Raw genomic sequence first — 67,815 nt, 5'->3', positions numbered from 1 at the left:
CCACTCACTGCATTTCATAGAATCATTAAGGTTGGAAAAAACCTCTAAGGTCATCTAGTCCAACCATCAGCCCATCTGCACCATGGCCACTAAACCATGTCCCCCAGTGCCACATCTCCATGTTTCTTGAACACCTCCAGGGATGGTGAATCCACCACCATGCTGCTGTAAACAACACCTTGATGTAGCTGTGATCCTGTTGGGTAAGACCTCGTGTCATTTTATTTTTTTTTTTCTTGGTTACATTAGTGAAGACGTACAAGCCAAACTCTGGGAGACTTGAGAGCTTCATGCTGAAATCAGTAGCGAGAACAGTGTGATGATAATGGCTCAAAATCTTCTGGTAGTTTCTCTGAAGTTTGCTTTTTTTCATTCTGGGACTCCCTGTGGCTTACAGTGAAAGATCTAACTTATGGTGGCTGAGTCTGAAGAGTCCCACTCACGGCTGTTGCCCTGACGTAGCAGCAGGAGGTCACAGCCGTCTCCCAACCCAAAGAGAGGTGTAAGAGGATGTGTGTCTGTGTGTTGCCCCTTCCTCATGTTAGCAGCAGCTCATGGCCCTTGGGCTTTGGGCTGTGAGCATGTGAGCAGCTGTGTCCCAGCTCCTCTCAAGGAAGGAGGAAACCTGCAGCCAGGGTCTGACCTGCAGACCCCAGTTGGGCTCTTCTGTGCTACCCTATGCAGTAACCACATTGAAAATTATATGCTGTGCAAGATTTGTATTTTTTCATTAGCGTGGTTTGATGTGGGTTGTGTCGATATAACTGACCACATTCTGAAAGTAGTTCCTCCCACTATTTTGAATGTCAGTATCTATAAATCCAAGGTTGATAACGTGTGTTAGGCTTGGCACTGTTTCTGAAGTGTTGCTTTGGATTAACATCGATGTTGTACATATATTGAATAGTTGTTTTTGTTTTTTTTCTTTCTTTGATCTGGGAAATTAATGTTGTCATTAAGAGAAGCAAATAGGCTGTTTGACAAGTGTAAGGCTGAGTTATCAGTGTGGCTAGTGGGTGTTAACATGAGCTGCTTTATCCCCTGCGACTTTAAACCAGTGAAATTGCTGATAAGGGCTTTGAGTTGGGAAAATAATGAGCAAGTTCGGTGCCTCAATTTTTAATGCAGGTGTTCTCTATTAACTATCCATTATGGATCATAAGAAATAACTTAAAAACACAGTATGTGAACAAGACAACAGTGCTCAATCATCTGATTTCAAATTCTATCTCAGTACAGCTTGTTAAAAACTTTGGTACTTTCATGAAAAAATAAATGTGGCGGCTACAGAAGCTGTATGAAGAAAGGGAATATAGGGCAAGGTAAGGCATATACACAAGAGCTTTAAGTAGATGAACAGTGTGGTGATTAATCTGAATGGCACTAGGTAGGATAATTGCCCAGGGATGTGTGGAAGGGAGCTGCAGGGAGCGTACATTCCTGGGTATTCCTGGAAGAAGTTGATGAGAGACGAAGAATTACACAGAATAATTTAAATATTGGTTTATGCTCAGGGTAATTTCCTGATGCCTTAGTGGAAGTTGCTTTTTATTTCATTTTCGTTGAATCTGTGTGCATTGTTATTCTGAAGAAAGATTATTTTCTAAAAGACAATGTTTACAGTTTGCAAGATGATCAAGCAGATGGTTTAAATTTGTTCTGATGCTCTGTGTTTTTTCACAGTCTCTTTGTAAGTTAAATAAACTTGAAAATGATCTGTCTAGAACTGTGTCACTTCCCAGACAAGATAGTTTATTGAGGACATGCCTGTCTTCTCTCTCCAAAGAGATAATCCTCATCTTCAGTAAATAGCAATGGCTGTGATTCCCTGCCCTTCCAGGGCGTTTGTTTTTCTCTCTACTCTCCAACATGAGCCTATGACCTTGCTGTCTCCTACTGTAGCTTCTGAAAGAGGTCCCTCATTGTCCCTTGTCCACGGACATTGTCCGTGTCCTTTTCTCTTCCTGTTATCCACGCCGATAGTATTGATGCTGCCATATCAAGAGGGAGCACGGAAAAAGCAGGGCAGCATGAAAGAGGTGATATTCCTAGTGTGCTGCTATTCAGAAGCACAGACACTTCCTTTTAGCATCCCTCCAGGTGTTCAAATTTCTTTTCCCTTGCTGGCAAAGCACCTACTCTGCAGCCAACAAAAGCCACATGGTCATTTTTTTTAAAGAAATGAACTTGTTGACATGAGTTTCAGAACTAGCTCAAGTTTGTTCAGACTGGCTGGTCTTAGTCCTCTGTAACTGGGTCTGCAGCCTCCAGTCAGCCTCTTACACAGTGAATGCAGTTAACAAAGATATTTTAATGTGCTCATGGAAACTTTGATTAACTAAGCAGTTCCAGAAAACGTAATTGTGCATGACAGGAGCACTTTTCTTTTCTGTATTATTATTATTACCATTATTATTATTATGGAACAGGGCTGCAAAATCTAGTCTTGATTGCTTTGTGCATTCTGCAGCTTTTGTAGTTTAGTAAGTCTATGATCATGAAGTCTTGTGCACACAATGCTAGAGCCTGCCCAAAGCCTCTCCTGCTTTCCTGAGGGCTACGGCCTGCCCAGTGTAGATGGGCCAGACTGAGATCGCACGTCTTGTATGTGTCCCCTGGGTTATAACTTTCTGGATCTCTGAACTGGCATGTGTGCTGCATTTTTTTGTTTAAAAAATTAAATCATTTGTGTTCCATAATGAAGAACTCATCTCAGTCTTAAGGCCAATGCTCCATTACTCTCTGGGACATTCATTGGAGGTTTATTACTTAGACTTCCATGTTCCAAGATGGGTACCTACTTAAGTGCAACAACAGCCAAATGCTGTTACAAAAGTTGACGGTGAAATCTAATGTGACAGGAGAGCAAAAGGATGTGGGGAAAGCTGATGGAGGTGTCATTAGGACCACTAGTTAGGACAACAGCTTCCCAGAGTTGGGTTCCTTGTGTGCTTACAAATGATCAAGGGATTTTTCTAAGTCCCTGAATACGTTAAGCAAACAGCCTACTTAGGAATGCAAATGAACAAGGATTTCAGTGAAACACTATCAGAGTTCTCAGACGGGGATACTTGCAGGTAGGCATTCCTGAGATGGCAGCCTAATGCCAGTCTGCAGCAGGCTTGTAGAGAAGGTTTGTGAAGAGACGTGAATGTGTTTTTGGAGGGGTGAAGAGGAGAATGAGGGTCAGGTAAGGCAGGCGGAGGGCTTGGCCTCCATGTCAGGGCTGAGAGTCTTGAAAGAAAAAAAAAAAACACAGGAACGAGAGTAAGCTGGGGTCTGAAGGTACGGACAGGCAACTTAATGCCTTAAGGGTGCATTTTAAGTAAAACTCTATTAATGCCTGAATTAAAGCCGATTTCTGTAACTGTTTGTTTTGTATTTTGCGTTGCTGTTTTCAGCAGTCGCTGACTGCAGTGAGCATTGCTGCTTCTGAGTGAAACAGGAAGGTGTTGGCGAAATCGAAGAGCTGCGTGCTGCTACTTTAATCTCACTCCGTGTCCTGGAAGTACCACCATGGCTCGCCCGCTCCTCAGCGCGGGGAACCGCTGAGGGCAGCCGGGGCCAAGAGCACGGCGGACAGCAGCGGCCGTGCCCGCTCCCTGAGGGCGGGCGGCAGAGAAGAGCGCGGGAAGGCGGGGAGGGCTGCGGGGCTGCGCGCGGGCGGTGGCCGGCAGGTGGCGCCGCAGTCCCCGTGCGGGAGGGGAGGAGCAGGGGGAGGGGCGGCGCGCGCCCCTTCCCCTGAGGTGGTAACGGTCGCCTGAAAGGGCAGCGGAAGGGCTGACGGCGGTTGCAGCCCGGCGGTGCTAAAGCCGGTGTGCCCTGGTCACAAGCACGTGATTTCCATTAAAAAAAAAAAGAATAACAAAAACTTTAGGCTGTCATGGTGAATTGCTTCTAGTTGCTCTTCAGGGTAGAAGCCTGAAGCTTCTTTCTGAACCTTGCTTTTCCTCTAGCTTACTGATTTTTCTGTTTCCCCTTTTTCTCTCTTATTTTCTCTAATCACATGGGGAAAATGCCAACAGCTTATTTGATTTTCAGAGGACCACTTTTTACTCTAGAAAGAAAATATATTAAGGAAACAATACCTGTTAAATACAGTATTTCTCAAGAAAATGGCATGAGAAACTAAATTTCAGAAAACAAGCAGCCAAAACAGATCTTGGAAGGAGATTCACTCTGGGTTGGACAACCTGACTGAAACATCTGTTTCAGTTTTATGTCATAGAAATATATAAATTGACTTCAGTAGGGAAGCGACCTTCCTATTGTATAGGCAGTCATCAGATCAGCAAGTGGAACCTGCTGTTGGTGTTCATGTTTAATGACGTGAGTTACTGAGATAACAACGAAGTGCCATAAAAATGGTCCAACAACTAAGGAAGAAAACGGGTACGATATTTACAGAGGAAGAACTCTGAAATGATGAAAGATGTACAAATACACATATCAAAAACTACCTTATTATGAGTTTTTTTTTTCAATTTTGATGAAGCCAAAAGATAACCTAATATCTGGAAGCTATTTGTATGAATTCATCCTTTCAATCCCAGGTCTCCTCACAGTAAGGCAGCCAAAGATGGAACCAGAGGGGAAGGTCTGTGTGGGTCACTATTGCTGGGTCCAGAGGGATGGACCACTGGCAGACCTGTGTGGCGGTGATGAAACTCAGGTTGGTGCTGGCCTGTTCTCAAGAGAGCAACATAGTTTTCAGTGATGGCAATACAGCATTCAAGACTGGCCATCCACTCTTAGTAGAGATGACTGTAGGAAATCTCCATGCTGAGATGGTCCTTCCTGGCTGTTCAAGGTTGCACAGTGCTATAGTAGAGACAAGGGCTCTGCTGTCCCTATGGGAGGCCTGGGATGCATAAGAATGCACTGGAAAAATGTAGCTCTTCAATACGAAGCTGCTCAACCCCCTCCTGGTGAAGTTTGCTGTTCTGGAAGCATTGTGCTCCTGTGACTCTGGGAGGTTTCCTGCCCCCCCAAACTGAGTGTAGGAAGCGAGGTATGCTCCACATTTCTGTTCAAAGGAGTGAAATCAGCCCCCCTTAGAGCAGTGAGGACAGAGCAATTTTTGTGTGTGTGTCTGTGGTGCAGTGGGGATAGCCGACCTCTCTGCTGTTTTTATCTAGACTTAAGAAACCTGCTGATGCTTTTTGTATTCTATAAACACTCTCCTGTAGAGAGAATATCAAGGAGAGATAGAAGAGCTAATTACCCTACTTCCTTGCTGCCCGATTTCCTCTCTGATTAAACAGGGCTGACACATGCTTTGCATGGAGATTAAAGCTATTTTGTCATGGAAAATGATAATTAGGCTGACCACCTAGTTCTGTGGAGGCTTCAGTGAGCCCAGTGAATCTTTGATTTGATGTGCGTGGCAGAATCCTGAACATCATGATAAATATCTCCGGCCTTTTAGCTGGTGAATAAGCTATGGGTGAATGTTAGTTATTTTATATTTCTTAGCTGTCAGACGCAGCATGGAGAAGGCAAAATTTTGAAATTACTTCTACTTTTCTGGCCTGTTTTCACCAAGGAATCTAAGGAAGCAGGAAGTAAGGGAGTAATAAACTCTTTAGAGGAAGTTAGCTTTCCTGAAGCAGTACCATGTTAAAGGAAAAAAAGATTCTTACGATGGCAGGTTGTACTGGAATGGACCTGAACCCAGACCACATATATGTTGTTGGGCTCCATTTGTCACTCCTTCATCACCTCTCTGATGCTCTGGGGCTGGCTTCCAGCACTATGACAGGCTTTTTGTGAAGGACCTCTCAGGTTCTGGTCTCCAGTCAGGCTGTGACCCAACTCTTAGGTTAAGCTTAGTTTGCCTCTCTGTAGGATGTGTGCCATAGCAGAACTCTGGGGTTCAGCATACATTAGAGGGTCTTGCAGAGACAGAATAACTCACCTCTGACAGGCTAAATTGGTCTCTGCATTTCAGGTGAATGTTTAGAACAAGAACACCAGCACTTGCTCAGTCTTACTTTTCAAAAGCTTCCTGGAGTCTCCCGTTGTCTAGTGTTGGGCTCCATCACAGCTTGACTGCTAGCAAAGATGCCTGCAGTGTATACAAAGCTTTGAGAAGAAAAGAAAGATGAGAGGACCTGCAAAACTCACAGCACTTGCAAACTGTGAGTGCCTTCTCCACATTTTCAAAGTTTGAAAGCCCAGGTCCGAGTTCCAGGATGTCAGCACTGTCTCATCACTGTCAAATACAGAGAGCATAGAGCTTCTGTGTTTAGTGTGCTACTACTCAAGTGGTAGCAGTATTTCTTTTGGTAATTCCACTGTTCTACTGACACCTGTGTGCTTTTCCTCTTTGACTTCCTATGCCCTTCACAGAGCTGTTGCTTGCTAGAATCCATCTCTCTGTTCCTAACTAAGAGTGTCTCTGTTGGTCCCAGACACATGGCCTTGTGTTTGCATGCACTGATTCTCAATCGAAGCAGAGCTTCTTCTGTCAGCCTCTGGCTTTGAGCAAGATGAGAGTACGGGATGTACCTAACCTCCACTGATTTTTAGAAAAACAAACAAAAGACAAGAGTATTAAACTAGATTGCAGTGGCTCCTGAGCTATGGCAGGAAAGTCTCCTTTAATAATCAGACTCTTATGGGAGCTAATAAAAATGAACAGTTTGAAGTGCTCCTTTGCAAATCTGTCTTCTCAATTAAAAAAAAAAAAGGCATGAAAATAAGCATGGGATATGTTTTAGGCTTCTATGCAGAAAGACAAGGAGTACAATCTCCCTTGCTTTTTTCCTTCTGATTAGGTTGTTCTCCTCAAGATGTGGCATGGAGCCAGCTTACGGTGGAGAGGCTTCATTTCTCAGAGGTGAGAAGATCGGAACAGAGAAGACCATTAAAAAGGGCAAGGTACCAAGTGAGACATACTGAATATCAAATAAAACCTAGGCTCCCCCACCTTTCATGTGCTCAGTCTTCTGCTCATGCTGACGTAAAGTGGGATAGTGTTGAAACACTGAAACACGTTGACCCTTTAAACCTCAAATGTTGCACAAGGGAGACTGAGCACTGCACCTCAGCTTGACAGGTGAGTATTCCTCAGAACGCCAGGGTTCAGTGTTCAAGTCTAAGCTGGAGCTGCCTAATCTACAGGTAAGATCAGCCCTTGTTCCCATGAATAACACAGTTCTGTGCTGTTTTATTAAGGGGATAATGAGAACCACAAGGTTTGGTCACTGTTGTAACGTTACTGGTTTACCAAGTTCAAGGGTGGAAAAAAAGCAGTAGGGATGGGTTGATGGCAAGAAATAGTGTGAGCAGCAGCTGTGACCTCCCAAGATAACTGGGAGAGTTTGCAGGAGCACGAAAGTACTCCCATTAGACCAAGCTGTTCTTCAGACTGCTGAAGAGCTGTTTACTTGCTCTGCTGTTTGCCTCTGGCCAATTTAATCTTGAGAGTATGCCTGCCTTGTTCTCTGCTTTGATCTCTTTCCTTCTGAGGGAAAACACAAAGATATTATTAAGATAAATTAGTAAGGACAGCTCAGGAACTGGGTGGGAAATGCTGATCATCATCTCCCCTGGAGATAAAGTAATCCCCATGCACAATCAATTCAGGGTATGTAGCAGTCCTGAACGACTGCTTGGAAACATGGGAAAAACAATGGTGCTCTAGGAATTGATTGTATTTGGCCTAATTATAGAAGACCTTTGCATTGGAGTATTTAGAAATTAATTAGAGATAGTGCTAGAAATGTGCAATGCAGAACAGGCTAGCGTGAGCTGAATAACCTTTACGATGCAACATTAAATCTCTCTCTGTGCAGGCCTGGTTTTATTAATTGTTGTAAGCAGAGGAGCGCAAGAACTCTGGAGAAAAATGCTATATAAAGTTTAGTAAAGAAAAACACATGGGAGTGTCTGAATCATATGGCAGCATTTCTGTCTGAGAACACCCCTCAGGAATGATTTGGTTTTGAGCAAAATGAATGAAAGTTGCACTTTGTTTTTTTTTGCACATGCAGTGCCTTTGTGTGGAGCTAACAGCCCCATTTGGGAGCATGTAGGTTAAGCTGGCAGACTTGACCCACTGAAGATTATAAATATCCTAAAAAGAGAAGATAAGTTCCTAAGTTATTCTGAAGGGAGAAAATTAATAGCATCAGATATATAGAAAATTCAGATAATAATTTCTCTAAGAAAGCTCTAACTTAGACTCAGCGTACAGCTATAATTCAAACCACCCATATAACGGTTTAGGAATTACTTTGCAGTAATTTCAACCTCTAGAAATATCACTAAGAAACAATTGCATGTTGCCATAATTTTTCCTAAATGGTACAGCAAACAATGTTTTGCATATTGCCTATTTACAAAGATCAGTGTAAATTTAAGGTTACACTGTATCGTTACATTATATCGTTACATTATGGTGTAATTAATATATTGCTGCTGTGATTTTTATAACTTATGAAAGTCCATGGGCGTTTAACAGCACAGAGCTGGAATGCATCCGTCAGAAGCATCATAAAGCATCAGGGTACATTGGAGGAGAGAGGAGGATGTTGTAATCCAGTGCATATAGCAATGCTCGTAATGTTGCACTGAAGTATTAGGGAGTCTAACCCTGTTAACAACAACAACGTAGAAGGCTTTTTTTTTTGTTTTTCTGTGGTAGTTCAAACGCTTCACTTTGACCTGCAGGCCAGATGCAGAGTTATTTCCAAGTGTCAGCAGGTGGAAAACCCGAGCATCTTTTGACAAGCTCCTGCTTAGAGAAGCTTGCACTGTAGGGAGCAGTGATGAGTAATTGTGAATGTAGGCTTCTCTGTGTTTTTGTTTTGGAACCAAATAGAGATGGCAATGTAACTGGGAGCTGGGAGTAGTCAGCATGGGAGGAGCCAGGGATTTAAGGAAACCCTTCCTGAGGTCAGCTGAATCGGACATGGTTGTGACCTTGAACTTTCAGTTATGCCTAGCTGGCTTCTCAGGTGCTTGGAATTTCATTGGCATCAAAGTTTTATTCAGTCTGGTCTAAAATGAAGAAGAGGTGCACTGAGCACAAGCAGGATGTGTTTTTGATGTGCAGAAGTTGCTGTAACATTGTGGTAGGGAGCTGTACAGCAGGAGTCAGTTTGAAGTTGGCAAGATCAGGACTAAGCGAAAAACAATAAAGGAGGCACGGCATGAAGTACGATGATTCTTACCTCCTTCCTCTTTTGCCTAATGCTTTTCCTGGAAAGACACTGGTGAAAAGCATGCCATCTCAGTGCTCTCGTCCAGAATGTGATTGGCTTGCAGAAGAAAATGGGAGGACATAAAGCAGAGCAGCCTTACTTGTGCAATGTTACAGTGCAAATGTAAAGCATCCGCCTAAGAAATGACAAAACCAGCTTGAAGGTGACTCTCGTGGTTAATAAAATAGTAGCTTGCATTTAAATTGATGTTTATCTATAGCCATTGATATGCTTTGTCCTAAGAGCTTAACTGACAGCACAGTAGCAATCTGGAGGAAGATCAGCCCCAGTCACAGGCTGCCAGTGGCTTACTCAAGGTCATGCTAGGAAATGCTGAGGAACCAGGAAAACAACCCAGTTAAGCTGACTCCAAGATTTAGGGGTCTCTTCATGGGTCAATACTAAAAAGCTATTCCTTGTATGCTCTTATGCTCTTGCCTGGGCTGAAGAATTACATCAAAAAGCCAGTCACCTTTGTTTGTTTGTTTTCCCTCTTCAGACCAGGTTGACTCTTCAAAGTAGGAAGGAAATGATAGTCGTCATAGCACAGTTGGGTCAGGGGTAGATCCAGCTGGCACTGGTAGGGAGAGGTTAATTGCTTCCAGTTAAAAATGAAGTGACTACAGAGAGGAGGCTGAATAAGCCACGTTCCCTCTGTTTGTGAGTCTTTGTGACTAGGTGATACGTATCAGTCCATGGTTTTGTAGGCTGCCACATGTCCAAACTTTGTGTAGCCCTGCAGCTCAGTATTTACTGTATTCATGGTAACACAGGGGGGCCAGAAGTAAGGCTCCGGGACTTGTCAGGCTTTGTCTGGGCTTGTCATGACCTGCCTGGAGCTTTGGTATTGCTTGTTGAGCTGTGGCAGCTGTTTTCTAAAGATCAGATGACAATTGTCCATTTGTTCTACTTTTGCTTTGCTTTGTACAGTTGTGTGAGGTAACCATAATTTTTATGTAGCTGAGAAATAACGAGCAGTTATTTTATTTAGAACAAAAAATGTAGGTCCCTAGCAAAACAGTGCAGTGTGGAGGGCTGTACACATAGCAGAGGCCTCAAAAGGGAAACCACAGGATGCGCTGCAGAGATGTGCAGATACAAGATGGCAGTAGAGGACATGAGATGATAGTTGAGACCTCAGAGCTATAAATAACTCATCAGTAGTCAATTACTAATAGCTGAAAAAAGGCAGACCTGGGAACTGGGTAAAACTGGTTTTCGTTGTCACAAACAGCAAGTATCCAGTCTGTGTAAAATCTCATGTACAGTATGAAGCTAGCAACCTTAGAATCCAGAGGGGCAGTGGAAGGGAGACTTGAACAGAGAAGAAGGGGGAGGAACTGAGGAACTGAGAGGCTTGTGTAACAAGTGTTTTATCTGTATCTTTACTGAGACTTAAGAGCATTCTCTCTTTTTTTTTCTTCTATCTTTTTCTATAATAATTACATCAGGACTAATAGCTCACAGCTTGTCAGTTAAAATTATACTAACAGTATGATTTTGTCTTTGTTCATAAGGTGTATTTCTTTTTGTCCATACCAGGATTTTAACTGTAACATCCTGTTCAAAGTGCATCCACCATTCAGAATACTCAGTAAAAAGTTATGGGGGTGAAATAGCTCAGATATTCCATAAAGCCAGTACTACATGTTTTCCTTAGGCATTTTCTTAGAAGAAAATAAATTGCTTATTCGTTCTGTAGGAGGTGAAACAATGTAATAAAATACTGAAAAGGCATCCCTGTGATGCAGCACTTTCAGTTGAATATATATCCTTTTCTCAGGATGTTTGTTATCAGCACTTCAGGAAGCTTTGCAAAAGGTTATTTACTCTATACCATATGTTTTGGGAGGGAAAGGGAAGATGAGTGGATCACTAGTTAAGAGAAAAGCTCAAGGTCTTTTTTTCTTAATTGTTTAATCCATGACATACAGTAAGTATTTCAGATATTTCATGGGGCTGTATTTCAAATATAATGCATTGTATTTTATTTTGCATCAAAGCATGGATATGCTGTAGGAATAAAACAAGATTTATTTTTATTTTTAGAGTATGATGTTGAATCAAATACCTTTGTAATGCAGTTTGGCACATATACTGTGACTGTATCTTCCCTGAGCAATTATGTATATTGACATACATTCTCATAAAATAAGCCTCTAATAAAATTTTTTATATGTAATTTATGACAGCCTGGTGAATTTGCTGAAATATATCCTCATTTTCCAGTTCAGTTTAAATGTATCTCTTGAAAAATCTTCTAGCATATTCTAGCATATCAGTCAAATTTGCTGATAGTAAAAGTCTTTGTTTGATGAATTTTAGTGACACATTTGATTCAGTGTAGAGAGATCGCAATTAATTAAGCTTTGGTTTCAATTCAGACAGTGCAGCTTTTGGTTATCAAGTAACTTTCCATTAAGATACAACGTAAAGCTCACCACCAAGAAACAAATGTTTTAAGCGCTCGGTTACTCAGAGAAGTAGAGTTCTGGATTGATTTCTGCAGTCCAACACGGAAGATTTTGTGAAGTGAGATGTCAGATCCTTTTCCCACATCTCACTTCCACACACAAGCACCTTGGATTTTGAGCTGCAGCTGCTTGCTTGCCTGAATTATGGTACCTGGCTCACCACTTTGTACTGCAGCGCTGGGATTTCAGCCCACAGAAAGTAGGACAAGCAGTGGTGAGAGGATATTTGGATTTACTAACAAGATACCACGTCTTTACAAAGTGCAGGACTGAAGAAGTTAGCCAAAGAGCCCATAAAGATACAAGGACACAGTGAGACGGCGGCCAGCTGTCCTCATTAGCTATTGCTGAAGCTGCACAGAAAAAATGAATTATGGAATGTGTAATGATAGGTTGCATCAAAACATTTTACTTGGAGTGCATCAATCTCTTCTCCTCTGCCTGCCTCTGTACCTGTCCAATAGCCTCTGGAAATGGAGTTTTCATTTCTTACCTGACTTCCACATGATATGAAACGTAGCTGAAGATGAAAAGCATAATTGGAGAAGTTCCGATTTTCATCGCTCTTTCTCTCGTTCTCTTTCTTTCTTTCTTTCTCTCTCTCTTTTTTTTTCCTTTCCTGGCCCGCAGATGTCTTCACATCTGAATGATATCTTTACAGGATCTATCACCTCACTGAATGCAATGGAAAATAGAAGCTCTGCATTATTGAGCAGTGATGGCAACTCCATAGCAAAGTAATTTGCTATAACTATGCTGTGTACTCTTAAAAGGAACTTTGGTATGCTTGACACATCTCAGCAATAAAATTGAATTATATATATTTTTTTCTGGAATTCCTCTTGACTCCAAAAAACATAGATGATCAAATCATGACGGAAAATGTAATTTAACAAAAGTATTGAAGCTGCCTAACAGTCAAAAAATAGCCATTAATTTGCATTTTATCTTCCCTGCCGTTCTTGATGGTGCACTCTGCAGTGGGCCACAGGTCTCTCCCTCAGTCAGTGTTTGCTACTGTGGGATCTTTCTTGCTAAGCCACAGACTGGTTCTGTTGGTGGGGCAAGGGCTGCATCTCCTTAAGGGCCTGCCCACACTTCAGCCTTGTATCACAGAATCAAAAGAACTTCCACCAGATTATTTGGTACTCTCTGTACTCACAGTTGTCCCTGGACTGATGGATCATGCCTGAGAATTTGACGGAGCCCACTAGGGCTTCACAGAGATATCCCACCTTTATAGCCTATCTTAGAATTGGAGCTCCTCTCTAAAGGCGAGTGACTGTTTTTGCACTTGGGGAGACAAACTTATGTCCTGAAGCATGAATGGGTTGTATCTGGTGTTCTGGGCCATATTCAGCAGGCCGTAGACTACCCACTAACTGTCCTTACCTGGAGGTTATAAACCTCACTGGAACTTCTAGCCTGCTGCATAATATTTATGGCAGATGCAGCTGCTCAGAGAGGTGTCCACAGCGTGAAGCCACAATACATAGCCATCCCAAATAGGAGTGTAGCTGTGAGCTAATGGGAAATTAGAATCAAAACAACCAAGCCTCTCGTTGCAGTATAAACTCAGCACTGCCTGAATCTCTTCTTCCACCAGCTGTCTTTGCTCTTTGGATTCCTGTTCACCTCCCTCCTGCCGCTGCCCCTCCCTCTGCTGCTGGCAATGTAAACAGCCTCTGTCCTGGCTCTTGTCAGTGAGAGCAAGAGAAAAAAGCTGTTCTTTTTGCACAGCCCAGACACAGTGGTACCATAAGGAAAACAAAAAGGCTGCCTCTTCCTTTTGTTCTGAGCATCCTGTGACATCCATGGATTGACCGAGCTGCTGCTTGCTGCGTGCGTCTGTATGGAAATGTGTCTGGGTAAAGCTTTTTCTGGTCTGCCTTGAAAGTGGCAAACGCTGGAAGTTTGTCTTGATCTCAAAGAGAAGCTGCATCCTCTTCCAACACATGCGTGCTTTTCATCAAGGAATGTGGGCCCCCTTACTTGCCTGCCTTATGAACTACCTGAAATACACAGTCAACAGATAGCACCTGTCAGCACATTTCAGTAGATAGCTCCAGAGAAAAAAAACACTTTAAATAATCGTCTCTCCCTCTCCTGTGCATCAGGAAAGAGCAATTTAAAAAAAAAAAAACAACAAAACAACTGGAGATGAAAGACTACTGAAGCCTTAGGACATTTTATTTCTTTTTCTTGGGGCAAATGCAAGTCTCTTTCTTATAGTAAATACATTTCAAGCTCCTGTTCTAAATTTATTTAGTGACAATAGTTCTGAAGCTTCCCTGGAGAGCTTATTTTGTAATTTAATAGATGCAACAGTCAGGGATTTTTTTATATGTTCTAATTTACAAAGCACTCTGTGTTTTCCATCTTTAAAGCACATTAAAGACATTAAATAATCCGTGGACGGTCACTGAGAGGTAGCTAAGCCGCCACCTCTCTTACCCAGAGTCTTTCTATTAATAACTCTGTGGGAGCTCCATTCAACTTAACTCAAACATGTTTTTTTGCAGTTAAATGAGAATTTGTGTTATGCTAAAATGGTAGGTCAGGCACAAAAGATGTATCTTTCTTGTGTTCTCTTTTTAAACCATATACAACTTGCTCATTTCAGATGTTTCCTAACGGCCTTCCTAGCATTTTTCTGTTTCCTGTTGCATCTCACTGTTCTTCGCTGTACCCTAAATTACACCTCTTCCCTTTGAGGTGTATGAGGTGTGCGTGGATGATTCTCTGATGCGGCCTTGTCATTGCAGGGCCCAGCTCTCTCACCTTGTCCTGTTGAGCCCACCCTCCTTCTGAGCTAGGCCATTTTTTACACTGGCATCAAACTTGTCTCACACCTCCAAAGACCAGCTTGTAGTCACATCTGTGTTTCCTCCTTCCTGCCAGCAGCAAAAGTTTCTTCATTGCCCAAGACAGCTAGTAAAATTGCTGCTCTCTCGCCTTCATCCTTCATGACAGTTAATGCGGAAGGGCATCTCTACTGCAGCTCAAGCTGAGAGAAAAATCTCTCTGTCTTTATACCTGAGAAAAAATACGTCAGAAAGACGTGGGTCTCAGAAGATGGTACCAGTGGGAAGGAAAGAGCGCAAAGATGCTGTGTGATTGTTAAGAAACTGAAATCTTTTCATTACTCCTGCTGAATTGCCCTTGGCCAGCCTGCATCCTTATGTCCTTGCCCTGGTGCCCGAGCTGTAGGTAAGATCTTAGAATGTCTGGAGTTGGAAGGGACCCACAAGCTCCTGGCTTTACACAGGACCACCCAAAGATCAAATGCTTCTTGAACTCCACCAGGCTTGGTGCTGCGACTGCTGTCCTGAGGTGCCTGTGTCAGGGCCCAAGCACCTTTCAGTAAAGAACCTTTCCCTAACCGCCACCCGCCCCTCCCGTGATGCAGCTCCGTGCCGTTCCCTTGGGCCCTGTTGCTGTCACAGCATCTGCCCCTCTGCTCCCTCTGAGGAACTTCAGCCACCCTGAGGCCTCCCCTCAGCCTGCTCTGCTCTGGGCTGAGCAAACCAGGGGCCTCAGCTGCTTCTCAAGTATCTTGCCCTCTAGAATTTTTGCCACCTTCATAGCCCTTCTTTGGATGCTCTCTAATAGTTTTATGTACTTCTTGTTATTTGTGGTGCATCAAACTGAGAGAGGATGGCTGCTTGCACAGCACTGTGCCCTCTGGGAGTCCCTCTGCTTTCTGCATGGCCATGGAGCCATTGCCAACGGGATTTGAAACACAGTGACTGGAATTAAGTGTTTCAGGTCAGAAAGTCTGAGGGACACCTTGTGAGGGTCATGAGGTGGCCCTGTCTCACCCCTTTGGCAGCTTGGCCAGGGCCCCAGAAAAAACATCTATTACACTTGGCTGCTCACATTTGAGGGCGTGTATGTTTAGACTAGGTTTTGATGCAGAGGCGTTATGTACCAGCTCTTGACCAGGACAGCAATCATCTCTCATCGAGCAGCAGTTAGTGTTGCATGCTTTCAGGCAAGATCTGCTGATGCCTTGCCTGTGTAAGTTGTTCTAAATGACTGCTACCTTACAGTGTGTACACAGCTATTAATAGCACCAGCATTTCAGCCATCACATTGCATGCTGAGCACTTACCTGGTAGTAGGCAAACAACCAGCACACGTAAATAGGAAAATCAAGGTAGTGATCAAAAGAGCATTTGTCCACTTTGTTTGCCTGGTAATTTCTTTTATGGACTGTACTGTCATTTAAAATGTAGCAAGTGCCTGTGTATTCAGCTTGTATCACTCCGGATGGCCGGTTTACCTCTTTCATATTTCATAATCTTGTATTTCAGGGCTGTATTTAAAACTGCTACCTTTTTAATAGTTAACTACAGGACAAAATTACACACTGCCTCAAGCCCAATAAATACCTTTAAAGAATACTTGCGATAGGACCTTGACTTTTTAATGTTATAGTCTGCCTTCTGTTTTTGCTTGGGTAAACTCACACAGGGAAGAGCCATATGTTACCCTCACACACCTGGCAGAGCAGATCAGAGTTTAGGCTGATGTTACAGTTCAGGTCATCTGGAATACACAGTTTCAGTCACTGTTATAGGCAGATACAAGTCAAAGACTGAAAGAAAAACCATCTGTGTATACGGATTATTAGCTAATGTTCTCTACTGAATGCCACAGAATGAAATACTGCCCACCAGTATACTGACCATAAAACTGGCATTTATTTTTTGGGATGATGATCTTGGATTAAGGCTTTTATTCTGCACAGTTTCACTGGTAGCACATGCATTCCATCGGTACCTCCACTGGGAGGATTGTACTTAGTTTTTGTTTTGTCAGCAAGACTAATGCCAGCCCTCCTTAGCATTGCAAGCCAATATGTTCCCCTGACAAAATCCTTAAGTCACATTGCAGTAACTGTTGCAAATAAGCCTTCAGAAGCTATTGCACAGTGCCAGACCCTGCAATGTGAATGCCTGTACTGGGGGAAAGTGATGGTGGAAGAAACTAGAGGGATAGCTGGAGATGCTGCTCAGTCCCGTACTGAAATGTAAACCTGGATGGGGATCCTGTGGCTATACAGTAAACAACAGTAGGCATTTTACACCTTCTTCTGTTTGGTTTGGGGTTCTCTGAACTCTTGCTTCCATCCTTGGTATTTCCTACTCTCAAAATTAAGTACTTTCAGTACTTATTAGGAGCTGACAAGAAAGATGGAGAGGGACAATTTATCAGGGAATATAATGACAGGACAAGGGGTAATGGCTTTAAACTAAACAAAGGTAAATTTAGATCAGGCATTAGGAAGAAATTCTTTACTATGAGGGTAGTGAGGCACTGCAACAGATTGCCCAGAGAAGCTGTGAATGCTCCATCCCTGCAAGTGTTCAAGGCCAGTCTGGACAGGGTTTTGGGCAACCTGGCCTAACGGGAGGTGTCCCTGCCTATAGCAGGGGGATTGGAACAGGATGGTCTTTAAGGTCCCTTCCAAACCAAACCATTCTGTAAGTCCATGAAAATCCATACCACTCAGCAACAAAGCCTTTTGGAGTAACTAGTTTACTTCAATTGTTTACATTAGCAAATCCAAGGAAAGTGAAAAAACTGCAAGCGGTTTTAAATGGTCACATAAACTTGGTTTTCAGTGTTATTCTGATGTAGGGCAGGCAGACAGTTTCTAGGGATATAACACCATATGAATGGTAAAAAATGTATAGGCAGGTGATCATTCAAATAAAATGCACGGTACATATTGAATGATCTTAGTAGTTAGTGTTTAGTCTGTATGAATGTTATGATTAAATTTGTAATGTAAAAAGGAAAATTGTCATGTTTTGAATTTTCATTAGAAGACTCCAGAACAAAGGAACTGGCTGTTGTTCTGTGGTGCAAGGCCAGGAGCTATAGATAATACTTCACTGTCTCGAGGGACTTGACTTTAAGTGTGTCTGTCGAATAGACAGTGGTGACAAATATCCCTTAGGCTCTTTGGCCTGCCTACACCACTTATTCTCTGGGACTCTGTTTTTAAATACGCCTGCCCTGTGAAGAGCTGCTTTGCTTTTCCTGTCAGTTTCTTTAATTTCCTTCCCTATGTTTGGCACTCTTGGGATGGAATAAAAGGGTTGGAATCCCCACTGCTTTCATTGAGTTTAGCAGTATTTTTAAATACTTTTCTAACTAAATTATCTGGGCTGTTGAACGTGGACCCAGAAAGGCTACAAAAAGCTTAGAAAAGTCCCTGACACACCAGCTGGGACTGCTGAACTACACTGAAGGAAGTAAAGCAGAGGCTTAACTGGATCATATCTGTTTATCATGTTTGGTTTATCCTTTCCTAATATAAACATCCCACATCAGTCAATCTTTTTTTCAAATAAAGCAGTGTCCATGCCTCCAGTCGTTCTCCTTACCACTTCAGCATGTGGTCTGACCTCTGATCATAAAAACAGAAATGAGTTAACTCAGATATTGAACAATATCAGTATAAAAAATGAGTTAAGTTAGGTATGAACAGTATCAGCCAGTGTTCAAACCCGGACCCTACCAAGTTTGATAAGCACGAAGACTGATGTTTGCAGGGTTCAACAGAAATGAGATTGAAATGAATACTCGTTTTAATGGGATGATAGTTATTGAAGAATGAGAGGTAAAGTTTATACATCAGAAAATCAGTATGTTCTCATGAATCTTTAGAACTTTCATACTCCACAACCATGGATTGTCTGATAATAGATCTCAGATATAATGAGAATCCTAAAAGCCCGCCTCCCTCCAGGGTACATCAAGCCACAGAATGCTTCTTTTATACACAACAAAGTGATTCCAGAGTATCCTGCAGGAGGAACCTTGTCCCAGAGGAAAAAGGGCTGCGCTGCCACTGCCCCATGCCTCTTGCCCTAATAGTTGATTGTCTTCTCTGTGCCTACTCTACAGCCAGGGAATTACCTACAAGGGGTCTGGAAAGAGAGAGAGAGTCCAAAACCCCTGACACTTCTAGTATAAAGACCACCAAATGTCATGTGCTACCTGAACATAGTGGTAGAACAATAGAGGCAAATGCCATTGCAAGTGTGTTTCGTGAGGCATGCAACTTCAATCACTCTGTTAATAATATTTCCATTACATTTGGTATTGCAGCTTTAAATTTAAAGTGTTAGATTTGCTCAGAAGGTCAATATAAATAATTTAGAATATCTAGAGGAGTCATGAGAAAAGTATTTAGCAATTTTTTTAAAACTACGCTTCAGAAGTTTTATATTTTTTGCTGTGTTAATCCCTCATAAACATGTTTTCATTAGCATTCTTTTTTATTGAATGCTAAGATTATCTCAAAATGAAGGTCATAACAAAAGCTTTATGCCATACAAAATTGCAAAACAACCTTGCTTACTGAGTTTGCTAATTACTGCCAAACCTTACTGCAGAGATGCCAGTAAAAACAGCTAGTGAGACTATTGGAAAAACAGCCTCACAGTGTGCCCATATGCACCCCAAGGTTGTGTGGACATGCATCTGGAAATGCCTGGGGTTTGTGCAAAAAGAATTAGAGAACAGAGAGATGAGAGTGACTCAGCCCTGCACAGCACAGAGCTGCCACGATCCCTATGGTCTTGGTTAGGGTGTACTTGCAGCCCCAAAATTGAGTGTCCTGTTCAGTGTAAAAAAAACCTGTATTTTCATTCATTTCAAGCTCTCTGTGTTGCTTACCTTCAATAGTTATTCATTAACTACAACTTCTCCATCCTCCATCCAAAATTGGGACCTTTCTATGCAGGAAGAAAATGCATTTCATTCCCTCATTACTGGTTGGCCTTGTACATACAGGTAGGAACAGAAAGGTACGTGCAGTTTCTACATGGAGAAATTGCAGAAGCTTGAATAAAACATCATTAAAATCAGTTTCATTAGAGTAGTACAACCCACCTGGATGCACAAGGACTGGCTGGCCAGAGATATGGCGGGTGCCCCGTCCCTGGAGACTTTCATGGCCAGGCTGGACCAGGCCCTGAGCAACCTGATCTGGCTGTGGTGTCCCTGTTCATTGCAGAGGAGTTGGGCCAGATGACCTTTAAAGGTCCCTTCCAACTCTAAGGATTCCATGATTCTATGATAGCACCTGGCTAAAACTGGTTTTCATCATGTCAGTGACTAGATGAAGCAGGTAGCTTTGTGTCTTGCAGTAGCGGTGCGTGCATGAATTGATTTTTCTAAACCTCATTGAAAACCTTTAGTAGAATGTGTAATAGAGATATATTATTTATGTGCCTTTTGCTGTGGGTTTTAAAAACGTAGCAGTTTACTGCAGCACGCAAGCTGCAGTGATTCTGTAGCCTTTTAGCTCCTTGCGGGGAAAAGGGATGCATTTTTGTTTGTTTGTTTTAATATCTGGATAAACACAAGAAAATTTGCCTAGATTAGTACAATTTGAGTGTGAAACAGTGACAGTGCTGTGTTATCAAGTTCTTAGCACCTGAACAGACTGAACCATTGCTGAAATTATCACTCAATTTTGAAGATAAATGTAATTTAGCTGGTGCTAGTGCTAGTGAGCCATAATTAACAGAAATTATCTGGTGAAGCATGAGCAGGTGTGGATGTCTGGAGTGAAAGCAGTGAATTCCAGACAGTGTGTGCAGAGCTTCCCCTCCTCTGTGCTCTGGGTGTGCGACCGTATGGGAATCTACTTTTGGTGCTTTTACATGTGAGCCCTTCAGCTTCACTAGGGGAGAGACAGAAACACAGACAAGGAATTGTTGCTGTAGCTAAAATACCATGGTACTATTTTTCATTTTTTTTTCTCCAAATCTCCTCTTGTGCAACCAGCTGCTAGCTTTGGCCACTTGCTGACTCCAGACAGACAGATGACAACGTGGAAGCGAAGTGGCCTGCCTGCACTGGGAAAGCAGTGTCCCATTCCCAGAAAGTTCCCGCTTTTCAGTCTTGTAACTGTTTTTATTTTCTAAAGACAATTGCCTTCCTGCCTAAGCAAGAGAAATCTAGAAAAAGTGATTTTCAGTCCGTGCACAGACTGCTGGATTCTGCTGATGCTTTGTAAGGGACCTGTGACAGGTGTTGAGGAAAATCAAAGTTATTATCTCTAGGCTGACCTTCACCATACCGAAACCCTCAGTTTCTCTGGGGAATTTTCAGAGTCTCATATATTTAGAGAAGATGGAAAGCTGTTGTCTTGAATCACAGTTTATAAGTGCTGTAATAATAATGCTTCTATGAAAAATTCTGCTGAGTAAATACGTATCCCCCATCTACCTCCTAATGCCACAAAATATGCAGTGCTAGATGCTTATTTTTATAAAGATTGACTGCTTCTATATCAAATATTTCAATGTTTGTAAATTAATGTTATTGCACTAAAGGTTATTTGTTACAATCCCATATGGATTAGAAATGCAGTATTCCAGTGACAGATTAAGTTCTGCATTCTTGGTGACTTTACTAGATCTTAGTATTATGGTGCAGAAATTTTATTTACCCACCAGAACAAGCACCTTTCTATGAAGCATGGACAGCAGTCTAGTCCTTCTATTATATTTTGCTTTATAAAATTTGTGAAGTCCCTAATTTGAGGTGTTTCAGCAGACCAGGACTCTTATGAAGTAACTCTGTGGGCAGTCTCACAAAACATGAGGTAAAGTTTAATGCTCATTTTTTCTGTTTACGGGGAGATGTACCAAGGGAACATCAATACATTCCTGTACCCCCTGCATTTAAGATTCTTGCATTCAGTTAGACAATAGAATCTCTTCCTACTTTGGAGTTCAATGGCTGTTTCAGATAGGGGCCAGATGAGTTAGCAAATGCTGTAAATGGTTTAATTATCATCAATGCTTTGGAAGTATTTTTTTAAATTTGGGGAAAATTGTTTGGTTTACAGGTTGATTTTTAGAAGTTGCCTCTATCAGGAGAGATCAGAGTAAGCAAATGAGTATGGACAGACTTCAGCCACAGAATCTGAATCCAAGTGCAGCCTTGAAATTCTGGGTTGTTAAAATTCAGGGCTCCCCATGTAGCAAAGGAGGACAGACACCTGTTTGGATTTCTTTCCAGATTTCCTTAAATATGAGAACAATTTCAGATCTGGGATTTTGGTTTGGGCCCATTTGCAGTTTCGATGGTATACAGCTGTGGATGAGCAGTGACAGAAAGGCAAAGGTTACACAGAAGAGTAATTATTTATAGCTGTAATGCAGGAACAGACAGAATGTTGGTAAGATTGTTTAGCAGCTGTATTCTCACAGTCCAAGCTCTGCTGTGATTCCATCGAGGACCTACTGTGCCTTCGGGAAAAGTAAAGCTCTTCATGGTGCAGAGGGATGTCCTTAAATAGAGAGAGCTGGATTTTTCTCATAATAATAGCATAGTTGCTAGTTATTTACTGCTATCCCTGATATTCTTGATTAAACCAGTGCTGACATCATTAGGCTGCTTTTGAACCAGTGCTTTTTGCAAAAGCACTTTGTAACTTTTCAGTTACTCACAGCTCTCACTGGCTGTCTTCAACCTCACAGACATGGTGGAAGGACTGATGGCTGGACCCGGGCTGCTGTAGGCACTGATATGCCAAGCTGTGAGGTCCCTGGTGTTCTCCACCTGAGTCAGACATTAGTGGCTCTCCACTGACCTATGCTCCTTGAGACTCCTTGATAGACGCAGTTTTATAGGGATTCTAAGCAGTGGTTTCTGTCCCCAGCAGCCCTTCCATTTCTCCCTGATGCTGTTTGTCTAGCAGTGGCCATAATTCACAGGAAGAATATTGAGACAATGGGCACTAATTTAAACTACCAAGTTTAAATGTAAGTTCAAGTTGTAAAATGAAATGCTGGATACCAGGAGCTAGCTCAGAAGCTGTGAAGATATCCAGGCAGCTGTAGGTTAGTAATCTTTGCTGCCCATCCTGCAACAGTTGAAACTGCAAAGTAGGGTGGGAACATCCCATAAAGGAAAAAAGCAGATAACTGAGGCAGAAATGGCTTTGTAATTTCACTCTCCCTGTTTGAAAATAGAGCTAACGATACAGGCAAGAATTTGAGGTATGGAAATCTCTATATAAAAAACAAGTATCTGTACAGAACCTCAAAAATAAGCAGCATCTAGGCTGGGAGTAGGAAAAAGTTAGCAGTGAAGTCCCTAGTAAAAAAAAGGTCATGCTATGTGTTAAATTTCTCATGTGTAGTGTTTCAAGGTTCTGATATATAATATTTTTCTCTTTTTCTGGTTGTTTGAAATAAGTGTTGCTTTTTTTCCCCCTTATTGGCTCAGCATGGAACTTCAATAGGAGTGAAGGAGTCAAAGATGGTAGGGAGGGAAGGGCAGGTGAACCTCACCCTGCAGATATTAATTTCATTTTTCTATATTACAATTCCAGCAATAAAGATGATGGTTATCTTCTTCTGTTGCCCATCATAATGCATTCTGTGGTGTATGGAGCAGACAGTAGTTCTCCAGGGAAATACGGCATGGCTCATCCACAGCCTGCATCACTGTTCTGAACACTGTGTATCCTCTTGTGTGGCATCATAGCTCAGTGGTCCTGTGCTGGCTGCATATCTTCTGTGATTTTCTTCTTTATTTCTCTCACACTACACCCACCATGGAATAGATCATACGCACTGGAAAGTTATATGAGTAACAGTGCCGCTTCCTCCTTCAACTATAAAGAAATCAAGGAAACTAATTATAAATCATCCTTGTACAGCCCTTGCAGTTAGTGGTTATGCAGTAGAGAGCCTGTGGGTGAGGATTGAGGGGACGGATAGCAAAGCAGACGTCATCATGTGTCTACTATCAATTACCCAAAAAGGGTGATATCATAGATTCTCTAGGAAATTAGACGAAATTTCTGGATCAGTTTCTCTCATCCTCATGGGAGATTCCAACTTCCCAGACATAAACTAGGAATACCGTACTGCTGAGACAAGCAAGTCTGGGAAATTCCCAAAGCATATTGAAAATAATTCCCTATTGCAAGTACTTAGTAATTCTACTAGGAAAGGTGACCTCCTGGATCTGTTGTTAGAGAATAGGGAAGAAGGGATGTGATGCTAGGTGGCTTTCTTGACCACAGTGATCATAAAATAGTTGAGTTCAAAATTTTTGGTGTAATGAGAAAAAAGTTCAGCAAAGTTACCACCCTGGACTTTAAAAGAGCAAATTATAAGTTTCCCAGGAAGCTAGTTAGCAATGTCCCCTGGGAATCTTCTCTAGAGGGTTTAGGAGTCCATGAGAGCTGGTAACTTTTCAAGAACCCACATTTTAAAAGCCCAAGAGGAGGCAAACCCACTGTGCAGCAAGTAAAGCAAGTAGGGTAGAAGACTGGCTTGGCTGAACAGGGAACTCTTCCTGGAATTAGAGAAAAGAAGAAAATACACAATCTCTGGAAACAAAGTCTGGTTTCATAGGGAGATTACAGATCTGCAGGAAGAAAACAAGAAAACCCAAAGCTCAGCTTGAGCTGACGCTGGCCAGTGTGATGTCAGACAACAAAAAAGGCTTTTTCAAGTATGTCACCAGCAAGAAGAGGTGTAAGGGAAAGACTGGACTTCTACTTGGTGAAAATGGTCCCCTAACAAGTAGGGATGAGGAAAAGGTGGAGGCATTGAATACCTTTTTTGCCTCAGTTTTTATGTTAATGATAGACCTTGGGCTGCCTTGTCCTCTGAACTGGAGGACCATGACTAGGGGAGCAATTACTTTCCACTTGTGTCTCCAAAGTTATAAGGGACCACTTGTATCAGCTGACAAGTATCATCATACAAAAATAATCATATGAGGCCTGAAAACTAGCCAGTGTTATACCCATCTACAAGAAGGGCATGAAAGAAGATCAAAGAAACTACAGATGTGTTAGTCTATTCTCAGTGCCTATAAAAATTATGGAGAAGATTATGCTGGGTGCTTTTGGAAGGCATATGAAGGGCAAAGCAGTGACTGGGCATAGTCAACACTAGTTCATCAAGAGAAAGTCCTGCCTTAGTAATCTGATCTCCTTCTACAATAAAGCCACCCACTTAGTGAATGGAGGAAAGGCAGTGGATGTAATTTTTCTGGGTTTCAGTAAGGTCCTTGATACTGTCACTCACAGCATCCTTCTGAACCAACTGTCCAGCTGTGAGATGAACAAGTTCACACTACACTGGGTGATGAAGTGGCTGAAGCTCAAAGAATTGCAGTGAATGGGGCTGCATCTGCCTGACAGCTGGTGACTGGTGGTGTTCCCCAGGACTCAATTCCAGGGCTGGTCTAGTTCAACATTTTTATCAGGGATCTTGATGCAAGAGTTGAATGCATCCTCAGCAAGTTTGTTAAAGGTACTAAGCTGGGAGGTGTTTTTTTTTTTTTTTTCCCCTGGAAGTCTTGCAGAGGAATCTAGATAGATTAGAGCATTAGGCCATCATCAGTGGCATGAAGCTCAACACATGTTGATGCTGGGTGCTGAACTTGGGATGGAGTAATGCTGGACACAGGCACAGATTAGGAGATGAATGGCAGGAGAGAAGCTCAGCAGGAAGGGATGTGGGGATGCTGGTGACAGCAGACTTAACACGAGCCAGCGGTGTACCTTGGCAGCCAAGGGGCAAATTGCATTATGGTGCATTAAATACAGCATAGTCAGCTGGTCAGAAGATGGGGTTCTCCTACTATATTTACTATATCTAGTGGTATAGCAGCCTCACCATGAATATTGCATGCAGTTCGGGGCTCCACAATTTAAAAAAGGATGTTAAGTTACTTGAATGTATCCAGACAAGGACAACAGAGCTGGGGACAGGGCTGGAGGCTTGTCCTGTGGGGAGAGGCTGAGGCCACTGGGGCTGCCCAGTCCAGAGAAGTGGAGGCTGAGAGGTGACCTCACTGCTCCCTGCAGCTCCCTGAGTAGGGGACACAGGGGGAGGTGCTGGGCTGTGCTCCTGGAAACCAATGGCAGAATGAGAGCAGCACAAAGCTGCACCTGAGGAGGGCCAGGCTGAGCATTAGGAAACATTTCTGTACTGTGAGGGTGATCAGACACTGAAACAGGCTTCCTAGCAAGATGGTAGGTATCCCTTAACTGTCAGAGTTCAAGAGGACAATGCCCTCAGTAACATGCTTTTAACTTCTGGTTAGTCCTGTAGTGGTCAGACAGTTGGACTTCATTATCTTTGTAGGTCCCTTCCAAAGGAGCTATCCATTTCATCCTGTTCCAAATTGTGTAAGGTGTGACTGCTCCCTTCTGCACTCTTAGCTGCCTCTTGTCTTCCACTGTTGCTTGTAACCCATGTTTGTAGTGGCACACAGGGCCGGGAGAGACTGGGAATGGGAGAATGGACAGTGGACATCTGTGTGTATCATTGACCTCAGCTGATGAGAGACATGGGGCAGAGAGGTTTAAAGTGCTCAGCTCCTTCCAGGAGTTTTCAGACAGAAGGGCAATCTCTGCTCACCAGTAGCAGAACGGAATTAAAATTATCAGAGTATACAGCATATATGCTCTGTATTGCCAGTCTGTGCATCTATAGCCAGCACATCCATCACAGTCTGCAGTTTGGCCTAAACCTCATGAGCTCTAATTAGCCTGCCTCTATAAAAGGGTCAGGAATAAAGTAACTCAGGTTTAGGTGTGCTACAAGTACTGCTTAGCAGGAAGCAGTGTGTTGCCAGTGCCTGCTGAGTGTTGAGGAAAAGACATGTCTGGGAATGGATCTGCCCAGCAAAAACACTGTTCTGCTTCCCAAGTGGTACAGATCCCATTCAGGCTATCTGCTTTAACATCTTCTCTGCATGAGGAACTAATCTCCTGTACCACCCTGAAATTACTTTTGGTGTTCATGTAGTACCCCTAGCAATTTCTACAGCAATGGTGTTAGTTCAGATAGGAAGATTTATACATTAATTTTCTCATTTTCCCAATGTTTTCTCTATCCAAGGTATCTGCCCTTCTGGGAATCAAAGTCTGAAATAAACACATAGGGAGTTTTTTTAGGGAGTCTTTGTTGATGTCTGTACTACATATCACTGTAGAGATGTGTTCAGAGCATCCAGAAGTAGAATGTGCCTCTTAGTAACTCATAGGATGTATTAATGAAGAGGTGTCCAAACAGACAATTCTTATTTTTTTTTCTCAAAAGTCTATTAACAGGCTATTATTAGAGGAAAGGCACTGTGAATCTAATTAAATAAATACTTTGTTTTGGAAGTCATCTTGTTGTGGTAGATAGCACAGGCAGAGATCTTTCCTGGCTCACTGCCAGATGTTAAAACTAAGGGAAAATACATACGTGCAGAGAGTAGTTTCAGAAGTTGCCATATAAAATGCTGAAAATGGAGCATTTTTAACAATCCTCTCCCCAGTTAACAGTGAATATTCTACGTCACCTTTGTTCTGAGTTACTTCATCCTTTAAGCAAATTTCAGAGTTGCTGCAGTGTGATTTTTTTGTTTCAGATAAGAAAGGAAGAGTCCTTAACATGAGACTAGTAATTTGGATATGTCTTCTTTTGTCCGTGTTGTCACTGGTTGTTGTCTAGTTACTTTACTTTTCTGTGTCTCATTCTTTACTATAATAACACTTCATAAGGTATTTGGAGCAATATAACCCTCAACGACCAGTTTGTGCATCAAGTGTACGAATTGGTACTTGTATGAAGCTAGCATTGCAATGACTTTTAATAGAAGATCTGCTTGCCTTTCAAATGACCAAGTGATTTGAGATATTGGTTGGTGGCTACTGACTTGCTCTCAAGATACTTGCCTTATTTTTCTGGTTTTGGTTTCACATTCAATGCCAGTATGTCTTTTATTCACTCATGATGTATACAAGTGCCTGTAAACAACTTAGTGTTTTTTCCATGTCTGGAGACTTTGCTACTACTGTGTTATGGAAAAAAGTCTCTGCTTTCTATCATTGATAATGGTCAGATTCCACTCTGATGTTGTTTTAACATGTTTCAATTATTCCTTGCTAAAGGAAAACATTTACTAGTTTATTATCAGCTGTAAAGTCAGAGCTATACTGTTCGCAGAAATAAATACCTTATTATCAATGCAATTCTTTTTTCTAGAGCCTGAGGAAAATCACTTGTAATGGAAATTAGCAGTGGCTAATAGAAGAGGGAAACAAAATGTTTCCTTTTTATTATTTGTCTATTGCTTATTATTACTGGTTACCAAGAAAAGTTCGGTGACAAAGTAGAAAAATTAGATGACATCAAGTCATTTTTATCTTATTTTATCCTTCATAATGATGAACCAGAAGAGACCCTAATTATGCAGTTACATGACCTAAATAGTCTTGCGATGGTACAAATTGCATTTGCAACATGCCTTGAAAGTATCAGCAGAGTTGTAGAGTAGATTCCAAACTGAATTTCTTTCTTGTTTAATGCTTCCGTGCTTCCATACAGAGGCAATGATACATTTCTATTTGAAAATGTGAAATGAATTTCTTGAGCATAAGTAGTGATAACATCACTTTTTCAAGTTTAAGGTTATGTGTGTATGCTTTAGAGTTAGCGTCTGTCCTCACATTTTACTCAGCTGTGGAAAAGAACTTTTTCATATGTGTCACCCAAAATGGATCCAGTTCACCTAGCACTTGTACCTAAAAGCACTTAGAGTTTTCCACAAAACTACATTCTGTAGGTGGGACACTTCACCGACCTCACATTTATACTCACAGCTCAGTCACTTCCATCCCAACAATTAGGCAAAGCAACAAATATGACTTTATATGATTTTGAGTATGGCAGAACAATGATTTGTTGCTTCAATACTGTCTCACTGGAAAGCTCCTCTGCCTTTTTTTTGTATTATAGAGGGTGGAAGTGAACATGCCTGAAAATTTAGGCAAGTGTTTTCCTTCCAATTTTAGTTCTCTCTCCTAACTCCCTTGAATATTTATCAGTTTTATCTTTATAGCTTGAAATCACAACAATTATTAGTAACTGTTGAATAGCTCTTCCTGCTTTGCTCAGAAATCTTTTGTCATTTAGTCTGTTTATATTGTATAAAAAGACCTTGGACTGCCAAGTATAAGATGGAACTTAGAAATGTAATGTACAATAAATGTGAAAGTGCATAAGAAGCCTTAGAATTTCAGAAGTACGATGGGATACAGTGAGAGGTTCATTTATTCAGCTGCTTCTCACACAGCATTTTTTGCTTATACTAGGGGTTAGTTAAGGTAAAAGTGTCTTATTATGTATAGGAATGTAAAAAAGCAAAAATACCCAAAACTATTAAAAAAAAAAAGCTGCATTTTCAAATGTTTCCCTAGTTGATTGTACTCACAGAAAGTAATGCTTCACAGAAAAAGGCACCCAGCCATAAATTCCCCTTTATGATTTTCTGAAGGTGACAACACCTCAAACTTCTACTGCATTCAGAGATTGGTTTTTGTTCTCTCTTTTCTGACGCATCCAAAAGATGGATGAAACTGCTGGATTGAAATAAAACTCTGCACCATCTGTTTTACCAAGGTGAAGAGTGCTAGGAAAAGGTCATAATTTGTATATATGCCTCACAGCTCAGTGAGAAGAATGGATGCAGCATTATCTCATATATTTTCTTTTTCCATGTGCTGCTTTTTCTAACTGTGCCAAGTGACTGCAGGTAAAAGAAAGTGACAGCATTGCAGTGAGGGCCAGTGCGATCCAAAGGCCACCACATTCCTGCTGTCATGAGGACTGTACTTAGTCACCATATGTGCTATCATGAGTAAAGTACTTCCTTGTTCTGCTCCTATTCACTTATTCAACCCATTGAGCAAACCAATGTGAGAGGCTGCACATCAGTATTCAAGACGCAACACGAGGTGAGGAATCTGTAAGGGGGGGTTTGGCTGGTTACCTTTGAAATGGGATTGAAATTGCTGAGTATCTAGTTCTCACAGAGCCCTTTTTGTCAAGGGGTCTCAAAGGGTTTCTCAAAATTAACATCATTTAGAAGGTAATAAAAGTCCAGTGAAAGAAAAGCGAATGATTAACCACCAGCAGAGCCACAAATAGGTCTAACTCTCCTTTTCCACCAGACAGCACTGCCTCTCACAAACATTGTGCACATGCTTTATTTTCTCACCAGGAGCTGCGGGAAGGAGCCTGTTGCAGCAAGGAGCGGGGACAGGGAGTGCTTTCCCAGGGGCGATTCCTGTGTGCCCTGCCCCAGCCCCTGCCCTCTGGGGTCACTGGCTGAGATGACCAGGCACGCAGTGCTGGAGCAGGGCACCTTCGAGGTGAGTGGGGGAGCCCATGGCTCCCAGAGCACCCCTCAGGCTACCTGCATAGCCAAGCTGCCATCTCTGTGTGTCATGCACGTTATTAGGACTGTGTTCAGGACTGTGAGACTTAACTTCACCTTCTCCTTTACAAGAGAATCTGATGAATTTACAACAGGGAACCAGTGGCAGTTTGTGCTTGGCAAAGTGCTGTGTGAGGCCAGGGACTGAGTGACTCAGGGAAGCTATTAATAGTCTCCGTTGGGAAGCTTATTGCCTCAGTAACATGAATCATTAATTTGGCTTTTTAATCATTAAGAAAATACCTTTGTTTGATGGAATGTTTGGGACAAAGTCAGATGTAAGAAATTTTACTGTTTTTCTTACTCCTATTGCATTAGTTATTAATAAGCCACTAAACTCGTAACTAACCTCTTTTTGATAATTTACATCTGATGGAATGATTATATTTTTGTGTATTCAAATTAGTATGTGGCTAAATCATTATTTCAAGTTGTATTGCTTTCTGAGTGCTCTGTGTTGGTATATGAGAAATTTGGAGCAATAAAGTACATAATACAAAAAAATTGAATTAAAGGAACTATGGGGATTTACCCAAGGCATTTAGCTTGTCTTAATACCAGTTCCTAATGAAATTATAAGGAAATGTGAGAAAATTATTCCTACTTCTAGTTTTCATTATTGTGTCTCTTTTAAAAATATCCACTGCAGTATTAAGGTGTCTTCTCAAGTCACCTCTCCTCTACAAGGCCAGTCAAAAGTTCTGTAGTTCTGTACTCACTGCCATTTGCCCTTTGTTCTCTCCCCTAAAAATCAAACAGTAAAGCAAGCAGCTCCCAGTGATTCAGAAAGGATATAAGCAGAGGACCATGCATGAAGCTCAGCCTAGAAATGGCTTAAAATAGAAGGTACAGTTCTGGCTGTGTTTCTACCACCACTCCATGCAGTGAAGATCATTAAACAGACATCGGTAGCCAACTTAGATCCTTGTTTTGTCTTAGAGATGGAGCTGATTGTCTAAGAGACACTAACAATGGCAGAATTTACAGCTCTTCCCAAGAATGTGTGTAGCAGCCATGGTGTTTGGCTTATGCAGGCAGGGCTGGAGCTGGGTCAGCCTACAGGACTCATCCCAGGCAGGTATGGGTGGATGCCTCCCTGGAGACCCTGTCCACTTTCTGACAAGGCACAGGTGCCTTTTTAGTGCTTCTGTTCCCTGTTAGGCTGATAATACCTGTCCTACCATCACCTGCTTCCCTCTTGTATTCCAGCCTGTTCCACCTGTCAAAGTCTTGCTCACAACAGATTAAAAAGTGTCTTCAGCCTGTATTGAGCCCTGCATGGCTTTCTCAAAAAAAAATATCCTACAGTTTTGGTAATTGAGGTTATTAGTGCAGAAAATCGATGCCGGTTTGTTATGTTCAGAACCTTTTAATGTAACATTCATTAAAATCTTATCATGGTGGATTTTTTTTCAGTAAAATATTTGACAGGCTTTTTATGTCAACAAATCCTAGAAAGCCTTTTATATCAATATTAATCTTATGAAGTCATTTTTAATAGCAGCACAACTTCCGAAGACTTTTTTAACCACAAAAATCTTACCAACACTGTTTTTAGGTTTACTGTGAGCTGTTCAAAGGTAAAAATCAAAGTATAAGTAAGCAGCGCATTACAAAGTAAGAATACAAAAAAGTGTTGCATTCTCACAAATCTGAGACTCTACAAAACACCATTCATGTTGTGGTGAACCTTAAATGCAGCCCAAGAGAACGTGAAATATAATTTATGGACAGAACAAGTCTGAAAAGGGATACAGCTGTCACAGGACAGAAACACATTCTCTGCCTCGAGCAAGGACCAACTAAAACACCGAAAAGCACAGTGGTGAGTAAGATCCATTTGCATGGTCCATGATTCTTCACAACCTTTCAAACTGTACTGTTTGTTATCTGCTGTGCTTGAGGTGAGGCTGCACAGTGCAGAGCAGAGTGGGACAGTCACTGGCAGTGACTAAAACAAATCTGTTTGCTTCAGGATGGGTAATATGGACAAAGATGTGCAATTGACATTATGACCAGGCAACATGGGCTGCTGGACAACTTGTACCAAAGCTGCTCATGGCTTCCTAACATCTCCCTTTCAGACGGAGCATCAGAAGGACTGCCAGCACCAGCATTAGAGCCATCTGAGACAGGAATTGTCTCCCTGACCAACTCAGCCTCCTTGCACTCTGCTGCTGGGCTGTGACCATGACACTCCAGATCCCTATCTTCTTAAAGATCAATGATTTATCTTGTGGCCTCAGGCTACCTGCTGGTCCTGCCAGAGCCTTCAGCTCTTGTTGAGTGCTTTTTGCTCTGTTTGCACAATTCAGAAAGCTTCAGACTCTGTATTTTGCACTTTTGACCTGTTTGTTTTGATGGCACTTTAAGTCAGATTCTTATTTACAGACAAGCTTTGTTTTGCCAGCTGAGCGGCTACTTCTAACATACACGATGTGACCTGCAGGCTTGAGCTTTCAAATAGATCTTGCACTAAGCTGTGCTGGAAGTTGACAGCAATAGAAATTCTTGAAATGAAGCAGCACAAGTGATCAGCACACACCATTCTCATCCAAATCTCCACAGCTGTGCAGCCAGGAGGGCCCCCATTTCTCCACTCCCTGCTCATCCTCCGTCAGGCAGTTTCAAGCAGCATGTCAAAACCTTCATGTTCTTTCTTCAAGGTGGGGGTAGATAAACATGACCCTGGTAGTTATCATCAGAGGCTTGAATGTCTGTTAAAAGTGCTCTACGAGTTGTTGAGCTCTCAGTCCCACGATCTGTTTCCAGTGGGTGCAGGAGAAAACATGCTGTCACAATTCAAGGCCATTTCTTCCTAAAAGCAAACTGCTTCCCTCATATTTACTTCTTTATGAGTTGAAGCTGACCTGTAAGAGGCATCCTCAGACTGGGCAGTAAAATTCACAGACTCTCCCAGGCTAAGAGAAGGGGTGATAGCACCATGAATATGCAGATTATTGGTTGTACTGGCAATCACTCTCTCTTCTTCATCTTTTTGTTCTTGTTGCTGCTTAGGGAGTGGTTGAATACCCCTAATAAACTGTGCTCCAAAGGCAGGACCACTGCTGGAGGCATTGACCTCTTTCTAGTACAGAAAGTCAGTGGCATGGTGCAGAGTCTGAAGGGGCAAAAAAAGAGGCTCTAAAGAACTTGCTATCAGTGTCTGCCAGTGAGTGTGAATAGCAGTTCAGGCCCTCTCTATTTGGGATCTTTATCGTTTCACAAAAGAATTGTTCTTTCTGTGGGACCAGGGAATAGTTCCCATAATTAGAACCTGTTGGTGTGTTTTAAGTTGTTAAAAAACTACAGTAAGAATGGAAGGATTATTGCCCTTTCACCTTGTGTGGGCTTCAGAATGCCTGAACTTTTAAGGGCTGCATTTTGATCACTGCCTGCTCAAAGTGGGAAATTTGCAGGCTTGAACTTCAGTAGAAATAACCCCATTCTATGTTTCTCCCCTCTCAACCAGCACAACAGCAGCTGCTCCTTGCCTGTATGTGGCATGTTCCTCCTGCATGGAGCACGTCTATGAGCAGCTGGCCTGTGGATGTGCATATATTTAAAAGACGACAACAAAAAAACCCTCTTAAATATGTAAAAAAGTATATCAGTTGATTTTTAAAAAAGAAAAAAAATCATACCTTTTGCTTCTTTCTTTCTTTTTTCTCATTTTCCCCTAATTGTAACAGAGGTGTCTGGCTTGTGTCGTAGTGTGGTGACATGTGGGTTGCTCCCCACTGAGAAAGACCCATCCTTGCTGTCAGAGTGGGAGGTTGGTGCAGCACAAATACAGCCCTGCACCTTCCCTAAAAGAGCCCCTATGCACCACAAGGCCTAATACAGCCTTATCAGCCTATGAAAAAGAAATTGTGAAATCTCTGCCCATGACAAAAGCCAGCCTCATTTTACAGCACAAAGCAAGTTAACTGGCCTCTATGATGTAAGTGGATTTTTGTCTCTGAGTACATTGCAGCAATTAGATAGGAGACAATCCATGCAGTATTATACGTAGAGCATCCTGTAAAATTTACATTTTATTTTTCAAATCATTTCCAGTCTCCCTCAATTAAACCAGCATTTTTATTGTGATACGTGTACTGCTTAAGAGATGAGGCTTTTTCCTGTTTGAGTCTTGTCATTTAATTTTGGCTTTGAATTTCTTAACAAATGTAATACATTGTGACAGAGCACAGTGTTCGCCCAACATCTGGATGCTTTTGTACATTTCGCAGTTATCTCAGACTCGTTATGATAATTAATACCAATTTGCCATATTTCAAGCCAACATTTCTGCCCTTTACTAGAATGAAGAATTTAAAAATCCTCATTCCCAGCTAAGGTTATGGATATGTTAAAGGGATTTACAGGTGTTGGTGTGACTTTGGTTTATTTCATGCTTTGGAAAGCCACTGTGTTTTCCAATACAGTTCCTTCCCAGGGGAGTCTGGCTATGTACCTGCCACCACCATATCTGCCTCCCTTCTGTCAGCAGAGGGGACATCTCCTGCTGGCAGCTGCAGGCGCTGCACTACATCCTGCCCAGATTCTGTACAGATATAGACACTCAGACTTGCTGCGATCATCATCTTAGATCTGGGCATGAGCAGCAATCTGAATGCAGAAAGGCCACTGCTATTTGCAGTTCCATTAGTTCTAGCTAATTATTATTGCTGTTTTCTTCATGTCTATGGTCTTGTAGAACCTCACTGCAATGTTTTGTTTTTCAACACCTTAGAAAAACCATGGAAGATATATAAAAGCTTTTTGTTCTGATTGATACCTTGAGCCTGTGAATTAAGCCATTTGGCTGGAGTGGGGTCACCTCTGTGAAGGTACTGAGGACTATTTTCAGAAACAGTGCCAGACCATAACTTGAGCCATTGAGCCTCTGCGCCATAGTAGATAAAACAAATCCAGTATTGCCCCATGACAAGGTTCAGGAGGTGAATAAATAGTGACACAGGAGTAAAGGCAATAGTAGTAAAGGCCTTGAAAACATCGTGAGGACTCTCTTTTTACAGAAAGGACAGTGAGATCATCTCGTGTCGTTGTGGTTTAACCCAGCAGGTGGCCTAGCACCACAAATTTCTTCACTCACTTCGCCCTTGTACCAGTGGGATGAGGGAGAGAATCGGGGAAAAAAAACAAAGTCAAATTTCTGGGTTGAGATAAAAACTATTTACTAGGATAGAGAAAAGGAAGAGAAAAAAATGATAATAGTTATGGCAATTATATATATGTGTGTGTATGTATAACAAGTGATGCACAAGCAATTGCTCACTACTGATGCACTGCTAGTGCCAAAGCAGCGGCAGGCCTCCCGATGAACTCTCACTTTTTCAAACTTTCCTTCTGCATGATGTCTTATAGTATGGAATGTCCCTTTGGCCAGTTTAGGTCAGCTGTTCTGATTCTGTCCCTCCCAGCTCACTGGCAGGACAGTAGGAGAAGCAAAGAAAATGAAAACGTCCTTGACTCTGTACAGCACTGCTGTGTGTTATCAACAATGTTTTTCTCCTAAAAACGAAACATAGCATCACACCAGACACTATGAAGAAAATCAACTCTGTCCTAGCTGAAACTAAGACACGTGATCATCATGCTACCCATTTTGACTGCTATATGCTTGTTTCTGGTACAGTAAAATCTGGATTAAGCCTCTTAAGTGCCTCACTAAAAATTAATAGCAAAGCAATGATGTAAAAATCCAAGTACTCCACAAAACAATGATTCCCTTTCCAAAGACTGGCTGTATGCACTCATTTACTGTAACATACTCCATGTGCACAAAATGGACTAGGAGGATAAGGACAAAATGTACCTTACAGGCAGTGTAAGCAGCTAATTTGGGGCTTTGTAAACAGTCCAAAGATGGAGTCTCTCCTCATTGGCATGTGACTTGGATCCTAAGGGACCAGTTTCCTCAAGGAAGAGCTTCTTTTAATGAGTTCCTGTCTTGATGGCAATTGACACTGTGTCTTTCATCCTGCCTGACTTTTAGTTAGCGCTACACAGAACATGTGTAGTGTTTTTGGATGACTTCATATCTCTTAGTTTAAGCCTGTTACTTACTTTTTTGAAGTGTCCGTGAGGGTAATTACTTCTCTGTTTTTCTATGAGTCATCACTTCATCTGTTGCATGAGTAAAAGGTGGGTTGACTCAATCCAACTTTTACAGAACCTTGATGAACAAACAATACATTGATTAAGCCTTGTTTTCAGAGTAGAATTCAACATGAGGAAACAAAAGCTAAAGAAAACTATCAGTAATTTTTTTTTTCTTGATCTGTCTTTAGACTTCACTGAATTGCAGAACAGTACGAAGAGTATCAATCCTGTCTTTTTGTTTGTTGATTTGACTGGATCAAATTTGTTATGAAGAGCTACAAAGAAATTGTACCCAGAGAAAAAAGACTTATGGAGGCATTTTATTTTAGCCAACAAATACTTGCCACATCTGAACATTATTTAATTGCCAAGTGGGTTGAGGTTACAGAAAAAGTTTTTTAAGTACAGTAATGTATAACATTATCTCTTTCTGGAAGGTCCTAGACTGTTCCCAGGTATACCCTTCACCACAATCTTCATGCAAACTTATCAGCTTTGAAAAGGGACGATGAGCTGTTATGAATTGTTCTTTACTGGAAGGAGAAAGAGGCCTGTGGTAGAACTACACAGACAAAAGCTTTCCTTTGGAGCTTACCAGTTTGACTAGGATGGAATTGTAGCAAAGACCTGAGGGAAAAACCCTCTGAAATAAGTCTAACGTGTGCAACTCAGGAAGAGTTTGATGGAACCTATCAGTGTGAAGATTGAATAGCCTGGTCAGAAAAAGATGAAGATAAAGGAATGATAGAGAAGTAGTCTGAATAATTCCTCTGGAGAATGTTTTGAGTTATATTTGCTGAAGGCTGTTTCATCTTCCTGGCAATCTTGATTGAAATAAATTTGTACATACTTATTTCAAACATCCTGATCTATGGTATGCACAAAGAGTGAATCTTAAATTTCTCTGTCTGTATATGAATATATGTTCTACTGCCTGTGAAACAAAAAATGATAATTGGGATGAACCGCCAGAGGAGCTGAAGTCTACCCAAAAGAAATTCAGCTAGTATTATCTGAGTACTGCAACTTTTTTTTTTTTTTTTTGTCTGAAGAAGATCTGTCATGTACATCATCAGGAAGTAAATAGAAGCTGTGCAGGGCAAACCATTTATATCTCAGTGTGCAGAGCTACAGAGCTGCCAGGGTGATCATCTTCTAACTTTGTTCCTGTATGCTTGGTTCTTTGAAGTACATTTTTACATGTATTGTGACTGTGATGACTGCAATGATTACATACCATAGAAAAGGAAAGATACCTCCTTGCCCATAAAAAGACACTTTATCATTTATGTTATAAGTGATAATGCAATTTTATATTAATCAGTAGTCAGGAGGACTGTCAGGTGAAAGAAAACTTATAAACAGGGCAGATTATAAAAATAATTTTACTTCTAAGGATAAAACTCTTGTAATACATGTATTTTTTTTATTTTGCTGCTAAAAACTGTTAAACTGCTGAAAGCACCATCGTGACTGGTACAGAAGCAAGAGAGGTTTAATGTAGAATACCAGATATCTCTGGCTGTCATGTAGCCATCACTTGAGCATGACAAGAAATTAAATACTATTATTTTCTAAGATTCATTCATTCACATTTAAAATTACACAGAGGAAACTGGAGTTATTGCCAAAATAACCGAGAAAGCAATTAAAGAGATCACTAAAAAACACGTACTTCCTTTTGTGGTCAATGATTCTTGAAATCATTAAATATCAGAAAGCTATTTATAGCTTCATACTAAATATTTGAAAGGGAATTAATCTATTGTGTGATTATTTTTAAGACAACAATAAATCTGAAGAAAGAAAGTGAATATTGACTTCCACCTAAATGTTTGTCTCCCAGCATAAAACAACCTGTGTGCAACTCATTGTTTGACCTCGACAGCTTTGCACCAAAATTCTTCAGTTGTTTTTCTTTATCTACTAAAGAATCCTAGAATTACTAGGAGGCATTTTATTTTGTTAACACAAATGCATATAAAGTAGAATTAGAATGGATAGAGAGGTATGCCCTCTATACCTTGTAATTGAAACGATCTGAAATTGCTTTTGACTGTGCAAAATAATCAGTGTTTGTTAAACGAGGATTTCCTAGCTGACATTTTGAAGTTCTTAAAGGGTATGCAATAGAGAGAATAATGAAGAGAAATAAGCACCTATATATGATTTAAATTCCTTTCACAGTATATTCAAAATGTTTGCATCCTTAAGAAACAACAGAAATGTATACCTCAAAGTTTCTGTTAGGTGACAAAAAAAGAAGTCAATTCCTCAGGCATGTTAAAGAGCAGGATGTTTAAGATCAGGATGTTTAAGATGTTTATACGTAGAATACGGTGTGTTGAGGTTGAGTCAAATGTGTAAGTCGGCATTAAAAGACTTATCTTAGAATAAGGTGCAATGTTGATCTATGAAAAGTAACCATCTCAAGATCAAAAAACTCTAAAAAACGTGTGGAGCTTCCTATAGACTTTTCTCCCTCAAATACAACAAAAGAAAAAAATATTTTTCTTGTGTAAACTGAAGCACACAGATTGCAGAAATCTGCAACATATTAATTTTGTTAAGGCTGATGTTAAAACTGATATTTAAACACACTTTTCAGCCCAACTGAAACCTTTGCATGGTGATTTCTATTTCTCCACAGACACTACCTTTTTAGCGAGTATCACTTTGATAGAAAGAACAGAAGAGACTTCTGGGTATTAGGAAAAGGTTCTTCACCGAGAAGTTAGTTGGGCACTGGAGCAGGCTCCCCAGGGCAGTGGTCACGGCTTCAAGCCTGTTGGATTTCAAGGAGCATTTGGACAACGCTCTTAGATATAGCATTTGAATTTTGTGTGTTCCTGTGTGGAGCCAGAAGTTGGACTCAGTGATCCTTGTTGGTCCCTTCCAACTCAGGATATTTTATGATTCTATGAAGGAGCATCTTCTAGGGAGCTAAGAAAGGCACCAAGTATCAGTGATAGTTCATGCATTTTTGTAAATTGACAAGAGGTGAATTTTTCTTACTTCATTAAGAAGTTAATGCACTACTAAAAAATGGAAACAAAAATGAAACAAAAATGGATTAATATAATCTATTAAAAATGATATATAAGTACAAATTTGCTTTTCCAAGGTCCATCCAAATGGTTCAGACAAACACCATACAGTAGAAGATGCCTTCATAAGGAGATTTAAGTAGTTAACATGTGGCTTTGGCCAGGAAAAAAGGGCACAGTATAAAGCAGCCTTCCATCATCCTGGCCTCTACATATACAGCTGGCATTTTGGGTAGATGTCAGGAGATGTCAGGATGTCAGGACCAAAAGGAAATGAAACCTGTGTAATTTTGCCAATGACCACTTCTATGGCTGGCAGCAGTGTAAGACCTTACAAGATGTGAGAGAGAGCAGCAATAGTCTCAACATCACGCATTTCACACTGGGGAGGAAGACATCTTTCCTCTTCATTTTACTTATTATTTAAATATTAGCTTTGATGCTCTGCACTTGAGAGTAATGTATTTATAGGAATATATTTTATGGCACTTGATATTGAGGTATTGTTAGCTGTTACATTAAGGTAACTCTTCTACTCTACTGGAGAGGATGTTGACAGTGCGACAGATTCAGCATGAAGTGCTGGTCAGTTTTTCAGAAATACTCTGTCTTGCACAGCATAGCTGAAAGGAGCCGTTACATGGGGATATGAGTGGAACCAACAGCTGCCAGGTTGGACGGGAACCAAGATCAACAGGGTCCAGATCCACGCTTTGATCTAGCACCAGATGTCTCAGAGAAAGACACCAGAAAACTGCACATGACAAGTATAGGATGCTTTCCTCTCAGAAATGTCTCTTTCATTTGTGGTGAAAACTACACAACTGTATAGTTAGGAATCTCCTTATCTACAGAAGCAGGAGGGCTTCCATGTGATGGTGTGCTCAGCTTTGCCCCCAAACCTCCTCCTTTGGCCTGGCCCCTGGCTGTTATGCCCAAGGCCTTGCTCTATAGAGTTATTCCATAATCTAACATGTTTGTGGTTGGCTGTATTATTCACATTATTGGTACTTGCATGTGCTCTGCAGATAGTGCATTTATTACCATCAAAGAACCTGTAATCTGTTGCTTCAGTAAAGAGCATTTTTCATTAAGCTAGTAATGAGAGTTCTCATTGGCTGTGACCAAACTCCTTAATGGTGGCCATGTGAGCCCACTTGAATGTGACCAGACTTATAGCACTGAACTGGGTATTTACACCTTAATGCAGCAGCTTCCAATTGGTCTTGCCATTAGTATGTGATAATGCTAGATATTCTTTATCTAAAAAAAAAAAAAAAACCATGAGCCTTTTCCAAATTATTGTTAATTTATGGCCACATATTCTGAGCTTTCTTGTTACTGACACCACAGAAGTCTACCTGGAGCAACTAGAGAGTGCAAGCCACCAAGATTATTTTCTGAGAAAAAAATGTAACATTTCCATAAGGAAGATAAGCCTGCGGCAGCATGTATTGGGAAGAAAAGTAACATTTAAGTAAAAAGTGTAAACCATATCTGTAATAGATGTAGCCAATGAGAGAGTCTGCAGGGAAGTAGAGATCCTGCAGTTGTTTGTTGTCTTTTTTCAGATATGTACCTTAAAATCTTTTACCAAACTACTGAGTATTTAGATTTTGCCACCCTTGACATATACAGCTTGTGACTGCCCCTTGTCAGTGATGCTTTGACAGTGATGCCTCTTGACAGTGAAGCTGTGGTGATGCTTAGGAGAAGCAGCTTATTTTTCTCATTTACTTCAGCCTTCTAGGTACTTTTCTTCTTATGCAGATGCTGAGATTGATGGAACTTTTTCTACTGAACTAGTAGTGTGTGTTTTGTTTAGGCATATTCTACATTTATTTTTCGTAGTTGCTGCAATCTTTATGAGATTCATAGTAGTATGAAGCAGATTTTTTTCCTAATCTTTAGACTTTTCAGATGTGTGTGTATGTACACAAACACACATACATATTATACAAAGCACACACACATATTATACAATTTATAATATACATTATGTACATCAATTATATAATGCACATGTATAAAATATGCATAATATTTCCAAGAAAAAAGTATCACAGATGTTTTATCAGACTCTATTACAGCACTTTTTAATTTGTGTTTTAAATTTTTTGGGAGAGCAACTGTGAATCTCTGTGTAGTAACGTAAATATTTTTGTGCATCTGTTCAAGTGTGCAAATTAAGGATGGAAACCACTGGACTGGGAAGACAAGCTAAAGAAAGACTGTGTGGCTTCTCACAGTCCCTCCTAATTGTACCTTTTACATTTCTGTGTTGTGCAAACTAATACTTAGATCTGTGAGAAATTCAGAATGCACACAGTGAAAACCTCTCCAGCAGAGGCTATGGGAACTCATTACGTAATGCTTTGCTCAAATTTATGAGCAATGTAGCTCCTCATTTATTCTTCTGTATGTAGTAAATCATCTTTCTACTTTATTAAAGTCCATCTAAATTTTGGAAAGGAGTTCTTTGGTTCTGCCTCCTTGTCCCAGTCTTTTCTATTCATTTCTGGTTTTGGAAGTAGTCTGCTGGGGAATATCATCTGGGAATATTGATGGAAATGTGGCCTTTCTGGAATACATCACTGTATTTCAGTTCAGGCTTACTTTATGGAAAACTAGTTTTCAGTGTTTTTCAATGATAGGGGCAGTTGATCTTTCTCCAAGTGTGAAAATAGATTAAATGATATATATATTTTAAGTAAGACATCTGTAACCTTGTTGCCTAAAACATCAACAAACGGAAAAACACTAGCAGTGTTGATGTTACTCTGTAGTATTTTTACTTGAGTATTCTTTATTCTAGAAGCACACACTATATCCTTACCACTGATCAAAATGTAGAAGTCCCATTCTTTATTGGGCTGGAGAAATTGATTGAAATATATCTATGCAGCTGTTCTCCATTCAAAGAGATCCTTGACTATTGAGGCTTCATCACCCTGTGGATTAGGCTGATCTAAAAGCCAGAAACTGCAAAAGTGTCAGTATTGCCTTTTACATGCTGTTTCTTTTAAAGAAGAGCAGTGAATCTGAAACACGAGCATATTTCTTGAAAACATATCTGGCTGGTCTTTTAGCTCCTATTTAGCTTCAGAATACATGTCTGGAAGGACTTGAGTTAAAGGATGCATCCTGCCAGCAGCAGAAGCCACTCAACAGGAATACCACTGAATTTGGTGGGAATTCTGGATGCGAAGTACATTGCAAGGAGGAATTGACATTCACAAAAAAAAAAAAAATCAGGCTATTAAATTAATTGTGTGCCTTGGTTTCATAACTTGGTGATTATCTAGTTTTGAAATGGCACAAATGATAGGTGGGGAGGTAACCCTGAGGTGAGCAGCCCCACACTGGGGAGTTGGTCCAGGTGATGCCATCACGCCAGGGGGTGGCAGAGATCTGGCTGGGCCCAGTGTCTGCTCTCTTTTAATCTATGTGTGGAGATCCCTTCTTTAGAGTTCAGCTTAATTCACTGGAAAGTAAAAAAGCTTTCACAAGTCACTATTGCCGCACCACAGGGAACACAAGCCTGGCAAGATGACATCAATGGAATATAGCACACAGAAAAAAGAGACTGCTAGAGACTGGGAGGGAGGTGGAGAAGTCTCTGCAGGCTCCAGAATGGACTTGCTGCAAACATCAGTCAGGATCTGCTGCTCACAGAGGCTCCTAGGGCTGCGCTGGGGTTGGAGGTGAGTGGTTGTCATCTGCAGGAAGGGCCAGGCATGCTGGCTGGGCACCCTGCTATGCTGTCTCTAGGGGTCTGGGCTGTGCATCAAATGCTCAGTGGGAATGTCCTGGATTAAAAAATTGAAACAGCTTTCTCCAGGGGGGGATTTTTTTACCCCCTTTCTTTTCATGGTTCCAGTCTACAGTATGGGCCCACAGGCATCCTGGCACAAGTGAAACAAAGTGAGTTGGGCACAGAGGTGGGATGGGATAGAGCACAGAGGTGGGAAGGGATATAGCTGTGCCCAGTTCTGGAGCCCCAAACTCAAGAAGGACATGGAGCTGTTGGAGCGGGTCCAGAGGAGGGCCACAAAGATGATCAGAGGGCTGGAGCACATCGCTTAGGGGACAGCCTGAGAGAGTTGGAGCTCTTCAGCCTGGAGAAGAAAAAGCTCCGGGGGGACCTTATGGTACCTGAAGTGGGCCTACAAGAAAGCTGGGGAGGGACTTTTTATAAGGGCATCTAGTGACATGATGAGGGAAAATGGTTTAAACTGGAAGGTGGTAGATTTAGACTAGATATTAGGAAGAAATCCTCTACTGTGAGGGTGGTGAGACACTGGAACAGGTTTCCCAGTGAGGTTATGGATACCCCCTCCCAGGAGGAGTTCAAGGCCAGGCTGGATGGGGCTTTGAGCAACCTGGCCTAGAGGGAGGTGTCCCTGCCTATAGCAGGGGGTTGAACTAGGTGATGTTAAAGGTCCCTTCTGATCCAAACCATTCTATGATTCTATGATTTCCTGAGCCTGTTTTTCTGTCAAAGAATTATCAAATGTGTTTTGGATAGTTTTACCTTGCCCAGGGGGTTTGTGGATGCCCCGTCCCTGGAGGTGTTTAAGGCCAGGCTGGATGTGGCTCTGGGCAGCCTGGTCTAGTGGTTGGCGACCCTGCACTCAGCAGGGGGGTTGAAACTCGATGATCTTTGAGGTCCTTTTCAACCCAGGCCATTCTATGAATCTATGATTCTATGATTCTATGATACCTCTGGCTAGAGATGCATGGCTCGGTCAGGTGCTGCACCTCGTAACTCTCCTACTGTCCTATGCTTTACACAATCATTGCACTAAAGGAGGGTGATTATTAAATGCTAGCGTAACTTGTGGTCTATCTGATCACCTAAGGGCAAATCAAACTAAAATCAGGCCCAAAATGACTCTTCTATCCCTGGCATCTTGCTCAGAAAAGTTGGATTATAGCTTTTTTTTTTTTTTTTTTACTTGGAAAATGGAAGATTGATAAAATCATTGGTGTTACATAAGATTTGTAGCACAGATTCCTAATTGGAGAGACACTACTGCTTTTGGCTGGTGGGGCTTTCATCTCATTCCTGTGGCAGAGCAACAGCAACTTGTAAATAAGTGTGAATGTTTGTTTTCTCTTGGCAAGCGGCGGAAGACTTACATTTCTGATGGTGAGACAGAGCCAAAGAAATAAGGAGAAACTGTTCACCTAGCAAAATTGCTGGTCCAGACATGCTGCAATAGGAAATAGAACTAGGGAGTTCCACAGAACTAGGCTTGGGCTCAGGACAAAGAATGGTCTTTCAAACTGTAGCTTATGGCCCATAGAGACATGGTTCGTAATAATGGGCTTGACTACTCTTCTGATTTGCAGGTGATAATACAAATTAACCAAACAGCCAGAAAAATTTCTTTCCCAGCACGTTTTTCCCCTGCTGGGTATCTTTGCTGTGGCGGCATGGCTGCTGAGCGGGTGAAACGATCTCTCAGCTGTGGCTGGTGAGGGGGATGGCTCGCTAGACTTGCTCTGCCTTGAACTGCAGCTCCAGCTGTGGGGAAGCTGAGGATACGAAGGTGCTGATTAATGACATTTTCAGCAAGAAATGCAACTCCAGCACAGATTTTTTAAAAAGCCCCAACATTTATTTATTCATTCCTTTACTGTGTGCTAGTGTATGCAGTTGACATTGTACTTCAAAGGCACTTTCATGTTTTAAGGGAGAGGTGTCAAATAACGCTGTAGAGAGGTGTTTTTCCATCTGTTTGGACTGTGTTTTTATGTTGCTTCTAGTGGGTCTTTTTCTGTAATCCAAGCTATTTCTGAGCTGATTATTTCAGAACTGAGGTATCCATTGCTACATACTTTGTGTCTGCGGTGATAATTAGTCTGAATCCTCCTGCATTAATCAAAAGCCAATGAAAAACATTCACCAGCAGTAAAATAAGTAGCAGCCTGAGCTAACCTCTTCAGGTGTGTGCCACACTTTGCATAGAGGACGTGGGGAGGAGGATCGCTGTGCGCTGTCACAAAGGGCTTGTAATAAATTTTTCATTATACCATGAGCATTGCACTGGGAGAAGACATCTCTTTTCATGCTGTCTTCTAGAAAAAGCTCCAGAGGAAACTCACTCAGTTCTGATTGTATTTTCTCCTGTGCCATGTCTGGGTCTCACTTGCCTGTGAAGAGCTCTGGTAGTGGAGCCTTGTTTGTATTTCAGTCTTGTACTGTGCTTACTGTTACAGAGTGTTTTTTCACTCTCTCTGGATCTTCTATTCTGCAAGTCAGGTTCCTTAATTTCAGCCATTCCGATGCAGATTTGGAGAAAAGATCGCTCTCTTTCTTTATGCAGCATTCATTTATGTTCTTGAAATCTTTCTGTTCTGCCTTCCCTTTAGGGTGAGAAATCCCACTTCATTCAATCTTTCCTGATACAACCTGCTTTGTAAATCTCTGATCATCCCTGTTACTCTGCTTATTCACCATCTTCCAACCTGCAATGCCCATGATCTGGTGTGTCTTCAAGCTGCAACTCTGTTTTTATATGCATGCGTAGAGTTATCTTTTCCTCAACCAAAAAGAGGTGGCCAATTCAAGTTCAGCTCTTGCTCTGTGCTAAGCCTTAGATCCCTTCAGGACAGCAGCAGTGCAACTAGTATTTTCTCACTTTGTAATTGTTAATGATCATTCCTGACTGTATGCAGTAGCTTGCATTTGCCTCTAGAGAGGAGCATCCTTTTTTTTTTTTTTCTTTTTTTTCCCTTTTGGTTGCATCTTCAGTATATCAGGAAAGCTCTGAGCTGTGTCCTGCGCTGTCATGTTACTTGGGTCCCATTTAACTTTCTGCAAATAAATTAGCACAGTTTGCCAAAGACCAGTAAGTCTGGTATTTGGGAGATGCTTCCTTTTTCGACTTGGGGGGGAGCTGGCAACTTCTGTCCTGCACAGCTATGCTTTTATTTCCAGCGCTGAAGTCCTTTGGGAATCTGCGATATGCCACAGGGTAACTATCCACACACTGTGAACTATACAATGTGCAGTCACTAGTGCCCAGGGTATTTAGTGACCCACGTGACTTGCATTAGACCTTAGCCAGTTAATTTACAGTTGAAAGATAGAAGCGAGCATCCCCAGGCAGCTGGAGACAAAGGGTGTCATCCTGAGGCAGGCGTGTAAATCAGATCGGTGAGTCGTCCTCTGAAAGTGCCCACTCCACGGAGCATAGGGTGACTGTCTCAGGCACAGCTGTGGCTCACATGAATCCCAGCCCATGTTTTTGGTTGTCATATTACTCAGTGGGGTGAGAAGGGTTCATGAAGAGCCTCATTTTCCAATGACTTGTGAAGAGACTTTTCTTTCTGATTATGCTACCAAAACAAATGTAATAAACTATTTGCTATTGGAAATGGCTGCCACTCTCTAAAGCTAAGGAAATCTACCTGAAACCAATGCATCTGTTACTGCTTTTTAGCCACCAAAAGATGATCTATTCATTGGAAAGACCAGAAAAATCTTTTTGTGAACTTCAGTGGGGACACAGTCAGTATTTAAAAAAGGTTTTTCAGCAGAGGAAAGACACATGTTCAGACAAAGAGAGGAAATTGCTTTATGAGCACCATTAAATTTGGTTATTTTATGGTTATTTTGTAAAAGCAAGTTGCATTAGAGTAGCTCACTCCATTTAGGGGGGCTGTAAGAACGAAGGGGACGGACTCTTCAACAGGGTCTGTTGTCACAGGACAAGGGACAAAGGTTTCAAACTAAAAGAGGGGAGATTTAGACTGGATATAAGGAAGAAATTTTTTACAGTAAGGTCAGTGAGGCACTGGCACAGGTTGCCCAGAGAGGTAGTGGATGCCCCGTCCCTGGAGACACTCAGTGTCAGGGTGGACAGGGCTCTGAGCACCTGATGGAGCTGTAGGTGTCCACATTCATTGCAGGAGTTTGGACTCGATGGCCTTTAATTGTCCCTTCCAACTCAAATGATTCTATGATTCTATGATTTGATCCTATATTATTGTTCCACCCATTAATTATATTATCCTGGTGTATGTTCTGCACTTACAAATGGAAATTACTCTGACTCAATAGTCCCTTGCCTCATACACGGGTCTGAATCTGATGTAGTGATTCAGGAACTGTGGTAATATATGTAGAATAATACAATATTACCTGTAACAAAATAGTGCAATACTAGAATATCTGTGTCTATATCTGTATGTCCCTCAGAGCCTCTCCTAGATTCTGCCAACAGGCCATCTGTAGCACTGGCCTGTTGGCATAACCCTACTGGGGAATGCTCACACACTGCCTCACTGACAATGCACTCTTTTCCTTGCTGCTTCACTCATTATTCACGGCCCATAGTAGTGGTAAGCCTTCCACCCAACATGACTCACCAGAGACTCTTGTTTTCCTTTTGTGAACAATTCCTTAGAAGTCTTGAAGCTGCAATGAGAGATGCTTTGAAACTTGGTTTTCTTTTTGTCAAAAGCAGTTGTGCTTACCCTAATCACAGCAGTCAGTATCAGCACATTTCCAGACCTGTCTGTATTGTTTCCAGTCCTCATACTACTGAGAGATGAGAGATCCTGTGGAAAGACAGAAATGAAGCCTCTCTTTATAATAGTCATAAAAATGAAATGGCTTTTCAAGGGGATAACTGACTAATCAGAGACAGAAAAACTCTCCACAGGATAGACTGAAATTGTTCCCAAACACTACTAATGTTATTACGTTTATGTGTTTTGCTCTGTAGAGAGTTTGAAGAGTGTGGCAAAGGGTACTCTATAAATATAAGATAGTGCCATTGATTTCTGGAGGGACGATGCAACAGTTGGCAAAACTATCGATCTTAACTATAAAATCTATCTAGCTGTTGTATGTAAAGTGTGAAGGCTTGAATTTACTTGTTAACCAGATCTTGCATGGTGCCTGCAAAATCCTTCCTGACCTTGAGAAACTGAGTTTGGGGTTTGGTTTGTTATTTGGTTTATTCCAGCCAAGCTGGCAGTAACAGGACTGGGGGATAGGTGGGTAGGAGAGCGATCCATGTGAAAATCTGTCACAGTTCAGTTCCTGATGATAAGATAATTTCAATAATGGAGACAAGCTGCTGAAATCTGACATCTTCACTGTCACATTAAGCAGTGAGGGAGAACACTGGCCCACTGGGTGAATAACCTTCCCTCTCTCCAAAGAGCCAAGGTAAACAGCAGACAATGGCACACCCTGAGGAAAGTGACCTGTCCTTTCCTGAGCTCTGCCCACACAGCAGGTACATACGGGTTGGGGAATGCAACATTTTTTGTCTTGCACTGAAGCGTACACATTGTTCACATGATACTTGGAAACCATGCAAGCTCCTTACCAGTTTTTCCTTGAATTGAGTTACTTCCTGAGAATCCCTTGAGAATTTCTTTGAAAGCAGGAGATCTAGTGCCTGTTTCTTCTAACATCAGCCTGGTGTCAGCATGCACTTGGTGCTAGCACGATGACCACATGCACAGTGGGTATGCGTCACATGGCTTGTGGCACCATGGATTTTGCTAACTATGCGACAAGTGCAATGCGACACGAAGTAATATGAGCCACACTGTGTTTATGAGCTTAATAATCTAAAATTTATTTGATGATGTTCTCTTTGCATTTTATTTGCGCTTGTTCATTTGCAAAATTTGATCATTTGCAGTTGGCCAGTCTGTTGTTAGAGCGAGTTAGTTCTGCTGAATATTGGGCTTAATGTGATTTGAGAGTGTTATTAAATATGACGCCTGGCCTATTAGTTTCGTTTTAATGTGCTTGACATCTTCATGGAGAGTTTTGCTTTAGTGTCCATTACAGGGGAAGATCAGTTGCTGAGCAAGCTGCAATGCTACATGCCATATTTTCTAAGAGAAAGAAAGAGAGAAAAACAATTATTTAAGAAAATATATAGCTTGTCAATCCCTACCTTTTCTAGTCTGTGATACGAACGGTCTTTCAGAGTGAACACTTCACGTATCAGTTAGTATAAACAGATCATAGTACATGCCATGAATTTTAGATTGTGTATCATTTTCATTTATTTTTCCTTATTTTGAGTAGCATCCCTCAAGTTTAAGCATGAAAAAATGCTCATTGAAGAAGCCTTGTGGATTTATCACCCAGCAGGTATTCAGTGACAGCTCTTGCCACAGGGATTATAACTCTTCTCTTGTCACTTTCTCCTTCAGCACAAGCTACACAGCCTGGGAATTTGAAACACCGACTAATGAGGGATTAGAAGCATGTAATTTTTAGAACCCTTGCGCTGTCAGAGGAAAAAAATAATAGCACGTTTCCTCTGTCATTCATGCCAACCTGATCTAAATTAGTTGGAGAGGCTGCAGTGAAGGACGCTTCTGTCTAAAACTCTTATTTTCCTGTCAGCAACGTGGCATCTCCTGGTGACCTCTTTGTCTCCCATGGGGAATGACAGGGCAAATTCAGCTCTGGAGCTGCTGAGAGCAGGCCCCATCGCTCTTTGGACTGCAGATGAAGATGCATGTACGTACATTGCACTCAGTAATTGTGCACGATAGACCTTTCTTGTTAAAAGTGAACAGAGCTCATTAGTGGTAAAGGCTGCAGGTTTTGGCTTATGTAGTTACTGAAGATCTTAAAGAGAACTTAAAGATGTATCTTGAAAACATCAAAGTAGATGGGAAGAAGTGAATGAAGAACAGGTGGAAATCTGGTAGGGATGGATCCACGGTGGTCCTCTGGTCATAACCACCACCTCCAATGTTAAAGAACATGTTAAAGAAACCTGTGCATGGTCTTGTTCTCTGAGGCCATCTCTAGGTTATGTCCCTTTTCCTTAGCAGTGAGACAGTGTCCTCTGTGAGTATCTTCAAAGGTTCAAATTAAAGGAAAAACTGGTTAAATACATTAGTGATTCAATTCTCCATGGGTTTTGGCAGTCTTTGCTTTACCTTTCACTTCACTCTTTAATAACACGTAATTTCTTTTTTACTTTCTTTCAGTGTCTTTAGCTCCATTTGCCAAACTGAGTGCCTGAAGAGAGTGTATCTGGCTACAGACTGTAGTTCTGCCCCAGTTTTGTCTGGAATAGAGTTAATTTTCTTCATAGGACCTAGAATAACACCGTTGTTTGGATTTAGGATGAAAATGAAATTGATAACATGGCAATGTTTTAGTTGTTATTGAACAGTGCTTACACTAAGTCAAGGACTTCTCAGCTTCTGCTGCTCTGCCACTGGGGATCTGGGGGAGCACAAGGAGCTGGGAGGGGACAGTACTGGATCAGTGGACCCAAACTGTCCAAAGGGACCTTCCATACCATGTGGTGTCATGCTGAATAATACAACTGGGGGAGCAGACTGGGGGGTTGCAACTGCTTGAGGACTGTCAAACATCACTTAGCAGATGGTGAGCAATTGTGTTGTGCATCAACTGTTTTGTGTATACATATAAATGACCATTTTCCCTTCCTCTTCTTTTCTATTAAACTGTCTTTATCTCAGCCTACAAGTTTTGCCTTTTTCCAGTTCTCTCCCCCATCCCACTGCAGGGGGAATGAGCTGCCTGTGCTTAGTTGCCTGCTGGCTTAAACCACAAAAAATTCATAGCTCTTTCAGGATTTCTTGTTTGTTTCTTAGTAGAAACTGGAAAGTCTTTTTTTTTTCTGAAGAATTTATACAGTCTCTGGATGTGGTCTTTCATTCCAGAAAGTGCTTTTAATGGTGAGGTAAATTTTTAGAAGATGATTTCACAAGTATTCATCGAACCCTTCATTCTAACTAAGCTCAGCAGGCATCTTCTCAGAGAGACAGCTCTGGCAGGAGCTGCACAAGGCGAGTACAGCTGTTTTTGCCCACACATCTGTGAAATCAACACTTCACACTTCAAGGATGGGTAAGAGAGATGTGCTAACTCCTGTTTTTGATACCAGACCCTAAGGCTGATGCTATTTCTTGCTTGTTTTCCCAGTACTCTCTGTAGAGGGCCAAATAAAAGTTATGAAGAAGTTTAGACATAGTAAGAATTAAAGCAAATAAATGTTATTTTGAAAGAGCTCATCTTCCATACTGATGGAAAAGAATGTTTTTAGCAAAGCAGCTTTTGCTGCTTTTCTTTTGAAAAGGTCTTAGCAGCAGTGATAAGGGACAAACCACTTTGACCTTGAATTTGTATATCATCCTTAGTACCATAATTCAAGCAAGTAGGATAAATAACTCAGTGCCCTTTTAACAGAGACTGCTGTGCACAGCGGGTACTTTCCTGCATTGTGGATATTCTGCCCAGTCTCCCCAGAGATACAGAGACTTTGGGCAGAGCTCAAACCCTCTTGTAAACACCGTTAAGACTCCTTCTTTGCTATTCAGCTATTTTTGCTGACCTCTGTACTAATTTATCTTTTTTAAAGTCTGTTCCGCTGGACTGCTGCCTACATCTGGAGAGTAGAAAGGAGTTACACAGGAGTGCTTAGAACAGACAGATAAGCAAGAGCAGTCACCAAGAGAAGAGAGAGCTCTTTTGACAACTTCAGCATTTCCAAGCACTGATTGCTTGTGGTGGCAATCATTTCTAATGTACTCCCTGCCTGTAGGTATTGACGTGTTTGTTCTGATGCTCGGTCTTTGTTTAGGTCTGATTACTGTGATCACTTTTTCTGTTGTAGGTTTGTACATCAGCAGTTTAATTACAAAGACAGTTCTCTATTAAATGTCAGCTTGCTATATTTTTGCTGTCCTGTAGCCATTAACGCCTTTGTACTGATTCACCAGTGTGGTTTTACGCAGTAGACCTTGCTACCAACCTTGACGTCAGTGTAGTTTTTCCATCTCATTTAAAACAGGAAAAAGGAAGAAGAGCTTCTGTTTTTCCTTTGATATGAAAATGTTTATGTCATGTTTATGTGTGTACATTTACAATTGTGTGTGAGGGAGATATACATTCATGAATTTGGGAGACATCTTATTTTCATGAATGGCAGTACATTGCTTAATGATTCATCAGGTCATGTCATATTGTCACTAAGCAACAAGATGTGATCTGACAACACCATTAATCTTTTTTTTTTATGTGTTTACTGATTCCTTAGAAGTGCAATTATTTTTTTTATGACTACTAGTAATTAACTACGAAATTCTAGTTAATGCTTTTATTTTCACTATTTCTTTACCAGTTACTTGACTATTTACAGTTTGTCATGATTGTCTTAATCTCAGATATCTCAGAAAGCAACATTCTCAGTTGCTCCAAGTGTAAATTACAGCTGTGTGAAATTAAAAATGCTGTCAGTTCTATGATGCTGGATTATGCCCTTCAAGTTCTCATCGCTTACATATCAATGCTAAGCAGTGACAGTCATTCATTGTGTCAATTCACTTATCAAATGGCAAAAATATTTTTAGCTTGGGCCATAGTCTGTAGGTAAAAATAGATGTACTTTCATTTGACACAGAGTGAAAGGAACTGGTGGTCTCATTCAGCAGAGGATGCAGGTAGCCAAACATGCTATTCCCATGATTCACTTGGTTTGTCTTCTAAGCTGCCCTTTCCCAAAGGAAGGCAGATATATATCTGGGATAAGCATTTTCCTCTTCATACAAGCAATAAGCCATGTACTTGTTGCAGAAAAGGGTTGATTCTCTCCTGCTTATAAGTTCCCATCAAGTACTGGAAGACAATGAGGTCTCTCCGAAGCACTTTCTTCTCCAGGCTGAACAAACCCAGTTCCCTCAGCCTTTCTTTAGAGAGGTACTCCAGCCCTCTTATCATCTTCATGGCCCTCTTCTGGACCTGATCCAAAAGCTCCACATCCTTCCTGAACTGGGAACCTCATGTGTGGATGCAGAAACTTCCACTTGTCTACCTCTGCTTTTCTCTGCACTATCCGGAAAATCAGAACCACGGAAGTGGTGATGCCAGGGAATGAGGGGGGATCTGCCTGGGGATACCCCCCAGGTACTCTTCACAGCCAGAGATCTTGTGGATTTTACAGGAGTCTCCTTCGCTGTATGCATTGTGTGTCAGGGAAAAGCCAAGAAAAAAAGTGAATGTTTCATTTTTGGGACCTGCTTGGGTCAGTAAGCTTGCTCATCTTAACTGAGGCTAACAATAAGGTAAATATTAATTCCAAGTGGCATGGTGATGAACTGTGCATAGAAAAAGGATGCAGCTAAAAATAGAACTGCTGCCTTCCAGTAAAAAAAAATGATTAATACAAGTTTTGGTGGGCAGTGGTAACCATTAACTAAGCTGGCACCATCCCAGACTTTGCTCATGCAGTTCCAGCACAGTGCAGTCCTGGTACTGGTCAGACTTTCTTAAGATTATTGGAGTAAAAATATCACCTAACTCAGAAAAAGGATTAGGGGGCTCTTTCACTCCCAGCTACTTAAAAACTAGAATCAGCTGTGCCTAAAAGAAGAAAGAAAAAATCAGTTGATACTAGGGAAATTTCACCTTTCTTTCAAATATGCCAAAATCAGCAGTGCCCTCAAATGGTGCTGTTGGTAGGGATGATGGTGGTGAACTGAGTTAAATCCAGCTGGTGACTGGTCTTGAGTGGTGCTCCCCAGGGGTCAATATTGGGGCCTGTCCTGTTCAATCTCTTTATTGATGATCTGGATGAGGGCATTGAGTGCATCCTCAGTAAGTTTGCAGACAACACCAAGCTGGCAGGAAGTGTCAATCTGCCTGGGGGTAGCAAGGCCCTACAGAGGGATCTGGACAGGCTGGATCTCTGGGCTGAAGCCAATAGGATGAGGTTCAACAAGACCAAGTGCCAGGTCCTGCACTTTGGCCACGACAACCCCAGGCAACGCTACAGGCTTGGGGCAGAGTGGCTGGAAGACTGTACAGAAGAAATGGACCTAGGGGTGTTGACTGACGTTTAGCTGAGCATGAGCCAGCAGTGTGCCCACGTGTCTATCATGGTTTTATGATTTTTGGTTATCGGTATTCTACATCATAACATCATGTAGTGTACTGAGAGTTAAAGAGTTAATGCTCCAGTTCCGTGGATCATGGATAGTTCTGGGTACCTGGTTCTCAGAAGAGAAGAACTACACTTCCCAGAGGACTTTGCTGTTCTGTTACCGTTTTCTGTTCAGAGGGAAAGATAAAAACTGTTCGCATATCACGAGATATCTCTTCTCTTCCTGTCTGCTTGTCCCGGCAGCGTCTTGCTCCCTAGCCATCTTGCCTTCAGCATTAGAGTAAGGCCTTTTGGATTTTTGGACACTCTCTCTCATTTTATGGGATTTATTAGTTTAAATTGTAATTATATTGTATTATATTGTGTTATTTTGCATTCCGATATCTTATTTAGTAAATTAGTTTGTTTCTCCTCAGATCATTGCTGCTGTTTTGTTTTTAGGCTCATCTCCCTACCCTTCTTCCCTTTTCCCTTTCCGGGGCATGGGTCTGTGGGTCCCCTGCCCCATTCGTCATGGAACTGGGCTGAACCTGCCCGTAAACCGTTTACAGTGTCCAAGAAGGCCAATGGCATCCTGGCTTGTATCAGAAATAGCGTTGCCAGCAGGAGCAGGGAGGTGGTTGTCCCTTTGTACTCAACCCTCGTGAGGCCACACCTCGAGTACTGTGTCCAGTTTTGGGCCCCTCACTACGAGAAAGACATTGAGGCCCTGGAGCATGTTCAGAGAAGGGCAATTAAACTGGTGAAGTGTCTGGAGCACAGGTCTGATAGGAAGCGGCTGAGGGATCTGAGGTTATTTAGTCTGGAGAAGAGGAAGCTCAGGGGAGACATTATCACTCTTTACAACTGCCTGAAAGGAAGTTGTGGCGAGGTGAGGGTCGGCCTTTTCTGCCCCATAACTAGCAATAAGATGAGAGGGAATGGCCTCAAGTTGCACCAGGGGAGATTCAGGTTGGACATTCAGAAAAATTTCTTCTCTCAGAGTGGCTAGGTGCTGGAACAGGCTACCCAGGGAAGTGGTTCAGTTGCAGTCTCTGGAGGTGTTCAAGAAACATTTAGATGTTGTACTGAGGGACATGATTTAGTGGGAAATACTGATGGTAGGTGGATGGTTGAAATGGGTAATGTTGAAGGTCTTTTCCGATCTTAATGATTCTGTGACAGACATTGTAGTTGTATTGTATTACTGGCCGAGGTCTATTCTACTTGCATACCCATGTAATGCTGTCTCAGGGGAGCTGCACCTCCCTACATCTCCACCACCTGCCCACGGCTGGGTCCTGTGGTGTGTTCTGCGAAGCTGAGGCCAGTACATACGTAACTTGTGCCATGAGGGTGAGAGCCAGATGGTGGGCACAGGTGGTGGAGCTGTCCTGCATCCCTGCTGACCCTGGTTAATAATTGAAGGTTAATAATTGCAGAATGGTTGGTGTTGTCATGATCTGTTGGGGAGCAGTGCTGTGACTGTGTCTGTAGGCACAGTGTGGCTGTGCTTTCCCCATCCATGCTGGATCAGACACTGCCTCCTGGTCCCCCATTCACCCCAGGGACATTTCAGGGTGGCTTACTAGGGCCTGGCTTCCTCAGTGCAGCACAGGCAAATACATTCTCTTTTTATGCATTCCCTCCTCACAAAAACACCATCAATATAGAATTGCCAGATGTGTGTTTTACCATGTGGGGAGTGGTCAGCCTCAGTTCTGCAAATAGGCTGTGCTACTCAGACATGCGTGTGAGGGTTCCCTGTCATCCTATGGCCATCCTATTACCAGTGGCAAGATTGAGAGTGATAATTTATTTTAATTTTTTTGTCTGGGACAAAATAGCCTTTACTCACAGCCAGGCACTGTCTCTTAGCTGCCAGGCAATAACTTCTTAAGACAGGCTAACAAAATCACTTACAGATGTACAAAAACACCCTCAGGCTTCCTCTCACTTAATTTCCCATTCTCCGGTGCTGCAAAGCTTACAGCTGCATGGCAAGACAGCATCAGAAAGAGGGACACAGACCAACTGCCCTACACCTGCAAGTGGAGGATTTTGGTGCCTGTCTCAGAACTTGGCACCTTGCCTCTCTGCTGCCACAGTGTCCAGCTGGTCAGACCTGGGGGGGTGGGGCTGAACAGACGTGGGAGCTAACATTAATTCAACCACGCTGAAATCCTATGCGTTCTCAAAAATAGATTTTATTCTTGGACCTGAGACTTAAGCAGGTAAATTCTGCATGAGGAAGGTAAACTTTGAAGTTTGATTAAAAAAGGCAAATATGAATTTTGTGAGTGACCAGGCACCCTGGTGTCTGTCTGCTATCAGTGCAAATAGATTGCAAGAGATTCCTCCAAACCAGTGTTCAAACACATCTGTCTGTATGCAGAGCAAAAGGAAATTTAGAGCAACAATAATCAACCTACCATAATGTTTCCTTGCTGTTTTCCCACTTTCTCTTCTTTTCATAAGATGAAGAGCAAAATCCTGACCCATTTTAAGACTCGTTTTTTAAAACAGACCCTTAGACTGGCCATAATGTTTCCTTGCTGTTTTCCCACTTCTTTTCATAAGATGAAGAGCAAAATCCTGTCCCATTTTAAGACTCGTTTTTTAAAACAGACCCTTAGACTGGCCCTGTTGGGCTCCATTTACTCTAAGCCCCATATTGGATAATTATCCCTTTCTCAATTTAGCTCACTGATTGAAACTCCTCAGGGAAGTATAAACTGGTGTAATGCTGTAGGAAGCTCTAAGTTGTTGATCATGGATTCACTCTTACATTTACCTCGAGTTCAGAATATACATCTTGAGAAGGTTGGAGTGCGAAAGGTAGGGAATTCAGACTTTGCTGTTTCATGTCCATAATAGCTCAGAAAGACTTGGATTGAACTGAGTTGGATTGGATTGGATTGCACTGGATTGGATTGAATTGAATTGTATTGTACTGTGTTGGATTGGATTGGGTGTACACAGCCATCTCAAAATAGTAGGGCTTCTTCTGAAAGAGGAATGAGCATGCATAAGCAGCCACATCAGCATTAATTGAGTTGAACAGATGTCTGACTGGATCATGGTACCAGGATGGCACAAGTTGTTGTAGGACAGTGTGATTGCCTGCATGTGGGTCATGATCCACTGATATCCCACATGGGAAGTGAGAAGAAAATTGCTGGATGCAGTTCAGGTTCTCAGACTTGCTGGCTATGTTGGCTCAAAGTTGACATTACTCCAGCATCTGTAATCACCCATCCTGCTTAGCACAGTCCTTACCACTGTTTTGAACAAGGCCATCTTGCACTCTATGGATGCATGTTTCCTGTCCAGGTGTAAGAGCAGTTCCCTCTGGGACTGCTAATTTAGAAAAGGTTTTAAATGAGATATGTCACTGTGAATGACACATAGGGATTTTGAGGAAAATGTGTCATTTTTTCTCATCTTTTTTTTTGTGACCAGGAGCTTTACCTCCAACTTCTTTCTCATCTTTAGTATCACAGCGTTTGTAGCTGGTTGTTCTTTGTTGTGGAGGCTTAGGGGGAATCTCATCAGTGTCTACAAATCCCTGAAGTGAGTGTGCCAAGGGGCTGGTGCCAGGACCAGAGGCCATGGGCACACACTGGCACACAGCAGGTTCCCTCTGAATGCCAGGAACACTTCTGTGCTGTGCAGGTGACAGAGTACATGTTACCCAGAATCTGCAGAGTCTCCTCCTTAGAGATCTTCCAGAGCTGCCTGGACGTGGCTGTGGGCACCCGGCTCTGGGTATCCCTGCTGGAGCAGGGATTGAACAAAATGGCCTCAAGAGGGCCCTTCCCATCTCAGCCATCCTGTGATTCTGTGGAAGAATTTGACCGAGGTCCCAGAGGTTTCTGTCTTGTGTTCAAACTCTTATGAATGATAAATTACTTCATATCACCTTACTTTTTTCTGTTGCTAAGACATACCTTTTCACTTAATTTCTGAGAAGAACAAATAGTTAATGGAGATTAATTCGATGAGACAGTTGCAATCAGTTTAAACATCCAAGAATTCAGAGGTCTCTTAGAGCAGGGATGTAGTATCTGATAACATTTGTAGAGTTGCAATGAGAGAATTTTACATATTCAAAAAGATATTCTTCTTGGAAAGGCAAGTAACATTTTTTTACTCTATACAAACCTATAAAAAATCCTTTTGATATGACCACTCAGGAAGAATGACTTCCCGACTCTTGCATGTGTGTAGATGACTGTTTGCACCCTCATACACAATCATATTTGTCTGGGACATGCTGTTTGTGTCAAACACAGAACTGCTGCTGCTGTGGCCTGAAGCTGGCTAGGCTGTGCATGGCAAGCCAACAAGGGTGGCTGAAGGAAAGGTCTCAAAGGCTGAGAAGAGTGTCTTCACACCTTGCATTTAATAAGGAATGTAGTGGGAGATACCCTGGGAGATGGCCACTCTCCATATTTTTCCCTACCCACCAAGCCACTGCTGTATTTCCCAAAGGAGAGGCTCACACATGGCGGTGCTGTGGTGCTAGCTGTGCCTCTCACAGTGCTGGTGGGCCTAAGGGGGAAGACAGGTCCTGCTAGTGTGGCCCACATGGGGTGTATATTGGTGCCAGTGAGCCTGCTCCAATTACCTTGGTTGTGAGTCTGAGGTCAGGCAAACCTCCTTCTGCAGAAGATTGTATTCTCACACCAATTTATCACTGGGGTGAGGAGGAAGCCATGTGCCACTGAATCTTGTTCCACTGCTGATCTTGTAAGTCTCAGGGTGAATTGAAACTACATTCAAAACAAGCAACATTAATCCCTTTAATCTGTTTCTTTGCTTTGTGGAGTTCACTAGTACATGCTGTACTGAAAACCAGAGTCCTGCGTAGCACCCCAGTGACATGGAGAGGGATGGAATCAGTCTCACTGATGCTATCTTGGCTTCAGATATCTGGTACATTTATTGCCCTTGGGTGTCTATGTACTACTAGTTCATGGATGTCTGACTACTTGGAAATCAGAAACTCTCATTCTGATATTTGAAATCATCATTGATTTTGGCTTAGTCCACAAATGTGAATCCTGATAATCTGTTTCAGAAGAAACTCAGACATTCATGTAAGTGGAGCCAATAATTTTGACAGCCTTTTTGAGCTGAGCTGTACTTGCTTGGCATTCAGAGCTCTAACAAACTTAAACTGTCCACAGATACATCCTACACACCCCTGTGATAGAAGACAGGTACTTATAGGAAAGAAATACAGATCAACAGAAAATGCAGAAGTTGGAAATGGGGCAATGACAGGGAGTGGTGGCAAAGTGCTACTGGGATAAGTAACAATATGTCTCTGGAGGGCTGTGTTTAAACCTTGCTTGGGTTTTATTACAGGCCCTATTTGTCTGTGCTACAAAACAGCTGACAAATACTGCCACAGCTGGGGTAATAGGAAATTTGTCAGCTAAAGCTCCTGGGCACAGGCAGACCTCTCTGGACACTCACTTTGATGACCCACTGGCACGTACTAGTATACAGGCCCCTTGCTGTACAACCCCCACCAACCCAAGGAAAATGAATGGGGACTGGGATTAAATTCACATCTTAAGCAAACTAGAAGAAAAATTCTAAATCAGCTTAAACATAGACCTGGAGAAAGGTCTATGTCTTGATGTAAAATGTGGTATTTTGGGATATCTGCAGAAGTAGAAACTGCTATTTATCTTCTGCTAAAACAAAACAAAACAAAACAAAGAAAAAAAACCCATGAGAAAGAATGACACAGAAAACCAGGATTTCAGCATGCCACTTGCTTTATGATCAGTGCAGTCAATCCATGCCCTCCACAGCAAGCATCCAGATCTCTCTCTTTTAAAGAAAATGACATTGTTTTCTGTTGGCTTTTGTGATAGATACAGGAAGAGCAAATATTCATTGATCTCCTGTGCTTATCTTGGTATGCAGATTATTTACTGATAACTCCCGTGAGATTCACTTAACGTTAGAAATCATATCAGATGTTTACGTAATTTCCTCGAGTTCAGCCCCAGGAGTGCCTGGAAGTCTCATTGTAGCAGTATGCTGGGGGTGGTTTGGAGACTCCTGTGTTCTCTGAAGACTCCTCTAAGTGCTTAAGGCTGCACCATGGTGAAGTGTGTGCTCAACTTCGTACCATTTTACACTGAACAACAAAGAAATGGTAAACTTCCAAAATCTCTGAGAAAGGATGGGCTTGCAGCACATGAGTGCTCTCTGGTGTGGGAGCTTTGAGTTTTCTCCTCTTTTGACATGGACTTCATGTAAAATCACCCTATGGAGAAGGACTTAGGGATCCTGGTAGATGAAAAGCTGGACATCAGCCAGCATCAACAGAGAGGTGGCCAGTGGAGGGTGGTGATCGTCCCCCTCTACTCTGCCATCATAAGGACCCATCTGAAGCACTGTGTCCAGGCCTGGGGCCCCAGCACAAGGAAGATGTGGAACTGTTGGAGCAGGTCTGGAGGAAGGCAATGTAGATGATCAGAGGGCTGGAGCACCTCTCCTATGAAGATAGATTGAGGAGTTGGGCTTGTTTAGCTTGGAGAAGAGAAGGCTCTGGGATAACTAATTGTGGCCCTCCAGTACCTGACAGGAGTTTATAAGCAGGAGGGGGACTGACTTTTTACAGTCTGATAGTGATAGGAAAAGGGGAAATAGCTTTAAACTAAAAGAGGTTAGATTTAGATTGGTTGTTAGGAAGAAATTTTTCTACACAGAAGGTGATGAGGTCCTGGCACAGGCTGCCCAGAGAAGCTGTGGGTGTCCCATCCCTGGAGGCACTCAAGACCAGTTTGGATGGGGCCCTGGGCAGCCTGAGCTGGTGGGTGGCAACCAGCCCACAGCACGGGGCTGGAACTAGATGATCTTTAAGGTCTCCTCCAGTCAAAGCCATTTTATGATTCTATGATTCTATAATTATGTATGTAATGTACTATTGGTAAATAATTGATGTAAATTTCCCGGGCTCAGATGCAAAATGGGAAAAAAATAATACCAGTTTTCTTCTGGTTGTTGTCCATTTTGCCAGTTGAAATTGAAATTGAAGCTGTCAGAGCTGGGACCATCATTGCTGCTTATGCATACAAGGACTTATATAGTGGGCTTGCAATCTCAGCTGGGATGCAGAAGTATTGCTGTACCACAGATATTTGCCAATTATTTACAGTAATTATTCCTTTGTGGAGATGCACTTAAACATGGCAAATATTATTCTCGAAAAGGAAAACTTGGTATCGGTTAGCTGAATTGGTTTTACTGACCTGCATAACAGTGCAAAGGAAAACTATTTTGCTTTGCACAATTATTCTTGTAACTAAGGAAACTTCAGAGCAGCTGCTGACTTACTGCTAATTTGTTTGCTACTTAAATTTTCTGGAGCACCAAAGAAAATAAGATTTGGGAAACTGGAAAATCAAACTGAGCGCATTAATTATTTCTCTCTCTTTTCTTTACAAGTGAGATACCCTGCATGCCTCAGAAAATTATTGTTGAAACATCTGAAGTATTAACATAAAAACTTTAATTGAAAATGTATCTTCTGGGAATTTAAGTTCTTCAGCTGTGGGCTCAGACCTCCAAGATTTTCATACATACTGCTGAGGGCTAGTGCACTGGGACATATAATCATCTGTGGTTGATGATTAAAATAATTTTTATTAAAAAATTATCCAATTGTTAGAATCCCTTCCCCACTGAGCTTGGTGAATCACCAAAGTAGATACATTCTTACCCCAAAGAACACTTTTTTAATGAGCATGAAATACATGGAAAGAGAGAAAGGCAAAATCTGGGCAGAACAACAAGGATGTTTTTTTTTTTAAGAGAATTCTTGCAGCTTGTCTCTGTTTTCTAACGTTTTCTAATCCTTGTTCATTCCTCACTGTTAGATTTTCTTAATGTTAGGCATGGTTTTCTGAAGAAGTGAGGCTGATGAAATTGTACCCGCTTTCTCCATTTGCCCGCCTAAAATTTCTCAAAGATATTGTGTTTCTGATATTTTCAGGAGAACCGAAACAGTCTGAGAAGAGCAAAGACATAGTTTTTGTCCCCTGCAAGAGGAAACGATGGAACAATTGAGACAACATCAGCACGTTGGAGTTGGGAAATGTATAATAAAAACATCTCTGGGAAAAGCTCTGCATTTTTGTCTGGGTATTTCAAAAGAGCTCAATAACACATCTAGATATGCAAAGAAAAATGTTTTTTAAATTATTTTTTAATAATTAAAAAGACACAGATTTATTTGTTTATTTGTTTGGTTTGTCTTATTTTGCTCAAGCTCGTAGAAGTTTGGATCCAATTTGGAATGAAATTGTAAGGACTGAACTCTGCAGCTTTGAGGAGGGCTCCCAGCAGGAGTTGCTGAGTTCAAACACTGTTGTAAACTCAAGTGTTTCAACTACCTAAACTGGAGCTGACCTGCTCTGAACAGCTGTTAAGATGAGCAGATGTCCTCATTCATCTGGAATGCTGGTCCTCATCCTGGCAGCCCAAATCTGCTTTAAAGCGGATTTTCCCCACTTTCTTGCTGCTCTTATTCCTTAGGAGAAGAGAAAGTGATAGGTATCAGTTCCCAACTGAACGTAACTGTCGTAAAATCTGGTTGAAGAAATGCTTCCACAGTGAGATCTTTGCTCTTGCACTCTGTATCTCCAGATGAAATCCAGGCAGAAGGCATGCACTAGATGTCTCAATGCTGTTTTTCTCTCTTGTGTGTGCTTCAAATGAATATTTTGTAATATTTAACAAGATATCAGAAAGACTGGTTGCCTAGAGATGCTTTTTCTAATGAAATTCCTCAGGGATCAATACTAGTCATGCTTCTAGCAAAAAAAAAAAATAAAAAAAAATCAGTGTTCTGGAAATAAACCACAAATAAAATTTTAAATGAGATTTGTGAAGCAGTACTGATGAGAGCAGGTCAGCCATGATCAACAATATAAATTACTTGTTGATTTCAGGAAATGGTCACTCAAAAAATCTGCTTTCATGTACATACATGCAACATTTTAGAGCTACAAATAAGGAATTTAGTCTGTTATCTTTGTAGAAATAGGGCATGTGAAAACATTGTGGAAATCATCAAACCATTGTTGAGGTACAACACTGATGAAGAAGGCTAATGCAATTAATGAACATAGGATGGGAAGCAGAAGAAGGAGGAGGTAATTTTTGTTTTAGTGGCATTATTGACACTAATATGGGAGGGATCCTCTAAGAACATTGCACAGGGATCCCTGCAAAACCTGAGAGCTTCAGAAAAAAGCATGAGATGAGGAAATGGCAAAGGGCTCTGCTCATGGGATTCCATAGACTGTGGCTAGTCCTGAGGAAATGTGATTTTTTACAGTGATGGTGACTAGTATAGACTGCCCAGAGAGGTGGTGGGATGCCTGTCCTTGGACTTATCCAAAGCTTATCTGGACGTAGCCCTGAGCAACCCCTCCTCTTGAACCAAGAATCAGAAAACAAGAATCAAGAAACAAGAATCAAACATTCTTGTCTGGTAACACAGATGCACTTAAGCTCAAAGAATACATTTTGGTGTGTTTAACGTTTAATTCATTAGCATAAACACATGGTGGCAGAGTGTCTTTCCACTCTCGGTAATTCTGTAGGTGTATTATGCTCTGTAGCACAATAGCTTACATCCCTTTCAAAAAAACCCACCACCCATCTAATACAATTGTGGATATTCTCATTACTTCAGTACACATTTAATCTTATGTTTTAAAATCTAATAAACTCTTCTCCTTGCTCACTTCTGCTCATCATTTCCCCATTAATTAATGATAACTTACATCTTGTATCAATACAAATGTTATGTCTTTCAGTGATACTGGAATGCCCCTTCATTTTGATCTTGAAAAGTTGGAAAGAGTCCTGCTTTCCCTTCTCTGTTCCTGTCGGATTTTTTTTTTTTTTTTTGCATTGGATATTTGCTACTGTTTGGTTAAATGACAGATCTGATCTAATCTTTCCTGTCTTGTGCATGGATAGATATCTGTAGCAGTCAGCTCTCACAGAGTGGTTTTTATCAGAGCACATCTTAGAGCACTGTGTTTTTTGTCATCTCCTCTGTTTTGCTATTATAGACTTTGAAGTGCAGAGATGTGAGACAACATGGTCAGAGCTTTCTTGGGACAAGACACGGGACTTGAGCCAGCGCTCCCCACCACCTCTGCCCTGGAACATCCACCTTGCTCTTCTGCATCCTGCCCCCTATGACCAATACACATATGCTGCAGCAGATTTTAGCCCATTTCCCCCTTCTCCATTCCCCCACCCCCCTTTTATAAGAAGAACTCAATTCCTCATTTCAGATCAGTAATGGATTCTAGGTAATACTGCTCTGAAAAATGGGTTGCCATTGCAGTAGAAGAGTTGTTTTCTCTGGGAGCAAAGGGTGAGCTGGACAAACCCTGTCAGAATGCAGCTCCCAGCACAAATATGAAGATGCTGATTTAAAACATCTGGTAGCTCATAATCATGGGAACTATTCAAATTTAATTCCAGCTGTGTAGGGATATGGGTTCTTAACAGGAGAAATAAAGATGAGAAGAATTTCATTTAAGAGTCAAAGCATGAGGTTTGGGCTTGTACTACATGTGGCCTTCTTTGCAGTCCTGCTTTAGACTTGTAGTGTAAATGTGAACCAGCCATTTAACCTTCCTATCCCTGTATTTTCACATTGAGAAAATGTGAGTAATATTTCCAAAGCTTTAAGGAGCTTTTTGAAATCCTTGAACAGTATCAGAGGTCAGTAATTGTGTTTGCTATTGTTTAGTTATATTTTCCACAATGATACATGGAGAAGCACTGGGTAATACAAGGCAGTTAATTCTCATCAATATCTAGTTCACAGGTGTCTAGGTCCAAATAATGAAAGAAAGATTCAGATTTATTGAAGACAATGGCGAAAAAAATTGGAACATACCATTTTATATTTGATGCACTTAGTTTAAAAGAAATGTCATTGTTTAGTTTGTGTTTATGAAGTATGCCAGACATTTTCTGTTCATTTTGAACTGTAGGATATAAAAGTATGATATTACTCTTTCTGCTGTTTTCAAGCCTTCATTTTCTGAATTTTAGCTGTGATGAACTAGGAAGCATTGAAGCTATTTGCTAGAACCATTTTGTTTAGATCCTATTACTAGTCACAGATTTTGTCTATTATGGAAATGTCATTAAAGTCTGTAAGCTTAAAAAGCATCTGTACTTAAGAAGAAAAAGAAATATAATGGGATAGCAAATACATCAATAAAACACGAAATGGAAATGTGAGAGGTATATTACATACTCTTTGCAGTAATGTGCCATGGAGTTATGGCTTAATTTCCTGAGGATGAGCTGATGTTCAGCGTTTTGAAGACAACATAATTTTTCAGTGATTTTTTTCAAGGTAAAATCTTATAAAAGTACCCAGAAGGCTTACCAAATATTGACCCAAACACTAGATATCTCTAAAATTCATTTTTCATTGTAGTCAGAGAGCCAGAATGGGACCGAGAGAAACAAGTCTAAGATCTGTGCACAAAATGTGGACAAAGTATGTTTAGTTTCAGTGATTACTAGGACTCTGAACCACTGTCATCCCATTAATCTTTAACTTGGGCAAATACATTTCAAATTTCTTCAAAAATTAAAAAATAAAATCCTTATAGAGTTCTTTTTGATCTACCTCAAGCCGTAAAACACATAGATGGTGTGGAAGGACGTATAGTGGGATCCTTTGGGGTAGTTCAAGTCCTGCATGAAGGAAGGACTCTCTAGTTTGCAGTGGAGACTGTCCACTTCAAGATCACTTTGAAAGTCCTGTGGCTGCCAGTGACATTTGCATTGCAGAGTGCCTGATGCCACATATGGATAATTATGTGTGCAGTGCTGTTACTGTGAGCTTTGTGCAGGTTGGGATGGATGTGGGGCTGGAGTCCTCAGTGAGCTTATACAATATTTTGAGGAAAAATTTTTTGAATCAAAGGTTTGTGGGTATTTTTTACTTCCACAAAATGTACAAATGAATTTGTTTGTTTTTTACTTGCATGAACTAGAACTGAAAATTAAGGTATTCTTTTAGAGTCAGTCTTTTTTGTCTCTCCTGGGTCAGCTAGAAAGCTCTTTCTGGGACTGGGTTGCTAAGCTGTACCACCTCTACAGCAGATGCTTGAGGGATGGAGATAGATGCTAGAATATGGCCAGGGATATTGTCTTGAAAGCAGGAAATAGTTTGCAATAGAGTAAAAGCATATCATCCTGTTCTGAACAAAAATCCACACTTGAACTGTATAAACATTGCGTATGTAGTAATTTTTATAAGTATGCTACATGAAGAACGATAGATTAATCTCACGATAATTCATCAAAAACTAAGTTAGTAACTTCATAAATGCATAAATGGGCGGTGGGCATGGAACAGGCTGCCCAGGGCAGTGGGCAGGGCCCCAAGCTGCTGGAACTCAGGGAGCATTTGGACAGTGCTCTCAGACACTGGGTTTGGATTATGGGTGGTGCTGTGTGGAGCCAGTACTCAGTGATCTTTGTTTGTCCTTTCCAACTTGGGATATTCTGTTTCTGTAATTCTAGCAAAATATAACATTTGCATGTTTATATATATTGGGTGTTAGGACACAGCATGTTATAGCTGTTCACCTCCAGTATTAAAAACCGGAGCTCAAACACTCAAAGAAGAATTATGGTTCAGGAAGTGTAACGTAGTCAATTTTTCTTAATTCATCCAGTATATCTTGGGAACTTCTTCACACATGGATGAATCCTCTTGTGTGCCTTCTTTCCCACTGGTCAGTTTCCATCTACAAGCTTCAATATGTACGAAATTTCTCATAATCAATAATGGAATAAATAATAATCATTGCACATTATGGGTTATGTAAGTTGCTCCTTTGCCTTCTTTTATTTTGGTATAGCAAATATTGTCCTATTAGGAGATAGAATGTAATTGAACAATTTTTTTTCTTTCTTTCATTTTTATCATTATTAGAATTGATTTACTAATTAGTATATTGAATTTAGTCCAGTGAATTTACTACCATGGTGATTCTTCTTCCTTCTTCTTTTTCTTAGGAAATATATTTCTTTTTTAATTCTTCAGATGAGAAAGTATTATGACTGAAACCGGTAAATGGAAAAAGAAATATGTGGTACTGAAAAAACATTAAAAAACACAAACATCTGGAAAAAAAGCAATGGGAGAACAATATGAAAATGCCATAGAAGCCAATTTAGAAACATTTTTATAGTATCCTAGCGTTAAGACTTCATAATCACCAGTGAATGCTAGTGAAATCATTCATGATCCCTCTGGTTTAGTTAGAGGAGGATATAAGAGGAATACGTCTGGCGGCACAGTTGAACTGTGTAAGTCTGCCAGATTTTGGAAAAATATGGGACAACGTCTCTATAGATTATGAAAGATGCCTCAACCATTTGTGATGACTTATCTTCATCCTTGAAAATGCTGTGAGATCACTGTGAAAGGCAAAACGCTTGAGACCAAGAGCTCTGCAGCAGCCTACACAGCTGAAGTTTCGTGCTGGACTGTGCGTCGAGGTTTGTGATTATCCTAATAATGTCTTCTCCATTGTGATGTTTCTTCTCTTTTCCACATGTAATCATTTTTATTACAGTTAAGTCAATTACATTTGAGAAAATTAGAAGCCTCAGCCTTGAGAATTTGTTCAATGTTGCATTTCCCTACTGTATTTCATGCAGTTAGGTAGCACTGTATGTGCAGTGCTGGGGAAGGAACAGGAATAGAAATCTTTCTGTCAGC

At 41.4% G+C, this 67,815-nt stretch overlaps 1 long non-coding RNA gene across 1 annotated transcript; it reads left to right on the top strand.

Annotated features, from left to right (window-relative positions):
- Nucleotides 29,327–62,270, top strand: LOC110388647. The gene is made up of 3 exons (XR_002432946.1): nucleotides 29,327–29,477; nucleotides 29,744–29,894; nucleotides 62,026–62,270. It is a non-coding gene; the product is annotated as an uncharacterized LOC110388647 (long non-coding RNA).

This window comes from Numida meleagris, chromosome 1, assembly GCF_002078875.1.
Source record: "Numida meleagris isolate 19003 breed g44 Domestic line chromosome 1, NumMel1.0, whole genome shotgun sequence".
In the NCBI taxonomy this organism is placed as follows: domain Eukaryota; kingdom Metazoa; phylum Chordata; class Aves; order Galliformes; family Numididae; genus Numida; species Numida meleagris.
The sequence above is the reverse complement of the archived record's forward strand: the minus strand, read 5'-3'. Positions and strand labels throughout refer to the sequence as shown.